Source organism: Lactuca sativa, chromosome 8 (genome assembly GCF_002870075.4).
Source record: "Lactuca sativa cultivar Salinas chromosome 8, Lsat_Salinas_v11, whole genome shotgun sequence".
Lineage (NCBI taxonomy): Eukaryota > Viridiplantae > Streptophyta > Magnoliopsida > Asterales > Asteraceae > Lactuca > Lactuca sativa.
In genome coordinates this window covers 122,044,745-122,116,833 of record NC_056630.2, presented here as the reverse complement: position 1 = coordinate 122,116,833, position 72,089 = coordinate 122,044,745, and the positions used below count along the sequence as shown (strand labels likewise).

The 72,089-nt window shown below is 38.1% G+C and overlaps 2 protein-coding genes and 1 long non-coding RNA gene across 3 annotated transcripts; 1 reads left to right on the top strand and 2 right to left on the bottom strand.

Annotated features, from left to right (window-relative positions):
- The first annotated feature begins 40,136 nt into the window (after positions 1–40,136).
- On the top strand, positions 40,137–43,045 carry LOC111913930 (carboxyl-terminal-processing peptidase 3, chloroplastic). The gene is made up of 10 exons (XM_023909648.3): positions 40,137–40,683; positions 40,776–40,857; positions 40,931–41,061; positions 41,243–41,329; positions 41,407–41,574; positions 41,675–41,830; positions 41,920–42,006; positions 42,099–42,248; positions 42,394–42,501; positions 42,598–43,045. The coding sequence occupies exons 1-10, from the start codon at positions 40,342–40,344 to the stop codon at positions 42,853–42,855; spliced, it is 1,569 nt and encodes a 522-aa protein (XP_023765416.1). The 5' UTR covers positions 40,137–40,341; the 3' UTR covers positions 42,856–43,045.
- Positions 43,046–44,537: 1,492 nt separating this feature from the next.
- LOC111913922 (uncharacterized) lies at positions 44,538–45,299 on the bottom strand. Its single transcript, XR_002857650.3, has 2 exons — positions 44,995–45,299; positions 44,538–44,861 (listed from the first exon to the last, which is right to left on the bottom strand). It is a non-coding gene; the product is annotated as an uncharacterized LOC111913922 (long non-coding RNA).
- A 2,723-nt stretch (positions 45,300–48,022) lies between these two features.
- On the bottom strand, positions 48,023–50,246 carry LOC111913929 (chaperone protein dnaJ 6). Its single transcript, XM_023909646.3, has 8 exons — positions 49,939–50,246; positions 49,391–49,489; positions 49,194–49,295; positions 49,046–49,105; positions 48,849–48,955; positions 48,687–48,769; positions 48,501–48,591; positions 48,023–48,401 (listed from the first exon to the last, which is right to left on the bottom strand). The coding sequence occupies exons 1-8, from the start codon at positions 50,050–50,052 to the stop codon at positions 48,191–48,193; spliced, it is 867 nt and encodes a 288-aa protein (XP_023765414.1). The 5' UTR covers positions 50,053–50,246; the 3' UTR covers positions 48,023–48,190.
- Positions 50,247–72,089: the final 21,843 nt, after the last annotated feature.

The following is a 72,089-nucleotide window of genomic DNA, read 5'->3' as shown; positions in this document are numbered from 1 at the left end:
GTTATTCCCTGATGTCGTTTGTTTTCCTCAATAATCAAATTCAGTATTTTGATAATGATAGCAATTTAGGGAAAACTACTTTTTACCACATAACACTGAACAGTCTTGGTAGAAGACTGCTTTTATTAATGAAAATATAGGATTTTCTGGAAAGAACTCTAATACACAGAAAACACTTAAACTACTACTTATTAAAGTTATTTGATTGAAACGTCACTAAATACTTATGAACTCACCAGCATTTGTAAAAAATGCTGATACTCGCTTTTCAAATAACTTGTATTCTCAGGTCAGCAATTAGACAGGTACATCCCCGGAGCTGTTGATGAAGATGGCTTAGTACCACACTGTATTCATTCTATTACTTGTATTACCTCGATGTATTGTAATGTAACCATGTAAAACTATTACTATTAATGCAATGTTTTGTTGTACTTTGATTACTATAATGCATGTGTTGTGATACTTGACATGACGTCATCCACCCCAGAACGTTTCCGCCGTTTCAGTTTTGGGGTGTGACAGATTGGTATCAGAGCATTGTTTATAGTGAGCTAAGTACATCAATTCATAAAAGATATACAACCTATAAACACAAAGGGATAAAACACTCTGACCAAGAATTATACTTTAAAATATAACCATATTTTACCAAAGTATAATAACATCCAGAATCTAAACACTTGAACAAAAGTATCACAAGAAGAACAATAATAAAAGTCTTCGGATGTTGAGCCCTACAGTCAAACCTGGGCAGTTATGTAATCGTAAGCTGGGATAAATGTAACCTGATCAACTACATTTATCCGAGATGCGATGAACGTGTGCTTGGGAGTGATAGTGGTGTACAACAGGTCTGAAACTTACCAACTAGGATTGTTAGAGCCAAACATAAAGTTAAAATACTATAGGAGTATTTTAGAACGCTAAAAGATTCACACTAAACCCAGAATCATAATCCAAAGATAAGAACCAAACAAGAATTAAAATACCATAGGGGTATTTTAGAATACATAAACAACCTTGCGTGAATAACTAAAAGATCCTTATTGACATACCTACAACTACAGAGGGTGTACTCCCAAGGTTATATATATATAATGAGGACCCCATAGGCTAAGAATGTGTGGTTTCGCTCTATTTCCTTTTCCTCGTTGGGATGTGGTTCTAGAGTAGTATCACATATTCGAAGGCCTATCGGACCTAAATTATATATGATTTGTATACCCTGTGTAATCGTAGCAGGACTCGATATGGATTATACAGTGAAATGTTAATAATCTCTTAGGATTCTTTAGACATTTCCATTCTCGCGCGAACCCTGTAGACAACCCTACCCACTTCAGTGCTTGACAGAAGAGTTGAAGTCGACCCCGAAGAAGTTCATTGAGAAGATTTCCTGTTCGGAAATAAATGAACTGGGTCGAGACTATTGAATGCACCAAGTGCCCATATTCTTTTAGGGACATCGGTGAGGAATTCGCCTAAACTTCGGAGATACCCAGTCATCCATCATGCAGTGATGACACCTAGAGTTGGAATCAGAAGGAAGGCGGAGTAGAAATTCAATATGTCCATACGAGAAGAGAACCCTAGGAAACTACCCGAAGGAAACCAACGCCGATTCCAGTCAAAGACACGAGGCAGACCGAGGGAGCTAGTACATGGAAACCGGGAATTGTCTTTTCCTCGTGTTCTTCACGCTAATACACCCATAAAATAATGCAATTTAGTGAGTTAGTGGTTACACTACTCACGCTATGTGTTAGGTAAATCGTCGTTTCCCGTTGCCAGATACACGATTAGGGCGGATCCCCGCATCTCTATTGAGAGAATTTTAGCCATCTGCCCTTGTGAGCCTCTCTTTCCGCAGTTCGTTCCGAACCATTCTCAAATCTTTCCAGGCCGGAGAGTGAAACCTTTCCCAGTATAAAGGTAACTTAGTAGGAACGACTCGCATCTTATGGCCTTTTCCGATACTCATACTCCTACCTCGATTACCAGGACTACATCATAGGGATGTAGGTCGACATTCAGACAACCAGTACCCGAGGCACGGGAAAATTTATGCCTAATACGTTCAGGATGGAAATGTCCAGGGTTAACCATCATCTCTCATTACCTTGTATTCATTTCCGTGTAGGAAAACCATGCCACCGAAGAAGCGTAACCAGTCCTCAAACAAGAAATCCACTCTCTTATTCGATGAAGGTACGTTCCAAGCTGCAGTCTCAGCAGCCGTAGCAGCTGTCATGGCTCACCTGAATGCTAACACCGCCAATGTTAGCAAGGGCCCGGTCGGGATTTCCAATCCTGGCAATGGACAGCAGCAACCAACACTTCCATACTCAGCCACCCAAGAACCTCACTCAAACCCACTAAAGAGAAAACTCAAGATAGAGGTGGGAAGTACCTCGGCTCAAGGACCTTCAGATGGGTAACGAGCTGACGCAGTCTATACCCCTGTCAATCCTTCCCTCCCGACATCAAGAAGGCCATACCTAGGAGACCTTCCCCACTGCAGCAAGTGCAGCTACCATCATCATGGTGTCTGCCGAGAGCTCTATTGTGCTAGGTACCAGGTGTTGGGGCATACTGCTCGCGTCTGCAGAATCCCGATTGAGTTCATTACATCAACCACCAATGTGGCGACCCGCACAGTTTGCCGTCTATGTGGTGCGATTGGACACTTCGAAAGGGATTGCCCAGCTAAAGGAAACAACAAGGACACAGAAGGAGCCTGACACTACTGCTTAGGGACAAGCGGCAAGGAACTCGTTAGATTTTGGTACGTCTCTCGATCTCGGATAACTAAACTAAGAACAATAAAAGACTAATTCAAATGTAAATTTTTCCCAGTAAGGCGAAAGTCGCAGCACTATTATAAAATTTAAAATTCATTAGGTAAAACTATAATGGCTAAACATATATGTTACGGCCATGTATATTTAAGATGGACAGACCTAGAGTGAGCGAATGCCGCCTCATTTCCTGTTCCTCGTTTGGTTGTGGATTTAGGGCGGGGTCGCTCAGTCAACAGTCCTCCCCACCTTAAATATACATGACTAGTAAATGTGAGGAGATTATAGAAATGCCTCGTGAGAATCTGTTCATGAAAAGATACTCTATTCAGAAACACTTAGAACTCTTTATAGTTCTGCGTCGACTCTATCGGTCCAAGTATCCGCGGTAGTGATACATAGGACGAAACCTGAGACGCCTAGAACTTGTGTGCCTGTTCGGCACATGACTCTATCGATCTTCATTATATATCATGTCGAAGTGTGCCAACTTCGACGACTCTATTGATCGTGGTTCGACTTCGTACAACCATGTGTACATTCTTGGTGTTGTGTAAAAATAACTTTCTCCATAGCCATGTCGGCAAATAAAGGTTCTTCCGAACCTAAACCTAACACAAATAGTCAAACATAATGTAATCCGTCAATCGTCCCTCTTATCTCAAACCTTCCAAAGTACCCAAGAGAGGGTACCCCGCACTGTTGACCGACCCCCCCGTAGTCAGATGGACACCGAAGTGAACGACACTACAGATACTCTAAGAAGACGACCACCAACCGAAGCATACTCCGTAGATTCTCCGGGAGACCCTTCGCACCTCGCACATCAGGTTCGTGAACCCAGAGAATAGAACTCATGAGGCTGACCACTATAACTAGGTATACGCTGGCATACATCAAGTATTGGCGGTTAAGCCAAGCATGAGTTCTACCATGGACCTCTTAGCAAAACACTTTCACCCTATTCCATAACATAGGAGCCGGACTCAAGAGAATCACTACGGGTTGAGCGAGTAAAGTTCCGAGTGATGAAACCATATACCAACTAGATTTGACCTAGACCGAGAAAACTCAGAACCTTCGGAAGAGTAGTTGCAGTAGATGCTCTAACTACCCAGGCACCTGCCCACCCTGTTATAGACAGGTAGTGCCTATTACCCTCCACCCTCTTGTATGGAGGAAATCGTCGTCGCCCTGTAGACGATAGACTTCATTCTCCGAAGTGAACACTAGAATACCAAGAACCACAGGATAACCTCTGCAGACAAGAATCCTTGATCAAAGTGCAAAAGTAGTTGCGTTAAACCTCGTGACCCAGACCCCGAAGAGATTATAGACTTGACACCAGCCTTGGTGTTAGTCGAAGGGTTATGCAGGAACATACGTTTTCCGCACTAGAATACACCAAAGTCTTAGGGATTCATTGGACTATTAGGTGTTCCACGAATACCATCTCACGCAGAGATAGTAGAACCACCTCCTGAGATAGTCCAACGCTCGTCTAGTGAAACCCTATCTCCCCGACCCTCAGGGTTTCCGTATCTCAAGCATCGTTAGTGCGGGTCCACTTTGCACAAGTTTGGGATAGAGACTCTATAGCAAACCGATGACCATAGTCACGCAACCCACTCGACGATCTAGAAAGTCTCTATCAGCCAGTTGACGGGAAACGCAAAACCAAAGATAACTCGAGCTTCCTAAGAACTAACCTGAAGGACTACACATCCAGTACAAGTGAGAACGTTAGGAACTTCGGAATGGCGATCACGCCAGTGTTGATCTTGCCATAGAAGTACACTATGTTCTAAGTACTGAAAAGCTCTACCCTTCCGAGAGCTTAGGACCATATGAGAATTCTCATGGAGACTTGGTCCAACCCTTTTCAGGCCGCTACTACTTTCGGACATACCACAGATTCACACCCGATCGATCCACTTCTTAGACATGATACGTGATTTCCCGACAACACTCTTCGTGCCTCACACATCTTGATAGAAACCATTGAGGACCCTGACTTCATAAATACACTAGTTGGAACCCACTAGCTACACTAGACGGAATCCACATCCCGTACGTGAAGGTCTGTCGGAATGACAAACGCAGACTAGAATTCACTTGGGAATGCGAGGACAACCGTATAGGAAGTACCCTCTTACTTCTACTTGGCCATTCATACCTACTTCCTTGCCTAAACCTGAATTTCGGGACGAAATTCCCTCTAACGGGGGGATGATGTGACAACCCAAGTTGTTTCGTTACATTTCCCCGTTACCGTTAACGGAATATCTGTTAGGGTGCAAAGTCATGCTTGGATGTAATGTTTTAGGCTTTCCTCTTTGTATGTGTAAATGGGTTGAGTCTTTTCCTATAAATAGGAAGTGAGTGACTCCCATTATGTAAGGAATCATTTGGAGTGTTAGACTAGAGAGAGAAATTGTATACAAACCCATTTGTATAATCTTTCTAGATCTAATAAGAGCTTACACAGATTTATTTACTCCTTGTGTTCTTGAATTTGTATGATGAATCACTAGATCTTTCTAATTCCGCACATGCCATCATAATCAACACCACTACAATTGGTATCAGAGCGGGTGTTCTTGAATCTCATCAAGAATTGATCCTTGATGGCTATTTTGATTTGGTGATTCTTTTTGTTCATTGATCTTCGTGTTTAGAGAGTGTTTTTGTATTCTAGAAGTCGAATTTTTCCTTGATTTGATCCATAATTCGACTTTCTCTCTCTAGAATACTTGTTTGTATCACTTTATCTCTCTAGAAAACCCATTCAAAATCACTTTCTCTCTCTAGAAAATTTCAAGTTCTTGTAATCATGGAGAAATGGATGATACGTAGGAATGATTTTCAAAGTGAATGCTCATTTGAATATCTTCTTTATAGCTTAACTGTTGGATTGATAAGTGAATGTGATATTGTTGTAAATGGAGAAAAGAATGAAGTTGGAGAATTAATTAGTTGTCTAATTTTTCAAACCAAACATTTGTTTGATCGTTTGATTACAACATATCAAAAGAGACGAAGAAATAAAAGAGATGGAGAAGTCATAAAAGGAATTTCTCGTGCCGAATGCAAATATGGAAGCAATAAACTTGAATATTATGCAAATTGTCGTGAAGCTCGGGATGGTGTTCTTGATGATGATGATGTTCAAGAAAAAGGAGTTTAATGTGATGTTCTTGATGTTCAAGAAAAAGGAGTTCAATTTGATTCTCATGATGAAAAAGTTTTTTGCTCAATTGGAGTTCAAACCGATGATATTTTGTGTTCTTGTGATTCGTTTGAAGGAATGATTCCTTATCGGAAGCCGGTGATCCAAGAAAATCACAAATATCAAACTCCAAAAGATTTGATTCAAACTCAAAATGTTCATGTTGTTGAAAGTGGGTTTGTTCATGAAGTCAAGTCTTCAAGTTGCAAAAATATGAGAAAGAAAAAGAAGAAGAAGATGAATCGAAAGAACAAGCGGGTTTACTCACAAAAATCGTCATATGTTGTAAAGCCAAAATCCGTGAAGCAAATTTGGGTTCCAAAGCAACAATCTCCAAAGGTTGCATTGAATTTGAAGTCAAAACCCAAAAGTGTTGGTGGTTCTTTTGAAGATGTTCTTGGATCGTTGAAGAACACGAAGAACGAGTTGTACATTTCGCATGGTGGGTGGTACAATGTTCGATTTGGAGATTTTCTCATTCCGATAAAAGAACCAAGATCTTCCAAATTTGATTCGTTCATTGAAAATGGATCTCGATTCGTGAAAAAGGTAACTCAAATTCTCAAATGGATTCCAAAACATCCATGATTTCGATTCGTAGTTTGCATTTTTCATTATGATTGATTTGTTTCGTTGGATCTAATCCGTTTCAACCCCATTGTTGATCCAACAATTTTTTTTAGATCAAGCCCAAACAAATTATGATTTGTTTGATCCAAAATTCTAGCGGAAAGTTTTTTTTTCTACTGTTCACAGATCCAAGTCTTTAGCCCAAATCATTTGAATATGGTTACTGTTCATCTTTAATTCAATCAGCCCAATCCATAATGCATTTGTAAATATCAGTGTTTGATGTATCAATTTCATTCCAAATCAAAGAAGTCGAATGTATGTTTCATGAATCAAACAATTTGACGAAATTGACTTGTAGTTGACTTTTTGGCGTCAACATTAGTTTGATTGATCTCGTTCTTTCATATCTGATATCAATTTAGACTTGATTTCAACGGGTTGAGGGTCCTTATGAGAAATCGATTTCGACAGTATGTTGATCGATGGTTTGGTATCGATATTGAGGGTTGTTTGTTTTTGGATCGATGTTGATGGTCACCTGTTGGATTTTGGGTTTAATGTCGATGACTATTTGTTGTGTTCGAAGATCTGGAATTAAGCTTAGGAGTCGATTTCAAATGGGAAAGATGTACGATCGAAGACTTTGTGAATTGAAGGATCTATAAGAGTTTCCATGTCGATCTCGACTGTAATTGGGTTTGATAGTCAAACGAAAATTTGAAAAATTCAAAATCAGTTTGAAGTTCCGATTGGTGTTCGAATTCATTGAGTCCGATGGTTCGTCATTTGCATCTAATATTGCATCTGATACCAAAGTCGATTGCTTGATAACGAGATGAACAATCGAAGATTTAAGGTTGTTGCTTGTAATCTGATTTCGAAGGCCACAGATTTAGACTCACATATTGGAATTTGAACTGGAAATATCGAGTTTGATGAAGAAATCGGTTCTAAGGTCTGTTAAAGTCACAAACGGAATCAATTTTGGGGTTAGATTTTGAAGGTATTTGATTTGGATTTCAAATCGATCGATGAAATGGTGAGTATTGAAACGTAATCAACTGGGAAAAGCGAAGACTGTGAACTCAAGTGTAGGATGTCGATTAGTGATCGATTTTGGAATCGTGAATGGATTTGGATTCCAAGTTTGATTTCGATCTGTGAAGGGTTGTACTCTGATTTCGAAAGTCAAAAATGTAGTTTGAATTTGATGTCGATCTTTGAGAATCGAAGGATCAAGTTTGAGTAGTTGATTGTTGAGTCAACTTCGTTTGGGTTACAATCATACTTCACTGCATTTGGAATGTGTTTCAAAGGCCAGTTAATTAAAAACGAATGTTTTGATATAGAAAGTGATGGTATTTGTGCTCTTGAATGAAAAGCGAAGTGTGATGTTCGAAGACTTTATAATTGTTGACTCACGAAAACTCAATGATTGGAAGTTCGTTTTTGGTCTTGTGGATTCGATTGGAAGGTATTGATAAACGAATGAACTGGGAAGCGAAAGGCTGTAGATGTTTGATAACGAAGGCTATGAATTTGAATAATTGTTGTCGATGCTGGTTTATTGTTTGGATATAGATATTTTGGGGATAAAGAACGATGATTTGGGATTTCGATTCGAAGGGCAGGGAGAAAGAGTCTTTGTACGAAGAGCAGAGAGAAAGAGTCTTTGTACGAAGAGGAGAGAGAAAGAGTCTTTGTACGAAGAGGAGAGAGAAAGAGTCTTCGTACGTTTGTCCTTAACAAGAATTGGGAAGAACCACACAACTTACGACATTGGTCCCTGATCTTATGAAAGAGTGACAGTTTTTTCAACTCTTCGAATCTTCGAATGTTTGGTCACACTCTTCGTACGTTTTGGAGCAAAAAGTCAGATTTTTCAAAAATAGTCCCTCAGGCTTCGTAAGTTTGGCAGTTTTCGCCCAATTTCGAAAAAGAACTAATTTTTGCTGGAAATTGAAGAATATTCATTTCTGGTCCCTGCAGTTTATGCGAATTTACGCTTTATGCCCGGTTTCGCAAATGGGCTAGAGTTTCGCATATTTGGCTGTTTTTGGCGCAACGGGTCCCTGCAAGTTTCAGAAAGTGACAATTTCTACCCGGATTTTGAAAAATCTTGCAACTTTCACCCAAAAAGTCAAAATTTTTATTAAATTGAAATTTTTTTGTGGCTTTTTTGTGATTGTTTTTCCATGCAAGATTTTTGGTGATTCATTTTTGGTACACATCAAGGGGGAGTATTGTGAAGATTATTCCTCGGGCGCTTCTCATCCTTAGTGGGTTTTATAATCATTTTTTGATTATAAAAAGGGGGTTAAGCCAAGCATGAGTTCTACCATGGACCTCTTAGCAAAACACTTTCACCCTATTCCATAACATAGGAGCCGGACTCAAGAGAATCACTACGGGTTGAGCGAGTAAAGTTCCGAGTGATGAAACCATATACCCACTAGATTTGACCTAGACCGAGAAAACTCAGAACCTTCGGAAGAGTAGTTGCAGTAGATGCTCTAACTACCCAGGCACCTGCCCACCCTGTTATAGACAGGTAGTGCCTATTACCCTCCACCCTCTTGTATGGAGGAAATCGTCGTCGCCCTGTAGACGATAGACTTCATTCTCCGAAGTGAACACTAGAATACCAAGAACCACAGGATAACCTCTGCAGACAAGAATCCTTGATCAAAGTGCAAAAGTAGTTGCGTTAAACCTCGTGACCCAGACCCCGAAGAGATTATAGACTTGACACCAGCCTTGGTGTTAGTCGAAGGGTTATGCAGGAACATACGTTTTCCGCACTAGAATACACCAAAGTCTTAGGGATTCATTGGACTATTAGGTGTTCCACGAATACCATCTCACGCAGAGATAGTAGAACCACCTCCTGAGATAGTCCAACGCTCGTCTAGTGAAACCCTATCTCCCCGACCCTCAGGGTTTCCGTATCTCAAGCATCGTTAGTGCGGGTCCACTTTGCACAAGTTTGGGATAGACACTCTATAGCAAACCGATGACCATAGTCACGCAACCCACTCGACGATCTAGAAAGTCTCTATCAGCCAGTTGACGGGAAACGCGAAACCAAAGATAACTCGAGCTTCCTAAGAACTAACCTGAAGGACTACACATCCAGTACAAGTGAGAACGTTAGGAACTTCGGAATGGCGATCACGCCAGTGTTGATCTTGCCATAGAAGTACACTATGTTCTAAGTACTGAAAAGCTCTACCCTTCCGAGAGCTTAGGACCATATGAGAATTCTCATGGAGACTTGGTCCAACCCTTTTCAGGCCGCTACTACTTTCGAACATACCACAGATTCACACCCGATCGATCCACTTCTTAGACATGATACGTGATTTCCCGACAACACTCTTCGTGCCTCACACATCTTGATAGAAACCATTGAGGACCCTGACTTCATAAATACACTAGTTGGAACCCACTAGCTACACTAGACGGAATCCACATCCCGTACGTGAAGGTCTGTCGGAATGACAAACGCAGACTAGAATTCACTTGGGAATGCGAGGACAACCGTATAGGAAGTACCCTCTTACTTCTACTTGGCCATTCATACCTACTTCCTTGCCTAAACCTGAATTTCGGGACGAAATTCCCTCTAACGGGGGGATGATGTGACAACCCAAGTTGTTTCGTTACATTTCCCCGTTACCGTTAACGGAATATCTGTTAGGGTGCAAAGTCATGCTTGGATGTAATGTTTTAGGCTTTCCTCTTTGTATGTGTAAATGGGTTGAGTCTTTTCCTATAAATAGGAAGTGAGTGACTCCCATTATGTAAGGAATCATTTGGAGTGTTAGACTAGAGAGAGAAATTGTATACAAACCCATTTGTATAATCTTTCTAGATCTAATAAGAGCTTACACAGATTTATTTACTCCTTGTGTTCTTGAATTTGTATGATGAATCACTAGATCTTTCTAATTCCGCACATGCCATCATAATCAACACCACTACAATTGGTATCAGAGCGGGTGTTCTTGAATCTCATCAAGAATTGATCCTTGATGGCTATTTTGATTTGGTGATTCTTTTTGTTCATTGATCTTCGTGTTTAGAGAGTGTTTTTGTATTCTAGAAGTCGAATTTTTCCTTGATTTGATCCATAATTCGACTTTCTCTCTCTAGAATACTTGTTTGTATCACTTTATCTCTCTAGAAAACCCATTCAAAATCACTTTCTCTCTCTAGAAAATTTCAAGTTCTTGTAATCATGGAGAAATGGATGATACGTAGGAATGATTTTCAAAGTGAATGCTCATTTGAATATCTTCTTTATAGCTTAACTGTTGGATTGATAAGTGAATGTGATATTGTTGTAAATGGAGAAAAGAATGAAGTTGGAGAATTAATTAGTTGTCTAATTTTTCAAACCAAACATTTGTTTGATCGTTTGATTACAACATATCAAAAGAGACGAAGAAATAAAAGAGATGGAGAAGTCATAAAAGGAATTTCTCGTGCCGAATGCAAATATGGAAGCAATAAACTTGAATATTATGCAAATTGTCGTGAAGCTCGGGATGGTGTTCTTGATGATGATGATGTTCAAGAAAAAGGAGTTTAATGTGATGTTCTTGATGTTCAAGAAAAAGGAGTTCAATTTGATTCTCATGATGAAAAAGTTTTTTGCTCAATTGGAGTTCAAACCGATGATATTTTGTGTTCTTGTGATTCGTTTGAAGGAATGATTCCTTATCGGAAGCCGGTGATCCAAGAAAATCACAAATATCAAACTCCAAAAGATTTGATTCAAACTCAAAATGTTCATGTTGTTGAAAGTGGGTTTGTTCATGAAGTCAAGTCTTCAAGTTGCAAAAATATGAGAAAGAAAAAGAAGAAGAAGATGAATCGAAAGAACAAGCGGGTTTACTCACAAAAATCGTCATATGTTGTAAAGCCAAAATCCGTGAAGCAAATTTGGGTTCCAAAGCAACAATCTCCAAAGGTTGCATTGAATTTGAAGTCAAAACCCAAAAGTGTTGGTGGTTCTTTTGAAGATGTTCTTGGATCGTTGAAGAACACGAAGAACGAGTTGTACATTTCGCATGGTGGGTGGTACAATGTTCGATTTGGAGATTTTCTCATTCCGATAAAAGAACCAAGATCTTCCAAATTTGATTCGTTCATTGAAAATGGATCTCGATTCGTGAAAAAGGTAACTCAAATTCTCAAATGGATTCCAAAACATCCATGATTTCGATTCGTAGTTTGCATTTTTCATTATGATTGATTTGTTTCGTTGGATCTAATCCGTTTCAACCCCATTGTTGATCCAACAATTTTTTTTAGATCAAGCCCAAACAAATTATGATTTGTTTGATCCAAAATTCTAGCGGAAAGTTTTTTTTTCTACTGTTCACAGATCCAAGTCTTTAGCCCAAATCATTTGAATATGGTTACTGTTCATCTTTAATTCAATCAGCCCAATCCATAATGCATTTGTAAATATCAGTGTTTGATGTATCAATTTCATTCCAAATCAAAGAAGTCGAATGTATGTTTCATGAATCAAACAATTTGACGAAATTGACTTGTAGTTGACTTTTTGGCGTCAACATTAGTTTGATTGATCTCGTTCTTTCATATCTGATATCAATTTAGACTTGATTTCAACGGGTTGAGGGTCCTTATGAGAAATCGATTTCGACAGTATGTTGATCGATGGTTTGGTATCGATATTGAGGGTTGTTTGTTTTTGGATCGATGTTGATGGTCACCTGTTGGATTTTGGGTTTAATGTCGATGACTATTTGTTGTGTTCGAAGATCTGGAATTAAGCTTAGGAGTCGATTTCAAATGGGAAAGATGTACGATCGAAGACTTTGTGAATTGAAGGATCTATAAGAGTTTCCATGTCGATCTCGACTGTAATTGGGTTTGATAGTCAAACGAAAATTTGAAAAATTCAAAATCAGTTTGAAGTTCCGATTGGTGTTCGAATTCATTGAGTCCGATGGTTCGTCATTTGCATCTAATATTGCATCTGATACCAAAGTCGATTGCTTGATAACGAGATGAACAATCGAAGATTTAAGGTTGTTGCTTGTAATCTGATTTCGAAGGCCACAGATTTAGACTCACATATCGGAATTTGAACTGGAAATATCGAGTTTGATGAAGAAATCGGTTCTAAGGTCTGTTAAAGTCACAAACGGAATCAATTTTGGGGTTAGATTTTGAAGGTATTTGATTTGGATTTCAAATCGATCGATGAAATGGTGAGTATTGAAACGTAATCAACTGGGAAAAGCGAAGACTGTGAACTCAAGTGTAGGATGTCGATTAGTGATCGATTTTGGAATCGTGAATGGATTTGGATTCCAAGTTTGATTTCGATCTGTGAAGGGTTGTACTCTGATTTCGAAAGTCAAAAATGTAGTTTGAATTTGATGTCGATCTTTGAGAATCGAAGGATCAAGTTTGAGTAGTTGATTGTTGAGTCAACTTCGTTTGGGTTACAATCATACTTCACTGCATTTGGAATGTGTTTCAAAGGCCAGTTAATTAAAAACGAATGTTTTGATATAGAAAGTGATGGTATTTGTGCTCTTGAATGAAAAGCGAAGTGTGATGTTCGAAGACTTTATAATTGTTGACTCACGAAAACTCAATGATTGGAAGTTCGTTTTTGGTCTTGTGGATTCGATTGGAAGGTATTGATAAACGAATGAACTGGGAAGCGAAAGGCTGTAGATGTTTGATAACGAAGGCTATGAATTTGAATAATTGTTGTCGATGCTGGTTTATTGTTTGGATATAGATATTTTGGGGATAAAGAACGATGATTTGGGATTTCGATTCGAAGGGCAGGGAGAAAGAGTCTTTGTACGAAGAGCAGAGAGAAAGAGTCTTTGTACGAAGAGGAGAGAGAAAGAGTCTTTGTACGAAGAGGAGAGAGAAAGAGTCTTCGTACGTTTGTCCTTAACAAGAATTGGGAAGAACCACACAACTTACGACATTGGTCCCTGATCTTATGAAAGAGTGACAGTTTTTTCAACTCTTCGAATCTTCGAATGTTTGGTCACACTCTTCGTACGTTTTGGAGCAAAAAGTCAGATTTTTCAAAAATAGTCCCTCAGGCTTCGTAAGTTTGGCAGTTTTCGCCCAATTTCGAAAAAGAACTAATTTTTGCTGGAAATTGAAGAATATTCATTTCTGGTCCCTGCAGTTTATGCGAATTTACGCTTTATGCCCGGTTTCGCAAATGGGCTAGAGTTTCGCATATTTGGCTGTTTTTGGCGCAACGGGTCCCTGCAAGTTTCAGAAAGTGACAATTTCTACCCGGATTTTGAAAAATCTTGCAACTTTCACCCAAAAAGTCAAAATTTTTATTAAATTGAAATTTTTTTGTGGCTTTTTTGTGATTGTTTTTCCATGCAAGATTTTTGGTGATTCATTTTTGGTACACATCAAGGGGGAGTATTGTGAAGATTATTCCTCGGGCGCTTCTCATCCTTAGTTGGTTTTATAATCATTTTTTGATTATAAAAAGGGGGTTAAGCCAAGCATGAGTTCTACCATGGACCTCTTAGCAAAACACTTTCACCCTATTCCATAACATAGGAGCCGGACTCAAGAGAATCACTACGGGTTGAGCGAGTAAAGTTCCGAGTGATGAAACCATATACCCACTAGATTTGACCTAGACCGAGAAAACTCAGAACCTTCGGAAGAGTAGTTGCAGTAGATGCTCTAACTACCCAGGCACCTGCCCACCCTGTTATAGACAGGTAGTGCCTATTACCCTCCACCCTCTTGTATGGAGGAAATCGTCGTCGCCCTGTAGACGATAGACTTCATTCTCCGAAGTGAACACTAGAATACCAAGAACCACAGGATAACCTCTGCAGACAAGAATCCTTGATCAAAGTGCAAAAGTAGTTGCGTTAAACCTCGTGACCCAGACCCCGAAGAGATTATAGACTTGACACCAGCCTTGGTGTTAGTCGAAGGGTTATGCAGGAACATACGTTTTCCGCACTAGAATACACCAAAGTCTTAGGGATTCATTGGACTATTAGGTGTTCCACGAATACCATCTCACGCAGAGATAGTAGAACCACCTCCTGAGATAGTCCAACGCTCGTCTAGTGAAACCCTATCTCCCCGACCCTCAGGGTTTCCGTATCTCAAGCATCGTTAGTGCGGGTCCACTTTGCACAAGTTTGGGATAGACACTCTATAGCAAACCGATGACCATAGTCACGCAACCCACTCGACGATCTAGAAAGTCTCTATCAGCCAGTTGACGGGAAACGCGAAACCAAAGATAACTCGAGCTTCCTAAGAACTAACCTGAAGGACTACACATCCAGTACAAGTGAGAACGTTAGGAACTTCGGAATGGCGATCACGCCAGTGTTGATCTTGCCATAGAAGTACACTATGTTCTAAGTACTGAAAAGCTCTACCCTTCCGAGAGCTTAGGACCATATGAGAATTCTCATGGAGACTTGGTCCAACCCTTTTCAGGCCGCTACTACTTTCGGACATACCACAGATTCACACCCGATCGATCCACTTCTTAGACATGATACGTGATTTCCCGACAACACTCTTCGTGCCTCACACATCTTGATAGAAACCATTGAGGACCCTGACTTCATAAATACACTAGTTGGAACCCACTAGCTACACTAGACGGAATCCACATCCCGTACGTGAAGGTCTGTCGGAATGACAAACGCAGACTAGAATTCACTTGGGAATGCGAGGACAACCGTATAGGAAGTACCCTCTTACTTCTACTTGGCCATTCATACCTACTTCCTTGCCTAAACCTGAATTTCGGGACGAAATTCCCTCTAACGGGGGGATGATGTGACAACCCAAGTTGTTTCGTTACATTTCCCCGTTACCGTTAACGGAATATCTGTTAGGGTGCAAAGTCATGCTTGGATGTAATGTTTTAGGCTTTCCTCTTTGTATGTGTAAATGGGTTGAGTCTTTTCCTATAAATAGGAAGTGAGTGACTCCCATTATGTAAGGAATCATTTGGAGTGTTAGACTAGAGAGAGAAATTGTATACAAACCCATTTGTATAATCTTTCTAGATCTAATAAGAGCTTACACAGATTTATTTACTCCTTGTGTTCTTGAATTTGTATGATGAATCACTAGATCTTTCTAATTCCGCACATGCCATCATAATCAACACCACTACAATTGGTATCAGAGCGGGTGTTCTTGAATCTCATCAAGAATTGATCCTTGATGGCTATTTTGATTTGGTGATTCTTTTTGTTCATTGATCTTCGTGTTTAGAGAGTGTTTTTGTATTCTAGAAGTCGAATTTTTCCTTGATTTGATCCATAATTCGACTTTCTCTCTCTAGAATACTTGTTTGTATCACTTTATCTCTCTAGAAAACCCATTCAAAATCACTTTCTCTCTCTAGAAAATTTCAAGTTCTTGTAATCATGGAGAAATGGATGATACGTAGGAATGATTTTCAAAGTGAATGCTCATTTGAATATCTTCTTTATAGCTTAACTGTTGGATTGATAAGTGAATGTGATATTGTTGTAAATGGAGAAAAGAATGAAGTTGGAGAATTAATTAGTTGTCTAATTTTTCAAACCAAACATTTGTTTGATCGTTTGATTACAACATATCAAAAGAGACGAAGAAATAAAAGAGATGGAGAAGTCATAAAAGGAATTTCTCGTGCCGAATGCAAATATGGAAGCAATAAACTTGAATATTATGCAAATTGTCGTGAAGCTCGGGATGGTGTTCTTGATGATGATGATGTTCAAGAAAAAGGAGTTTAATGTGATGTTCTTGATGTTCAAGAAAAAGGAGTTCAATTTGATTCTCATGATGAAAAAGTTTTTTGCTCAATTGGAGTTCAAACCGATGATATTTTGTGTTCTTGTGATTCGTTTGAAGGAATGATTCCTTATCGGAAGCCGGTGATCCAAGAAAATCACAAATATCAAACTCCAAAAGATTTGATTCAAACTCAAAATGTTCATGTTGTTGAAAGTGGGTTTGTTCATGAAGTCAAGTCTTCAAGTTGCAAAAATATGAGAAAGAAAAAGAAGAAGAAGATGAATCGAAAGAACAAGCGGGTTTACTCACAAAAATCGTCATATGTTGTAAAGCCAAAATCCGTGAAGCAAATTTGGGTTCCAAAGCAACAATCTCCAAAGGTTGCATTGAATTTGAAGTCAAAACCCAAAAGTGTTGGTGGTTCTTTTGAAGATGTTCTTGGATCGTTGAAGAACACGAAGAACGAGTTGTACATTTCGCATGGTGGGTGGTACAATGTTCGATTTGGAGATTTTCTCATTCCGATAAAAGAACCAAGATCTTCCAAATTTGATTCGTTCATTGAAAATGGATCTCGATTCGTGAAAAAGGTAACTCAAATTCTCAAATGGATTCCAAAACATCCATGATTTCGATTCGTAGTTTGCATTTTTCATTATGATTGATTTGTTTCGTTGGATCTAATCCGTTTCAACCCCATTGTTGATCCAACAATTTTTTTTAGATCAAGCCCAAACAAATTATGATTTGTTTGATCCAAAATTCTAGCGGAAAGTTTTTTTTTCTACTGTTCACAGATCCAAGTCTTTAGCCCAAATCATTTGAATATGGTTACTGTTCATCTTTAATTCAATCAGCCCAATCCATAATGCATTTGTAAATATCAGTGTTTGATGTATCAATTTCATTCCAAATCAAAGAAGTCGAATGTATGTTTCATGAATCAAACAATTTGACGAAATTGACTTGTAGTTGACTTTTTGGCGTCAACATTAGTTTGATTGATCTCGTTCTTTCATATCTGATATCAATTTAGACTTGATTTCAACGGGTTGAGGGTCCTTATGAGAAATCGATTTCGACAGTATGTTGATCGATGGTTTGGTATCGATATTGAGGGTTGTTTGTTTTTGGATCGATGTTGATGGTCACCTGTTGGATTTTGGGTTTAATGTCGATGACTATTTGTTGTGTTCGAAGATCTGGAATTAAGCTTAGGAGTCGATTTCAAATGGGAAAGATGTACGATCGAAGACTTTGTGAATTGAAGGATCTATAAGAGTTTCCATGTCGATCTCGACTGTAATTGGGTTTGATAGTCAAACGAAAATTTGAAAAATTCAAAATCAGTTTGAAGTTCCGATTGGTGTTCGAATTCATTGAGTCCGATGGTTCGTCATTTGCATCTAATATTGCATCTGATACCAAAGTCGATTGCTTGATAACGAGATGAACAATCGAAGATTTAAGGTTGTTGCTTGTAATCTGATTTCGAAGGCCACAGATTTAGACTCACATATCGGAATTTGAACTGGAAATATCGAGTTTGATGAAGAAATCGGTTCTAAGGTCTGTTAAAGTCACAAACGGAATCAATTTTGGGGTTAGATTTTGAAGGTATTTGATTTGGATTTCAAATCGATCGATGAAATGGTGAGTATTGAAACGTAATCAACTGGGAAAAGCGAAGACTGTGAACTCAAGTGTAGGATGTCGATTAGTGATCGATTTTGGAATCGTGAATGGATTTGGATTCCAAGTTTGATTTCGATCTGTGAAGGGTTGTACTCTGATTTCGAAAGTCAAAAATGTAGTTTGAATTTGATGTCGATCTTTGAGAATCGAAGGATCAAGTTTGAGTAGTTGATTGTTGAGTCAACTTCGTTTGGGTTACAATCATACTTCACTGCATTTGGAATGTGTTTCAAAGGCCAGTTAATTAAAAACGAATGTTTTGATATAGAAAGTGATGGTATTTGTGCTCTTGAATGAAAAGCGAAGTGTGATGTTCGAAGACTTTATAATTGTTGACTCACGAAAACTCAATGATTGGAAGTTCGTTTTTGGTCTTGTGGATTCGATTGGAAGGTATTGATAAACGAATGAACTGGGAAGCGAAAGGCTGTAGATGTTTGATAACGAAGGCTATGAATTTGAATAATTGTTGTCGATGCTGGTTTATTGTTTGGATATAGATATTTTGGGGATAAAGAACGATGATTTGGGATTTCGATTCGAAGGGCAGGGAGAAAGAGTCTTTGTACGAAGAGCAGAGAGAAAGAGTCTTTGTACGAAGAGGAGAGAGAAAGAGTCTTTGTACGAAGAGGAGAGAGAAAGAGTCTTCGTACGTTTGTCCTTAACAAGAATTGGGAAGAACCACACAACTTACGACATTGGTCCCTGATCTTATGAAAGAGTGACAGTTTTTTCAACTCTTCGAATCTTCGAATGTTTGGTCACACTCTTCGTACGTTTTGGAGCAAAAAGTCAGATTTTTCAAAAATAGTCCCTCAGGCTTCGTAAGTTTGGCAGTTTTCGCCCAATTTCGAAAAAGAACTAATTTTTGCTGGAAATTGAAGAATATTCATTTCTGGTCCCTGCAGTTTATGCGAATTTACGCTTTATGCCCGGTTTCGCAAATGGGCTAGAGTTTCGCATATTTGGCTGTTTTTGGCGCAACGGGTCCCTGCAAGTTTCAGAAAGTGACAATTTCTACCCGGATTTTGAAAAATCTTGCAACTTTCACCCAAAAAGTCAAAATTTTTATTAAATTGAAATTTTTTTGTGGCTTTTTTGTGATTGTTTTTCCATGCAAGATTTTTGGTGATTCATTTTTGGTACACATCAAGGGGGAGTATTGTGAAGATTATTCCTCGGGCGCTTCTCATCCTTAGTGGGTTTTATAATCATTTTTTGATTATAAAAAGGGGGTTAAGCCAAGCATGAGTTCTACCATGGACCTCTTAGCAAAACACTTTCACCCTATTCCATAACATAGGAGCCGGACTCAAGAGAATCACTACGGGTTGAGCGAGTAAAGTTCCGAGTGATGAAACCATATACCCACTAGATTTGACCTAGACCGAGAAAACTCAGAACCTTCGGAAGAGTAGTTGCAGTAGATGCTCTAACTACCCAGGCACCTGCCCACCCTGTTATAGACAGGTAGTGCCTATTACCCTCCACCCTCTTGTATGGAGGAAATCATCGTCGCCCTGTAGACGATAGACTTCATTCTCCGAAGTGAACACTAGAATACCAAGAACCACAGGATAACCTCTGCAGACAAGAATCCTTGATCAAAGTGCAAAAGTAGTTGCGTTAAACCTCGTGAACCAGACCCCGAAGAGATTATAGACTTGACACCAGCCTTGGTGTTAGTCGAAGGGTTATGCAGGAACATACGTTTTCCGCACTAGAATACACCAAAGTCTTAGGGATTCATTGGACTATTAGGTGTTCCACGAATACCATCTCACGCAGAGATAGTAGAACCACCTCCTGAGATAGTCCAACGCTCGTCTAGTGAAACCCTATCTCCCCGACCCTCAGGGTTTCCGTATCTCAAGCATCGTTAGTGCGGGTCCACTTTGCACAAGTTTGGGATAGACACTCTATAGCAAACCGATGACCATAGTCACGCAACCCACTCGACGATCTAGAAAGTCTCTATCAGCCAGTTGACGGGAAACGCGAAACCAAAGATAACTCGAGCTTCCTAAGAACTAACCTGAAGGACTACACATCCAGTACAAGTGAGAACGTTAGGAACTTCGGAATGGCGATCACGCCAGTGTTGATCTTGCCATAGAAGTACACTATGTTCTAAGTACTGAAAAGCTCTACCCTTCCGAGAGCTTAGGACCATATGAGAATTCTCATGGAGACTTGGTCCAACCCTTTTCAGGCCGCTACTACTTTCGGACATACCACAGATTCACACCCGATCGATCCACTTCTTAGACATGATACGTGATTTCCCGACAACACTCTTCGTGCCTCACACATCTTGATAGAAACCATTGAGGACCCTGACTTCATAAATACACTAGTTGGAACCCACTAGCTACACTAGACGGAATCCACATCCCGTACGTGAAGGTCTGTCGGAATGACAAACGCAGACTAGAATTCACTTGGGAATGCGAGGACAACCGTATAGGAAGTACCCTCTTACTTCTACTTGGCCATTCATACCTACTTCCTTGCCTAAACCTGAATTTCGGGACGAAATTCCCTCTAACGGGGGGATGATGTGACAACCCAAGTTGTTTCGTTACATTTCCCCGTTACCGTTAACGGAATATCTGTTAGGGTGCAAAGTCATGCTTGGATGTAATGTTTTAGGCTTTCCTCTTTGTATGTGTAAATGGGTTGAGTCTTTTCCTATAAATAGGAAGTGAGTGACTCCCATTATGTAAGGAATCATTTGGAGTGTTAGACTAGAGAGAGAAATTGTATACAAACCCATTTGTATAATCTTTCTAGATCTAATAAGAGCTTACACAGATTTATTTACTCCTTGTGTTCTTGAATTTGTATGATGAATCACTAGATCTTTCTAATTCCGCACATGCCATCATAATCAACACCACTACAATATCCCACTGTATAAAAGTACCGTTAATTAGAAGTCGTCAATTTAATAAACATCCCAAATGTTTACGTTTAAAATGCCGTTAAGTCGTGATAAAAGGAAATAAAACCTATAACACCCATTTCCATTTATTTGGAAAATGTTAAGTTTTATAATTACGACCACTAAATCGAGTGCGACCAAAAGCCCCGTATAACGGCAGTATTGGGTAGAATTCCACTGAGCTCCAACTCCCACCCATATATAAAGGGGAGTAAACTTCATTTGGAGCTTTTCCACCCTCTTTCTCTATACTCTCTCTCTAGACTCGTTTTCGCCCCAAATCCGCAACCAAACGCTTCCAAATTATAAGTCCGCTTACCCTAGCTCATTCTAAACATTAAGATTCGTGTTTATAGCATAGAATTGGACTTGGAACATGTGTTTACGGCCAAGGAGCATGCTTGGGCCGTAAACACTTAATAAGTGGGTTTTTAAGCCATTTAACCCCTCCAAACCAACATTGGGACTTAGATACGACCTTATGGCTTGCAAATCCGGACTTAGAACACCCTAGTCATGAATTTTGAGGAGCAAATAGGAGTTTACGGCCAAGAAATGTGCTTGGGCCGTAAACCCCTCAAATATGGGGTGTAAACTCATTTTTACATGCTTAAAAGCCATAGAACTCCACCAATAGCCTTGGAATAAATCCTAGAATCATCTAAAAATGGTTTGGGGACCTTAAACATGTCAAACACCCTCCATTTAGGAGTTTACGGCCAAAGCTTCCCAAGAAATAGTTCCAGGGCCGTAAACTCATAAAAACATGTTAAAGGGTGCCCTAAATTCATACCAAGGCTTAAGACATAAATTAGGGGCTTGTCCTTTGGGTTTGGATCAATTAAACACAACAAAATGAAGGGTCAAAAGGAGTTTATGGCCCAAGTAGTTACCAAGGCCGTAAACTCCCCAAAACACATCCAAATGATAGTTTTAATCCCCCAAAATAGCATCATACTTCATTAGAAATTGCTAGCAAGGTATTAGGGGCTTTAAACTTCACAAAACTCTAAGGATGAGAGTTTACGGCCGTAAACTCCTTTAGGAGTGGTTCCTAGACCGTAAACTCCAAGAAAATGCCCTTAGAAGCCTCAAACCCACTCATGCCTTTTATGAAAAGTACTTAGAATAATTCCATGAGCAAGCTAGAAGCATTAAACACCCTAGAACCCATCACCATGAGTTTACGGCCGTAAACTCATGGTGAGATGTCCCTGGGCCGTAAACTCAACTTTGGGGGTTTAATCGTGGAGAGTAAACTCCATTCCTTAGCCATACACACCCTTAAATGCTACCCGGGACACCCAAACATTTAGCCAAAGTGTTTCCCGCTCCTTTGAGTGCGTATACATGTTTAATTAGTATTAAATATACTAATTGTATGTGAACATATGTTATCATATGTTATATAGGTCATTGAGTGTGTTCGAGTCCTTGCATGACACCGAACGCCCAAACGGCACCTTCGTCGGACCTACTTACACCAGGTGAGTTCATACCCCTGAATGAATCTTTTAAATGCTTTTAAATGTTTTATAGGGGGAATACAAGTTAAACATGCCAGTTATCATATCAATCACATGTGATTGATAACCCGCATGTACAAGATTTTACCACTATACACTGTTTTACCGAGTAGGACTCTATAATGGTTTTCAATTGTTTCAAAACTCTTACTTATACTGTCTTATCTAAATTCAATCTAAACTGGTTAATGAAAGATTTTCTAAGGTTTTCAAACATATTTTACAAAAGAATACAAATTGTGATTTTCTCCGGATATAAAGGTTTTCATCAAAGTTTCCCTTTTTACGACGTATACTTTTACTTGTTAATTATTGTTGCTTCGCTTATACTTATTTTATACTCCTACTCTGTAACGCTTTCACTTATACTTGTAGTCGCTTATACCTGATGATGCTTATACTTATTCACGCTCTTACTTAGTGATACGATTCTAGTTCGCTTATACTTGATATCGACTCTACTTCACTTATACTTGATACGCTGTTGCTTCACTTATTGTCGCCTCTACTTCGTGATACGCTTATACTTGTTCGACACTTCTACTTCACTTGCGACCGCTTCTACTTCACTTGTTAGACACTTCTACTTCACAAAGATCACCTTCTACTTGATACACACTCAGTCGTAGTTAGATGTATGTCTGTGCTTATATAGGTACATATAAGTAATGATTGAAAGACTTAGGAAGGCTCGTCTGCCCTATTTCCTTTTCTTCGTTGCGATGTGGTCTGGTGGGATCGGATGGCCGTCCGAAGGTCGTTTGACTCATTAGTTATATATTATGTATATGAGTATGGACATATAGGAATTCTCTAGTCAGTTCAGTTAAGAGTCTCTACCTCTAGTCTATACTTACATTAGAAACCCACTATTGGGAAGTCTCTACCTCTAGTTCAACACTTACACACTACCCACTATTCGGAAGTCTCTACCCACTATTTGGGATGCATCTTCAGGACACGGCCTTCTCCGTCGTCTAGTCGGTAACCAGAGTCTCCTGTAGGGAGAGCGGACATTGTGTGTATAGATCTATACGGGATTGACAACCCCGCACCCAGACTGCTAGCTACAGTCCCGGCCTACCAAGCCAACGGGTGACAAATGTCACATCTTATAGACGCTTGTAGGGCGTCTGGAACTCTAGTCAGTATGGTTACGAGTATCCCGGGTTACCTTATAATTCATTGGCTTTAAGGTAACGGTATTTCACCGGCAATCTACACTGTATACTGGTAACTCATTTTCAGAGTCACACTGTTTTGACCTTACAAGACGTATCTTTCATTTGATACTGTCTGGGGTCTGTCTTTCACTGTTTTGAACTTACAAGACGTATCTTTCATTTGATACTGTCTGGGGTCTGTTATCTCTGTTTTTTACCTTACAAGACGTATCTTTCATTTGATACTATCTGGGGTCTGTCTTTCACTGTTTTAGACCTTACCAGCTGTACCTTTCATTTGGTACTTTCTGGGGTCTGAGTCTCTACTTGTTAGACTGAACCAGGCGAGTCGTTAGTTCGATATTCTCCTGTAGTCTATGATTCCTTGCCTTAGTCAGCAGTCCTCACTGCTGAGGCATATGTTATTCCCTGATGTCGTTTGTTTTCCTCAATAATCAAATTCAGTATTTTGATAATGATAGCAATTTAGGGAAAACTACTTTTTACCACATAACACTGAACAGTCTTGGTAGAAGACTGCTTTTATTAATGAAAATATAGGATTTTCTGGAAAGAACTCTAATACACAGAAAACACTTAAACTACTACTTATTAAAGTTATTTGATTGAAACGTCACTAAATACTTATGAACTCACCAGCATTTGTAAAAAATGTTGATACTCGCTTTTCAAATAACTTGTATTCTCAGGTCAGCAATTAGACAGGTACATCCCCGGAGCTGTTGATGAAGATGGCTTAGTACCACACTGTATTCATTCTATTACTTGTATTACCTCGATGTATTGTAATGTAACCATGTAAAACTATTACTATTAATGCAATGTTTTGTTGTACTTTGATTACTATAATGCATGTGTTGTGATACTTGACATGACGTCATCCACCCCAGAACGTTTCCGCCGTTTCAGTTTTGGGGTGTGACAGATTGGTATCAGAGCATTGTTTATAGTGAGCTAAGTACATCAATTCATAAAAGATATACAACCTATAAACACAAAGGGATAAAACACTCTGACCAAGAATTATACTTTAAAATATAACCATATTTTACCAAAGTATAATAACATCCAGAATCTAAACACTTGAACAAAAGTATCACAAGAAGAACAATAATAAAAGTCTTCGGATGTTGAGCCCTACAGTCAAACCTGGGCAGTTATGTAATCGTAAGCTGGGATAAATGTAACCTGATCAACTACATTTATCCGAGATGCGATGAACGTGTGCTTGGGAGTGATAGTGGTGTACAACAGGTCTGAAACTTACCAACTAGGATTGTTAGAGCCAAACATAAAGTTAAAATACTATAGGAGTATTTTAGAACGCTAAAAGATTCACACTAAACCCAGAATCATAATCCAAAGATAAGAACCAAACAAGAATTAAAATACCATAGGGGTATTTTAGAATACATAAACAACCTTGCGTGAATAACTAAAAGATCCTTATTGACATACCTACAACTACAGAGGGTGTACTCCCAAGGTTATATATATATATATATATATATATATATATATATATATATATATAATGAGGACCCCATAGGCTAAGAATGTGTGGTTTCGCTCTATTTCCTTTTCCTCGTTGGGATGTGGTTCTAGAGTAGTATCACATATTCGAAGGCCTATCGGACCTAAATTATATATGATTTGTATACCCTGTGTAATCGTAGCAGGACTCGATATAGATTATACAGTGAAATGTTAATAATCTCTTAGGATTCTTTAGACATTTCCATTCTCGCGCGAACCCTGTAGACAACCCTACCCACTTCAGTGCTTGACAGAAGAGTTGAAGTCGACCCCGAAGAAGTTCATTGAGAAGATTTAACTGTTGAAGCTCAACTTTATTTATGTGTTTTTCTACGTTCATCTGGTTGTATTGAAATAGAACATTTGTATATAATTTGAAATTGTTAATTTTCAGGTACTGAAAATTGACAAGAGATAGATGAAGTGGAATAGGATAAATAAGCGATAAAATACCACCATTGAAGAAAGAGAGAAGGACGTCCTGAAGCTTGGTATATGTTTTCCTTTAATGGGTATGTATGCCACATGTTTGATAAAATGTATAGGAGACTTATGGGATTTAGAGTTAAGGTTTTTGTTGTGTGTTTGATGTTTGTATAATAGTTTAGCGTATTAATTGCTTAATTTGTAGTCATGACTCAAAATTTCGATCCTAATAATGATAGAATATTAAGACTACTTTTCCATCTAACCTTATTTCTTGTTCGGTGATCAAAGTGTTTTACAGGGGCAATTGAAGTTATTGTTGCTTAAAGTATTATTTTTAATACCTTGATAACCGGATTTTAGAGCTTAATGTTTATTATTGACATTTATGATTCTTATGTTTTTTCTAAGATTTATCTACACTTCTTGCAAAAAAATCATTTTTTAGTTGTATTTGCTAGCTTTAATGTGATATCATTTATTGTTCAAAAAAATACTATTTTTTTAAGTTTTAAAGGACCTCATTCTTTGTATTTGCCTCGGGCCTCAAACCGGCTTGGACCGGCCCTGATGCCGATGAACGTTATCTTCAACTTGCAACCTTCTAGAAACCACATATGCCATTTTTAAATTTGTGTCTAGTCTTAAAGTTATTATTTCATATGTATGATTTAATTAAATAAATAAATGAATAAAATAAAAATAAAGTCTACATAGGGTGTTTATGTGTTCATGCGTTGTTCTTGTCAAACTGGACCTGTTTTGGTTGTTTAGATTTCTTGATGTTGATATTGGTTTGTGGTGTATTTTAGTTGGCCAATTTGAGCCTATAATGCAATTGATAAGATTTTTATTGCAACTTTTTCTTATTATAGGGGGATAAAAAACTGAAATAAGAAAAACTCGAAAGAAAGAAACCTAAGTGGTGTATAGAGTAAACAATAAAGTGTTGAAAGCCCATACCTCAAATCAAATGTCATGGCCCAACAACTATGACAACCTTATTCATCCAAACTATGAGACCCAAATTGTTGGTAGTCATGACCAACAAATGAAAGAGGTATGAGTTGTTCGGTAAAAATAGAAGCTTTGTTGAATAAACACCAACGGTGTCTTTCATTTGGCTCTTTGTTGTGTCTTCGTCTAGTAACTAGTATACATTGATGTTGTTTGCTTTAGTTTTGTTTTCTGTTGTTTCTAGTTGAGCATGCTCTTTCCTTGTTTTTGGCTTCCTGCTAGCCTTTTATTAATAGTGTGGCCGTTCTACAAAAAAAAGTAAAATAGTCGTTGATCCATTTCAATCTAAAGTTTACCAACAAGAATTTATCTTTTCTACAAGTTGAAGTACGGGTTGCTCTGGCAAAAAGAAGATGTCATTAGTGTTTTAAAAATCAGTTTGAACCGGTCGGTCGAACTGGTTGGATCAAAAACCGGAGAAGTGAGCAATTAAAGTAGCATAAGTTTTATGTCTATTTCTCAACTGGAATGAACCGATCGGTTTTTACAAAAATCTGGTTTAACCGATTAAATTAAACCGGTTGAACCTGTTAAATTAAATAAAAAATGGAAACATATCATTTTGCATAACTTTGGTGTTTTTTTTCACATCGATTTAGATTTTTTTAAATAAAAACACATGATAAATATTATGAAGTTTTTAATACATTTGTATTAATCTAAAACTATATTTTGTCTTCATATTATACTTTATTTTCTTTTTGATGTACGTAGACTGATGTAAACTTATAGTTATGTGTTTTTTAATGTATTTGAATTGATCTATAACTTGTATTTATATGTATTTGTAATGTTTAAATATATAGATATCTATGTGTGTGAAAAAAGATGAAAATTATAGAAATCGATTAAACAGGTGAACGAAACAGTTAAATCGGAAACTAATCACCATACCAACTCAACTAAAAAACAGGATTTAAAACATTGGATGTCATAAAGTAGATAAATTATGTAAACAGAAAATTTAAAAGATTTTAAGATATAATGTAATACTTTTTAGCAAGGTTGACGGGTTTTAAAACATTGGATGTCATAAAGTAGATAAATTATGTAAACAGAAAATTTAAAAGATTTTAAGATATAATTTAATACTTTTTAGCAAGGTTGTGAAAATTGTTCGACGGTAGCTTGACGATTGACTGGTGTTAAGCGATTAATCGGACTCGGTAGGGATCAATCGGGGACCCTAAATTATTAATAAAATTATTAAAAGAAATAATATATCTTAAAAATAATTACTGAAAATTTGAAATTTTGAAAATTTTAATATAATATTTTAAAATTTGTAAATTAAAAATTTTAGTGTAATATTTGAAAATTAAAAAATTTGAATATTTTAAATATTTTCCGCTGAGGAGCGAGGACCATAAAGAACCGTCAAGTACGGGTTTGATAGATTTTGACCAATTTCCTCCTAGCATCCTAATCATAATCGGTTCAAGGCCGTCAAACGATTAACCACTGATTAATCGACCGTCAATACCGATTTCTACAACACTGCTTTTTAGTTTCTAATAAGATTAATAATAAACCATTATATATATATATATATATATATATATATATATATATATATATATATATATATATATATATATATATATATTAAAAATCTCTCACCATAGCTACAGTGAACATGGTTTTTTTTGACAGAAATGGTCCTTTGGTTTTCCAACTATGTTTCTTTTCTTTTAGGGGTTATTTTATGTCATTTTATATATTCTTTTGTATACGTGTTGATTTTAATTGACTTCACCAATTTATTCTCCAATCAGATTCGGATTTGTGGCCCACTTCCCAGATCCTTCCCCCGCCGCCTTTCTTATTGCATATCTTCCCCACCATCTTCGTGTTCGAACAGTCCCGGTTTCCCGGTGATTTTGATCCCTCCACCGTCTTCCTTTTATCTCCCACCGCTTCTTCATCTCCATCCTTCCACAGGGTTTCTCTTGGCAGATCCTCTATTCACACACCGATGAGGAGCACAAACCCAATAGATCAGGGAGGTGGGGAGGATGATTCGATGGTGGTAAATCTGTTAATTAGGGGAGTCATCGCTCATCATCGACTTCTCCATTAATATGCGAACTTTCATACCCACTTTCTCATCCATTTCACAAATATACTGGTTGATCTAGATGCATCGGTGGCTTCAATCGTCTTGATTCCTTCAAAATTTTCATGTCCTAATTTAAGTCTCTTATTTTCTTCGACTCTTTTTCTCGGTCCCTCTACACTCACTGCCCCCACCATAACAATTGTCGCCGCCGGCGTCAAGCCTTTTGGGTATCGGCTATTTTAGGTACAAAACAAAGGGATTACGTCGGCTATACCCATGAGCAATTCTGTTTGTTGTTCAAGGACCCAGGTATTGAATAGTCCCACTTTCCAAAATTGAACCTTTAATTTAGGTTTTCTTCTGATTCTGGTTCTGATTAGGGTTCAATTTCTTTGCTGATTCTGGTTCTGATTAGGGTTCAATTTCTTTGTTGGTTCTGATTAGGGTTCAATTTCTTTGTTCAGCAAGTCTCATGAGGTGCTTAGGATTTTGCTACAAGATGAGCAACAATCGTGGTCGGTCATTTCTATCGTCATCAAAGAACTCACCTGGTACAATTTCCCTTTTCATCAAAGATCCTATTTTTCGGCATCGTTTTTATCGCCAAATTGGATTCTTCTGATTCCTAATCTTTTACTGATTTTCATGCGTCGAACTCGATATCGCATTGGTTTAAGAGTAAAACTGTAAAACCTAAATCCCATTTGCGCCAATTAACAATATTTGATTGTGTAAATTTAACCCATGCAAAAAAACTTTGTTTGATTTCAGTTTCTCGAAAGCGTTGGTAATTTATTAACTTTATTCAAATGGATACACGAAGATTACTTGAGAGCAAAGGAGAAGGATTATTCCCAAATTCTAGAATTGGATTTCTTTGGTGCCCTCGATGTAACACTCAAAATCAGAAAGGCCAAGAAAGGAAAGAAAACCTTAAGTCAAAGGTTCAACTCGTCGATTCCAAGGAGGAACTCGACGAGTCGGAGCGGGATCCAGGGGATCGATTAAGTAGCCGACTCGGCGAGTCCGGTCTGAAGAGGGAAACCCTAAATCCGGGACTTTGTGCACTATTTAAGCGTCTTATTCTCTCCATTAGGGTTCCTTGGAGCCTCTCTCATCCAGAAACTAAAATCCTCAGCCTCCATTGTTACATATTCAAGTCTCTTGCCATTCTTGGGCGATTTGAAGGAAGAAGGAAGGAAGGAATCATTGGGGCTTCAAGGATTGGCTCTAAATCCAAAGTTTAGGTCACCTTTCAGAGTTATTGAAGGTATTAAGTCGTTACTTTCACCCTTCTTCATCTAGATCTACCTTGGTTATGAGTTTTTGGGGCTTTTATGCCATGTTTAAGAACCAATTTGAGATAGAAGCCCGGATCTGAAGTTGCTACTGCAGATCTAAGCATATATTGGCCTAGAGAAACATAAAGTCACTGCCTTTGGGTTGATTGTAGAACCTCTTTGTCTTAAACCCTAGTTTATAGTGTTTTGAGCCTAGATCTCCTTAGCTACACGTAAAGTTTGCCACTTTACGTGTGGAATAGGCTTTAGATGAATGGATTTACAGTTTGGAGTCCATGCATGACTCAAAAGCCTCTAAATAGTTGAAGGACTGAATAGACTCGGTGAGTCCTTCGAGTGGACTCGGCAAGTAGTATGAAGATGGAGGTGAACTCGACAAGTTAGATGAACAACTCAGCGAGTCTGTTGAAGATTGCCTTGGACTCGGCGAGTCTATTCTTGGACTCGGCGAGTCAAGTCGCGAAACCCCAAACATTTCGAGTTAAGACTCAGATCAGTGAGTTGAGTGGGGACTCTATGAGTTGGATAGGATAGGACTCGAAAATTGGTAGACTCAGCGAGTCAAGGGCTGATTCGGCAAGTCGAGTCGCAAATAAAAGGATTCTAAATGTATGAGCTCGGCGAGTCAGTAGGCAGACTCGGCGAGTAGGGTTGACCTGGAAGGTTGACTTTGACCAAGACTTCGACTTTGACCAGAGTGGACTTAGTTGACTTTCGGAGGACAGTTAGACGAAGTGCTATTTTGATATTGGTAGCTCAGGGAGATAGTGGAGCAGCAGTTCAGAGAGAGTTGTCAGACAGCGGCCAGAGGGATTACCAGCAAGTTCAGCAGTACTAAGTGAGTTTCCCTTTGTGTGAATGGGTCTAAGGCCACAATGTCGGCCCATTTAGATATAAGTAGGAAGACTCAGGGGTTAGACCTAGGCACTGTATGACAGTATGATATTTAGGACCAAGGTCCATTGATAGAGGGCGGGTGCCCAAGGAATGGTTTGCATGATAGAGTATACTTGTTGTCTGTGTGATACTTGTATGTGCCTGGTAGGGTGGTGAGTTTGGGTGAGGTCCCGTATCTCACCAATAGCAGAGGGTGGACGGTGTTCCACATCTCATTAGCAGCAGAGCAGGGGCGAGGCCCAATTTAAGGAAAGGGTGAGTGTGGGTTGGGCCCGTATCTCACTATCAGTAGGAGCGTGGACGGGATTCCATGACTCATTAGTAGCAAGTCAGGGGAGAGGCCCAAGATAGGCGAGGCCTTAGGACAGGATCTATTAGTATATGTTTAGCTTATATGGTGTGATATGTTTATGTGCTATTATATGTTAGCGGGCGAGGCCCAGTGACAGGCAAGGCCTAAGTGAAACAGATCCGTATCCGAGCGGGGCTCGAAGCCAGGCGGGGCCTGGAGCGGCGGGGCCGTTATAGCGGGCGAGGCCCGAAGTAGCCGGCGAGGCCCAAAGTAGTGGGCGAGGCCTGGAATAGCGGGCGTAGCCTAGTATGTGCAGTATGTGTTTGTGCAGGGTATGTGGTAGGTTGGGGAACTCACTAAGCTTCGTGCTTACAATTTTCAGTTTTGGTTTCAGGTACTTCCGGTAGCAGAGGGAAGAGCTCGGGGTGATCGCATGGCACACACCATAGATTAGACAGCCTGGGAATGTTTTACTATGATAATGAAAATATGTTTTGGAATTAATACTCTGATTATGTTATGGATTGATAAATGTGTTTTAAGTAATGTTTATTAAAAGAAATTTTTAGTCTTGAAATTGGGACGTTACAAGTTGGTATCAGAGCCTTGGTTTGAGGGATTCGGGCATACTCTCGGGTGTGTCTGAACTCAAACTAAGGGATTGGTCTAAAAGTTTTCAAAATGAAAAGACAGTTTTGTAAAAATAGTTTTTAGAAATGAAATAGTTTTAGAAAAGCGGAAAGAATTCAGAAAGAAAAGAATTTTGATAAGAGAAAAGGGTGTGGTGCATGCAATCAGCCGAGCTCAAGTAAGTACCCCAAAATACCCATGCAAGTTTATGTTATGATTATCAGCTAGTAGAACAGCATGCTAGATTAGGACTAAGGATCTAGGGAGGATGCCTTACGTGCCTGTTATATGTGCTTTGAGTTGCATGATAGTGCTGATTAGACAGTAGTAGGATAGCTTGTTTAGGTTATGTCTGAGTTTATGAGCTTATGTTGCATGCTAGTACAGATTCTTGATATGAGATTATGATTGTTGAGTATGTTATGGTTAGATTTTTCCGTTGTCTGAATGTTTCTTGCTTTGTGCATTGTGGGATTCCGAGTGATGAGAGTTAGCCATTAGGTGAATACGTCACGCCACATGTGATCAGGGTTGAATAATCTCAGAGTGTTGGAATTGGCCCTATTGCACAACTCTTGTCTGAGTCCAACCGTTGTAGGGACGAGTCTTTTACTCGAAGGATTATCTGAGCCTCGTCACATGTGATGGTATTCAGGTGATGGCTAATTGGAATCACGAGGAGGCCTTCAGCAGCTGAGGACTGGTTTGAGTTGAGTCAGAGGTTTCCCTAGGGTAAGCCTAGGATGAGATAGTGTTGGAGCAGTAGTAGTAGAAAAAGGGACCTGAAGGAGACGAAGCAGTTCTTAAGGAAAGTAAGAATAGATGTGGAAGGTAGTACGGGTCCGTACTACTGAAAGCAGAGGATCCGTACTCGATTCGAGAAAGGCCGAGACGAGACCGGGAAACTTGTAGTGTGTGTGTATGATCCCTCAAACAACCTTACTTCACTTAGATTTGTTTAATTTTGGTCAGTAAATCTATATCATCATAGTGTTGTGGTTGATTGTTTTTGTAAAACATAATGAATTATGAAATTATTATCAATTTGGTTACAGAAAGATGAGGATGAACTAGAAGGTATTTTTCATGAACCTTTGGTAGAGAAATTAAATAAGGGGTCGTTTGATAGTTGCTGACTGGGTTAGAGCTGACTGGGTTAGAAATGCTGACTGAGTCCATATCTGACTGAGTTTATGTTATTTGATTATTTATCTGAATGGTTGTGCTGAATGAAAAATGACCATATTACCCTTGTGTCGTCTCTTGTGCTGGATAAAAAAATTATAAAACCACAAATTAACATATAAAATCCAAATTAAACATACAACAATTAAAATCCAAATACAAAGTGTAATACAAAATCCAAATACAAATTGTCATACATAATAAAAAAAAAGTACACCGTTTAACGTGAACCATTTGAAAATAACTGATTAGCAATCTGGTCATGCAAATTAGTCATATAGTTAACGGCTTCGGAACCCCATTCTATGCCTTCAATGTTTTGACCCTCATTTCCTCCACCACCCACATTATGAGTAACCATAGTGTTTTGTTCAAAGTTCGTAAATAATTCATCTTCAATATCGTATTTTCTTATAAAATTATGGACCGCAACACAAGAAATGACTATGTCTCTTTGCACTGGAAAAGGATAAGGAGCCATTTGTTTTAAAATTGGAAATCTCGCCTTCAATACACCATAAGCACGTTCAATGTAATTTCTAAGTTGTGCATGAGCATGATTGAACATTTCTTCCTTAGTCAAAGCTCTGTTTCTTCGAAAATCGGCTAACCAATACCTAGTATTGCGGTATGGAGCCATAAATCCACGGGTGTTGGTGTATGCGGCATCACAAAGGTAATATTTATCTGTAGATGTATGACAAATTTATCATATAAATAATATAGATAATAAAACGTATAGTAAAGTTACAAACCTGGTGGAGGGAATGGAAATCCGGAAGTTGGGTTAAATGCAACTTCTTTCAAAACTTTAGAATCATGTGCTATGCCCTCCCATCCAGCCCATACAAAGGTGAATATCATATCAAAATTACAAATTCCAATTACATTTTGATAACATTCACCTTTTCCTCTTCCCCTATAACGAGTTTGTTGATCAACAGGCACAACTGCATGTACAAGTGTTCCATCTAGTGCACCTATTGCTCCGGGAAATATCTGCATTAGCCGTCTATGTCGTTCTGAGGTATTTCTTGTTGAATTAGACAAGGTTGGTACTATAATTTCTCGTGCAAAACACATCATTGCACGTAAGACCTCATGAAAACATTGATGAATCGTTTGTGTGGAGTGATGAAATCTTTCTTTAACGGCTCGAAAACGTTCATTATGTCCTATAACATGTAAAAACGTAGCCATCTGCTCTTCAACGCTTATCGTCCTACTAGATTGCAACCAATTTCTTTGTGTAAAGTGATTGCATAATAGTACAAATGCATCTTGTGAAAGACGTATCATATCGTAACATTGTATAGGACATCCGTGTATCAAATCTTGCGTATACACATATCCCTTTGCTACCTGTTCGCTAGCTCTTATTCTTTTAATTATTATTTGCCTTTGTCGGACCAACATCAACCAATACCACGAGAATATAAGAAAATATAAAAAGTCACCTTCTTTATCCATGTGTCCTGTTAGATGTCAAATACATATTACATTTTAATCAATAACATAACAATCAATAACATAACAATCCATAACATAAATTCATATAACATAACATTTCATGACATTACCGCACCTAAGAAAAACATAACATTTCATAACATATAAATTCATATAACATAACCGCACCTAAGAAAAACAATCCATAACATAACTAAACCATGGAATACTAATGTCTAACAATGAACCATAACATACTAAAGTTAAACAATGAACCATAACATACTAAAGTCAAACGTAACATGTCAATACTAAAGTCAACCAACTAATCCAAACTTTTTTCCCGCATTTGTTACCCACGACTCACAAGTTGACAAGTTAAGGCGCAACCAAATTTTCCTATTACCAGCACTTTCAGCAAATAACATAAGAGCAGTGGTGTATTTCGGATCATATTCTCCCCACTCCAAGCTTGTCAATTTCGCCATACAAGCATCCATCTCCTTGTCAAGATTATTTGCTTCGGTGAATGCTTGTGCAGCCTTGATAATCTCTTTTCCAACTTCTTTCAACTCATCATCAAGTGTGGTTTCTTTAGGACCATTTCGTTTGCCCCCCTTGTTTTTTGTCCGCCCAAATGATTCCTCACTAGTAGGTTGAGGTATTGTTGAGCTTGGGGTATCTGCATGAGGTGCTGGCTCATCCATCTCTGTATCCTCAAAATCATGTGTACTAAAGGTTTCATTGGGATGAGGTAATGTCGAAGATGGCCCCCAACTGTGAACACCGGTCGAGGTCGCCCCGTCGAATAGTTGGGTACAAAGTTCAGGGCAAGGGAGGGGTGCATTTCTCAGCTTATCTACATACTTGTTCAACTGTTTGACAAATTTAATAAATATTATTAAAGTAGTAAAAAAAATAATCTACTTTAAAAAATATGTATATATGTACCTTCGCTTCCGCTTCCCATTCTTCATTAGTCATGTTAAAAGAATTCGTAACGGGATTATAAATATTTCCTGTTTTGTTTTTAAGTTTTAACCACACTGCATACTTTGCTTTTAAATAGTCGTATCGGTTTTTCATTTGTTTTTTGTCGACAATAAAATTATGATCTGTTTTCAATTTCTCCGCGACCACAGCCCATGAGCTTGCTTTTAGTCCGCTACCCTCCCGGCCATTGCTTGTTAATTCTTGTATACATGCTTCCAAAAAAGTTTTGTCCACCAATTCCGACTTCCAACTAACCCTAATTCTTTTATCTGTCATGTCTATTGTAAAAAGAAAAAAAAATCTAATCATCCAACATATATTTTTTTGTTTAAGATAAAACATATATTTTTTTGTTTAACCTAAAGATAATATAACTTGAAGACAATACTTTGGAGATATCATATACACACGGTACATAACTTGAAGACAAGATCTCATATATCAGTTTGGTAATACACATATACCTAAAGATAATACAACTTGAAGACATTACTTGGGAGATATCATATACACACAATACATAACTTGAAGACAAGATCTCAAATTCTAATCATTGTCTTGACCATTTTGATCTTACACACATATGCATATAAACATATCATATATACATACATTACACAATTCATTCAATTTAACAATTATATAAGGGCTTGAAGACAAGATCTCAAATTCTAATCATTGTCTTGACCATTTTGATCTTATACACATATGCACATAAACATATCATATATACATACATTACACAATTCATTCAATTTAACAATTATATAAGGGGCTGTGATTTCACACATTAGTTGCTGCAGATTTCATACACAAGCAATTAATTCCTTCATATAGATAAAATCAGATTTCATCAAAAACACATTCTAAATTGATTTCATGCTAACCCTTTGTTCTAATTGAATCCAAGAATAATGAAAGAAGTAATTTCAAATCCTAATTTCAGAATGAAATTATCAATTTGACAGCAAACATTGAAGGGTTTGTGATTTCAGAAAAAAAAAAACAAAAAAAAAAAGAAGACGAAGAAATGTACCTGCAGTCGGGCAGTTGTGGCTTCGTCGGGGCTATGGCTTCGTCGCCGGAGCTGAGTCCTAGCCGGCGTAGGAGGTGAAGTGGCCGGAAACTGCAGCTTTCAATTCTTGTAAACATTGAAGGGTTTTGGGATTTCAGAAAAAAAAACAAAAAAAAAAAAAGAAAAGAAAAGACGTACCTGCAGTCGAGCAGTGCCTTCGTCGGGGCTGTGGCTTCGTCGCCAGTGCTGAGTCCTAGTCGGCGCAGGAGGTGAAGTGGCCGGAAGCTGCAGCTTTCAATTCTTGTGTCGCGCTGAATATCGAAGGAAGAAGAATGAATGAGCGGCGATTTGTGTTAGGGTAATCGGTCAACATCTTTTTTTTTTGGGACCGAGTCAGCCCTTTGGTCAGGGAGTGCTTACCGAGTCAGCCACAATGGAGGCCCATCAAACAGTCTGACTACTGACCGGGTCAGCAGTCAGCTCTGACCAAACTAGGTAAGTGCAAATCAAACGACCCTTAAGTTGAATTTGAGGTTATTAATTATACTCGTAGTAGATGTTGCAATATTCATGTCTTCCCTGTTGACAGCCGTCAACAAATTTTCATAGTAGTATATACATAATTACTATTTTGCCCCAATCTAGAAATTAACTTTTTTTTTTAATTTTTGGCTTCATATTCCGCTTATGGTAACACCCTAAAATTCTATATTTTATTTTTATCAATTAAAAAAAATCATAAAATGCAATACAAAAAATCTGCATTTGTTCATTGTAGACATGGTCCCTGTTGTAGCAAACAATTACATAAATGGTCCCCCCCCCTCTAACAATCAAATACTAAAAAAAAGTCACTGTCACATTAAATTGTTATATAAATGGTCCCTCTGGTAGTTTACTATTACAAAAACCAAATTTGTAACTGTTAATTGTGACAGGGACGATTTCTATATCAATTTACGGCCACAAGGACCATTGTTGTAACCAAATTAGTTTTGATGTTTCTTTCACCTTTACAATAGCTGAAAAGTTTGCATTTCTGTGTTTTATTTTTTTTCAAATAATTTGTATGAGTGGTCGTCTATTATGTGTTGCAAATTATGTGTACATAACTGTGAGTGGCTATACTTTCAGGTGTAACCGGGGCTTATTATAATAGGGGAAGACCTTTAATTGAAGAAACTTATGAAAGTACCAAAGCTATGAAATTGGTGTCAGCTACAATTCCCGTTTCTCAAATATCAGTTCAGATATGAAACTATGAAAATGGCTTGAAATGTATTCCAATTAGTGATAGAGGTAATTAAACAATTTTTGGTAAGAAACCACCCATTCAAATTTTCATACTTAATATCGAACAACATTATGTGTTTTTTTTAGTACAAAAAAAAATACAGTTTTGACCTAACTGCCCACACATATTGTTCTTTTCTTAAAAAAATAGTTATTTTAAGAGTTTTTAATGAATATTCCCCTAAATACTTTTACTTTTTATTAAAAATAATGATTTTAACGGTTTTTGTCCAAAATGCCACTATATAATGTTTTTTGGGTAAAAAATTAATGATTTTTTAGTTTTTTACCAAACTGCCCCTCCATACAGTTTTTTTTTTTTTTGGTAAAAGTTAATGATTTAAGAGTTTATCCATTCGTGCAAATCTAATCTTCTATATCAATTGATAACGGATTGACACTTTTTGTTTACTTTAATATTATTACAAGGTTTCATGAAAGTCGTTAATCTCTTTTTGATGTTACAAGACCTTAATATTGAGATTCCCTTGTGGTTGGCACATGGATACCATATATGTGACTATTAAATTAATATTATACTAGATACCATAGATGTGACTATATAAAATAACAAAATAAATGAAAGTAAGTTGCTATTTTTTCCAATAAGTCAGTCTGAGGTGTATAAAAAACTGCTGAAAGTTTGGCTCTGTTGATGACAGCATCCGATCTTACTTTTGATGATCATGAGAGGCAAAGGAGATACAATATAACTCTGTTTAAGGAAATTCATATGTAAATTATCAAACTGAAGGTAATCCAGGTTTATTTTTATTTATTTTTGTTTTTTACTTGCTTGGTGGAGATTGGGCTGCTAGCCCACCGTGTTGGAATTGCAATGTACTTTTTCGTCCAACAAAATCTTTTAACTTAATATTTTAATATGCGACCAATGTATTTTTCAAAAGTTTTAGTTTTTTGATTTGCACTTCTTTTAGGAGGCTGGAATTGAAATTAATGCTTCTGCAAGCACATCCAAATGCTGAAATAAATGGAATGCAGAACTGAGATTTGTTTGTTCAAAGGTGAGGATGACACGAAAATATGTAAAACTGAATTTATAGACATTATTTATTAATGGTTTCTTTTATAACTTTTTTGAGCAACAAGCAGGAGATATGATGGGGTCATCGCCAATACAGACGAATGAGTGCCACTCTGGAATCAATGATTCTGATGTTGGTATGAAAGAATAAGCAACTGCTTCTCACAACAAAGCAGCAGATAGGGTTGGCCTTAAAAATGAAAAAAAAAAAAAAAAAAAAAAAAAAAAAAAAAAGGAAATTTAGGAATATGTTATGAGTACACTTCATTTCCTACCTTTGGCTTTGAATATGATTTAACAAAATTATATTCTTATGTTGGTACGAAAGAATAAGCAATTGTGTCAATCAACCATGTAGTGCATGTAATTCTTTATAATTAGTCATTTTGACACTTCTGGTACTTGCAGTCAAAACTTTTACATTTTTTCATAAAAACATGAAAAAAATGGTCTGGGGCAACTCCCGGGCTTTTCATCATTACACTTTCTACGTCTGTCATATTTATCGATTCGGAAACAACATTGAAAGTTTCTGGCCCCGCGTAGCAGGGTTAACCTTTTTAGTTTATTACTATTTTGAGTAAATTACACGAATGGCCCCTATGGTTTAGGGTAATTTGCGTGTTTGGTCCCTAACTTATTTTTTTACCTCGGAAGGTCCCTACTGTTTGTTTTTGTTACGCGTTTGGTCCCTGTCTTACCTAAAAAGACTATTTTCCCCTTGATTTTTTAATTTATTTAAATAAACACACTCCAACCCCACTCACACTAACCTTACCTTACCTACCCCACCATTTTTCCCTATTTAAATAATAATCTTTTTAGATAAAACAGGGACCAAGCGTGCAACAAAAACAAACAGGGACCAAGCGTGCAACAAAAACAAACAGGGACCAAGCGTGCAACAAAAACAAACAGTAGGGATCAAACGTGTAACAAAAACAAACACCAGAGACCTTCCAAGTTAAAAAAAATAAATTAGGGACAAAACACGCAAATTACTCCAAACCATAGGGACCATTCATGTAATTTACTCTACTATTTTCTAACAAAAACAATTCTTAAAAGTTAAATCTACAACCGTCAATTCAAAATATAAAATATAGAAAACAAACCAAAAGAGAGGCAAATTTTATTTTGTCTCCCTCTAAATTCCAAAACTTTCGTTATTGGACACTTCGTTTCAAAGCCACGAGTGGAGATGCACGTGGCGGAACACATGAGGTTCTTAAGATACTTCCACTCGAACTCTTACTTACGCCCACGCTACAAACTCTTACACCACAAACAACAAAGATTCATCTCGTTTCAGGGATCTTTCAAATTCAAACTTTTAGAATTAGATTCACAAATAATCCAACCATTTTACACTTGTTCATTCGTTCCCCATAAATCCCTTCGATTACAATCTACAAACCCCCTAAATCCCCCAGTTAGAGTATCTACCATGGATGCTCTACGCCGGCCTAATCTCGATCTTAGTAATTCTTCACCCATTTCATCAATTTACACCAAAACCCCTCAAACACCAACTTCTTCAACTTTGCCCTATAAGTACCGATTCTCTTCTTCAAATTTCAATGGTTACCATAGCAAGTGTAAAGTACCAACGCCACCTCAAGCTTTACCCAAGGCAAATTCGAACGAATCAGTTGAATCCAATAAGAAATTGGTTGATTCAATCGCTAAAGGTTTGATCGGGCTCGCTGCTGCAGTCTCTGTTTGTTTAGATTCGCCAGCTCTTGCCGAGTCCTTGACAATAGCATTCCCAGCTTCTCGTACTCATGAGGTAGGTGTTCAGTTCGATCATCTTTTTTAGTAGTTTGTTTGGGTTGTGCAGATAAGGTGTTCGATCTATTGCTTATATGGATTTTGTAACAGGTGAATGCTGTGCAGCGAACTCTTGTAGAGACTTGGGGTTTGATCAGAGAGACTTTTGTTGATCCAACCTTTAATCATCAAGGTACGATTCATTCCTGTTGTTTTATGTCGTTTGGTATCAATAGTTTTAACGTAAGTTTAATTGTTTTCTGTAGACTGGGACTCCAAGTTCCAACAAACAATGGTGGAAATGCTTCCACTTAGAACAGCTGATGCAGCATACAGCAAGATTAAAGGAATGCTTTCTACTCTTGGAGATCCCTTCACTCGCATTATCAGTCCAAAGGTGCAAATTTTTTCCATTATTTTTACAAAAATCGTCCCCGTGTTTTCTGAAAGAGTTTTCAGTTTTGGAGTAAACATGGTAAAAGTCAGAAACAACAGGGACCATTTTTGTAACTTATTCTTACTTCTAGTGCCAAAAGGGGAAACTTACACTATTTTCTTTTCGGCAATGATTTGTACAGGAATACCAAAGTTTTCGAATTGGAAGTGATGGAAACGTGCAAGGAGTTGGACTATTTGTGAATACTGAACCAGAAACTGGTCATCTGGTTGGTGATGCCGAGACTTGAACCTGAGACCTCACTTATGGATTCTTATTTATTTTTAATTTTTTTTTTTGTTTCAGGTTGTATTGTCCTGTGTTGAGGGTAGCCCAGCTGCTAGAGCTGGAATACATGTAGGAGATGAGTTGATTGAAATAAATGGGGAGAGGGTTAAAGGGATTAGTGGTGAAGCTGCTGCACAAAAGCTCAGAGGTCATGTTGGGACAAGCGTTACAGTCAAAGTGCACAATGTAAGTTTCTAAAATTTAGATTTCGTAGGAAGGAATGGAATGGAATGGTTGATTCCTTTCCAAAGGATTTTATAGAAATTTGTGCATGTTTGATCTACAGGGAAAAAAGTTGGCCATTGACTCTAGTTTTAGAGAGGTGAAACTACCCCGGGAATTCATCAGACTTTCTCCTATATCAAGTGCCATTATTCCTCATAGAACACCAAATGGTCATGTATCCAAAACCGGATATGTAAAGTTATTAGCCTTCTCCCAGGTGCTTATTAATTCTCCATATCTTAGTAGTCTTACTTTATAACTTCATATCTTAAAGTCATCTATCTAACAACAAGTTTTTGTAAACAGACTGCTGCTACAGATATGAAACACGCCATTCGTGAATTGGAAAATCAGGGTGTTGAATCTTACATTTTGGATCTCCGGAACAATCCAGTACGTAAAGTTGTCTTTTTTTTTTTTTAAATCTCTAGTAAACTTTTGTTTGACTATTTAGTATTTTTCTACATATATATGTTATGTTGTAGGGTGGTTTGGTGAAGGCTGGACTTGATGTTGCCCAAATATGGCTGGATGGAGATGAGACTCTAGTGAACACAATAGATCGAGATGGGAACATGCTTCCTATTAACATGATCAATGGCCATGCTCTTACTCGTGATCCTCTAGTTGTACTTGTAAGTTTTTTTTTTTTTTTTTTTTTACAATCTTTTGATATATATATATATATATATATATATATATATATATATATATATATATATATATATATATATATATATATATATATATTAAAAATTTCTACAATTCTATAATGTACAGGTTAATGAAGGGAGTGCAAGTGCAAGCGAAATCTTGGCAGGTGCACTCCATGACAATGGCAGGGCGAAGCTAATTGGCAACAGGACATTTGGGAAAGGAAAGATTCAGGTAACTTTTTTGAATCTTTAGAATATAAAACTCTATGATTAATTTCTTCAGCATGATGTATTAACTTGTTCTGAATGATATTATGCATAATTGAAGAGTGTGACTGAATTACATGATGGATCGGCTCTTTTTATCACGGTTGCAAAGTACTTATCACCAGCACTTCATGCCATTGATCAAGTTGGCATAGCACCCGATGTCCAGTGTACAACAGAGATGCTGAATTCATCAAAAGAATCAGCAACATTCATGAGGAAGAAGGGTGTAGCTTCATCATCTTTGGAAGGGGATTCTTGTATTTTGGTAGCAGAACATGAGTTGGATAATCAAGAATCTAAAGGCTCTGCTTCCTAGAATATTCTAGTTTTGACTCTATGTATGTATCTATCTCATGCTCAATTTAAGACCATAGAATCTTAGTGAATCATTGTACATATATATATTGGTGTGTATATATATAATAATATATAGTTGTTGCAATCAGAGTGTATTGATGAATCGATTAAAGAAAGGAAAATGAAATGAAAATCTTTAGTTTTCTGTATTGGTTCGTTCAAGAGAGGAGTAACACGTTGTCTATTAGGTGAGTGAGCATTTGCAATGTTGTTTTTGGATCTGAACCCCGATTGCAAAATGAAACTGGATATGAGCTGAATCTGAGGCAATCTTATGTTTCAAGCAACCAATTCCAAGATAAAACAAATCATTACCACATCAATTTGATCTAAAAAATGAGGGAATATCCAAGTTTATTTTTATTTGTCAGATTAATGAAAAAAACTATTTGTTACAAACATTACTTGTTAGATACTTGTGATCTTTATTCTTTGCGAAATGAGAAGTTTATATGAATGCACACCAGCATCCTATACTTTCCTTAATCCTTACTAAAATTGATTTCATTTGTATTAAGGTCCAAGTAATATTTACATACTTTGTTTCGGTTGTGTTCATTCTTTTCGTATTAAACTAAAAATAGTACAAAGCTTTAGGAATCTAGAATGATGAAGAAAGAACATGCACTCTACAATATGTTTGTTTTTAATTAACCGACTTCTATAACATTCTTGAAATTTAAAATAAATCGTTGTAATTTCATGATATAAAATGTTTACACATAGGAAAATCTGGTTGTTAAGTTACTTAAAGAAATTTAAATTACCATGAGAACCACTTTTAACAACCTTTATTGATTGCTTCTTTGGAATAGGAAGTGTAATAGAAAATCAAGGGATAAACAATAAAACAAATTTAGATATATTCTTTTTTTTTGTTTTAAATAACAGAGGGGGTCTAACTAATGTAGATATGCAGTCGTTCTTTTAGTAATCCAAATCATTGGATTTACAAATGCGATAAATGTATGTATTATACCCAAATGTGGATTTGCTTTTTTGGTGTATTCTATTGTTTGTCGTTTACCTTGCAATGGATTTGCCTATTGTTGTGTCAAATGTGGATACTATGTTGATGTTACCTGTGGGTTTATACCCAAAGAAATCACACATAAAGCTCACCCGGATCACATTCTTTCAATAGCTTCGACACGTTTTATTGATGTACCTTGTCATATGTGTCTCAAAAAATTTACTTGGGGTCCTTGTCATCGTTATCCTGATAATGAATCTTATTCTTTAACACATCAGCCTTCATTCAGTTGCAAAGTATGTAATATTTATATACATCCTGAATGTGCTTTGTTATCACCGGAGACAATCACACACAAACATGACAAGCACCCCATGCATCTAAGTTACCTCCCAATCCAGGACCATAAGAGTGAATATTTTTGTTAACTTGTCATAGTATTATTTATTAAATATGTTTCTTCGGGTTATAACATTAATTTGAAGAATAACTGGAGAGCAACTCCTGGTATAACTAGATGATAGAGCATCTCCAGTTTTATGTATTCTTTCAAGAACCAGTGTTTAGGTTTTGTTTTATTTGTGCTGTTTCAGTTTCTTCGTAAACGATGCATGATAATGAAATCAAACAAAAAAAAAAAAAAAAGTGCTTCTCTGAGGATGGAACGATTGAAGAATCAGATTTGCCTTTGATATATAGATGATGAACAAAGAATACAAAATAATCATAAATTCATAATTCATGCTCTGAAATCGCACATACATAAAAGAAACGAAGAGGATCAGATCTCAGTTCCTTAACTGTGTTAGGGCGGAGAGGATGAAAGCGAATCCAGCCAGGATGACGGGGATCGGTAGCGAGGAGGCGGCGCCTGCAGCGGGAGATGGAGCCGGCGACATTGCAACGTCCTGCGCTGAAACGGACGAGGACAGAGCTGCGATGAAGAAGGCGACTAGGAAGACCTTGACGGCAGTGGAAGTGGTAGGGCCAACCTGCGCCATTCGAATGATTAAATTACAACAAAAAGTTAATTTTCTGTAGCGATTACAAATTACAAATTTACAATTGAATTTAAGTGATGATGATGAGGAAAACTGAGTGGTTATTTATACATGAGAAGATTACAATAATAATTAGAGTGTGAATGAAGGTGACAGCACAACGGCAATGAGTTGGTGACAGCGGAGGTCGGAAGGGGCGGTGGAACTCATCTTTCAGGCTTCTTTGCAGTTTGCACGTTACGACAGTGGAGCTCAAGTATGCTCAATCATAACCCTGGTGAAGTATTCTATTGTCTAGTCAAAATGATTTCTGCCACATCATTTGAAATTGGTCCACATGTGTTGCAATGATTTTAACTCTCTCTCTCTCTCTCTCATTGATCACAATAACATCATCATAGCATAAACCCTTCAATAACTTATATCGTATTTTTGTTTTCTAGATTAAAAAATTAAATAGATTTTTTTAATGTTTTATGAACAATATGAATAAATGTTTGATTTCAACCCATCACCAACATCTTTAGTTTGAAACTCCATTTTTGGGGTTTAGATTCAAATCCATAAACCACCATCGTCCACCACCAACATCTTATGTTGTACACCACCCACATCTTCCGCTATCTGCCATTATCTTTTTTCCAAGATCAAAAGAAGCAAATCACACCTAGATTTGGAACAAAATCGGGGAAAAAAAATGAAACAAAATGTGCCTAGGAAAAGAACACCAGAGGGGACTTCCATGAATGCGAGCTCAGTCCCCACGCCAAAGATGAAAATGAATGGGAGGTCCGGTCAACTGACACAGATCTTTGAGTTTTGTTGTTTTCATTCTTGCATCTGTTTCTTAAGTTTCAAAAACAGCTACCAGCAATAAAAACTTAGAAAGTCTGATTTGGTTCAGATTTACTATGGTTCTTGTTTTTGACAAACAGATCTCAAAACCATCTCTTTGCAGCACAGATATTCGAGATTGCTGATTATAGTCGGAAGTCATGATATCGTTGTTCCCGCTATGTTTAGCGGTAGAAATATTGATGTACATAGATTAGATGGCATTCTTGGGTCGATTATGATGGACTTATGTTGTTAGAGGAAGAATGGTGGCTGGTTTTTTGAATGGGAGCAATATCAAAGCTTTGTGGAAGAATAAGACGATGGATAAAGATGTGAGGAGGATTTTAGTTTAATTTCGATTTTAAGTGAAAAGGCCATGTTAATAAGGAAACTGGTAATTACAGGTTAAGGTTCTTTTTTAACAAGTAAAAATGGACTTTATGCCCCTAAAAGACAACCAAAAAAAATGAAGGACCATTTAAAACAGAACCTGATAGTTGGTAGGGTTGGAGTGACATTTAGGGTTGTTCACTATTCGGATAAAACCGAATTATCCAATTGGACAATTTGGATTGGACTATTTGGTTCGGATATTCGGATTTTTGGATTGGTTTTCAACAAAACCGAATTATTATTTTGGATTTCAGATTGGTTTTGGTTTATAAAATAAGAACCGAATAGTCCAAAAAAACCGAATAAAGATTTATTATTTATCTATTTATAATATATATATATATATATATATATATATATATATATATATATATAGTTATTTATTAATTTCGTAATTTATTTTTTCAAATAGATTCAAAATGTTTCACCCGATAAAAAAATATTAATATGCAATTTCTCTCAAAACTTTTGTATCTATAAAAGATTTAACTATAATATCTTTTTATTAGTTGTTTATAAATTTCAAATCACAACTAAATTATTTGTTTTTGCTTCTTGTGTAAAGTTGGGTAATATTATAATTATATGTCGTTTTAAAATGTTTCGATTTTGAAAATCGAATTATAAAAACCGATCCATCCGAATTGTAATTGGATCGGATTTGAATTTAGTTTGGACAATTTGGATACATGTTTTGAAAACCGAAATCAATTTGGATTTACTTGATTGAATCGATCAAACCGATCCGTCCAAACGAACACTCCTATTGACATTAACCCAATTTATAATTACTATATTCTTTCCATTTAATATCTTAATGTAACTATTTTCCTTCTTTATAAATTTAGGAGATAGATAACAAAAAGAAAATCATTTAGAATCTTCCTATTTGTTATAATTTTTCTTTTGTTAGATTTCAATATTTCAGTCAAAATATATTTTCTCAAAATTTTGATTTTGTTCACCAGATTATAAACATATATTTGAAATTTAGGAATACCTTTTTTTTCCTTTTTCCTGTCCAAAATCCAAAATTTAAGTTTAGTATGTTTTTTTTTAGAAAAAGTTATGGAAAATCAAAGAAAACTTACAAAACAAAAAGAAAAAGATACCCTAAAATCAAAAAATATAATTATGATACTATATATTTTTATTTTATTTTTTATTTACATGAAATTTTAAAATTTCTAAAAATTAAAATTATTGAATAAATAAATAAAGGTAATTTATAGTTATTACATATATTCCATAAACAAAAATAAATAGCATTCCTCATGAAATGAAAATCTAGAAGAAAGGAATCACATTCTATGAAAGGATACTTAATTTTAATTTTCATGACAATTGCACATGATTTTTTCATTCTGTCATAATGTTTGGTTTTATTTATCATCGATTACTATATGCAGTAAGACTAGTATGGACATACGATATCATGGATGACACTTTGTAAAAGTTCAATTGTATTAGACATTTTAAATTTTAGAATTAGCGCATTTCTAAAAATAATTGGCGCAACCAAAGAAAAAAATACATATCGTATATTATTGAAATTCAAAATAGTTCATATCAGTATTATTATTATTATATACTTTATTCATGTAATTATTTTGTTACATGTGGGCCCACGGCTTTGGCCCAATCCTCATTGCAATATTCTTACTTATAGTTGATTAAAGAGAGGAGAATAATCATGGGAAAATATATTACAATAGAAATGATGGTTATTGATGCATATACCCAAAAACCGATTATGTTGTTATTTTTGTGAATATCCAAATACATGCATATTTTGATTATCTCTTTTTCTAAAGCATCTTAAATTTAGGAGAAACATATTGAAAACGAAAGTATGTTGTGCAAGGTGCTAAATTAAGTTTGTTTATATACTTTTAATCTAATGCATAGTCTTCTTACCAGCATTAAAGAACAAAATGAAAGTAGTTTGTTTTGTAATTTATAACACCTAATAAAGATTATCCATAGCAATATAAAAAAGGATGAACAAACAGAACCAAACAAGAGACACAGAAAGTTTGTTTGACAAGATAATATAAGAGTTGTGTACTAAACTCTAAATTAGATCACATCTACTTATTCGATTTCTTAGATTTCTTAGAACCCTTGCGTTTTTCCAGTTTTACCCTTGCAGCTTCAAACTCTTCTTCAGTAGGCTCTGAAGACTCTCCCCCTCCACCATACTTACCAACCAGAGACGAAAACATAGCATCCAAACGCCCTTTTCTCTCACTTTGTCTCTGTGAAATTATAGCATACAAATCATCCGATTCTTTCTTTGACCTGTCAATAGTCAAACATCATCATATCACTTTCATTTATCAAAAACATAATCCCAAAAAAAAAATATTATATTAAAAATTACAGAAACAAATGACTCACTTCCCCCTTCGCCTCAATGGATCTGTAGGTGGTTTTGTTTCAGAGACTTGCTTAGCCCATTTCTGGTAAGCTTTGGTCAACTTCAGGTCTCCTGCAAGTCAACATCAAGTCTTGTTATAACAAAAATGGGTTTTTTTTTTTTTCCATTAATGAACAAAAAGTAAATAAAAGAATTATAAATCTTACCAGAGGAAATTGCTTCGTCTAATATATCTTTGAATCGATGTGAATCAAGTTTAGGATCTGAGCATAGCATGGAGCAAAATAGCCTGTGACAGATTAAAGAGGTTTTCAGAAAATTAATCTCATAAAGAAATGTAGAGTATATGATTAAAAAAAAGTTTATACCTGTTCATATGACCTTTGTACTTCTTGTAAAGATCAATCAAATCATTTTTCTCAGAATCAGATCCTCTGTAATTCGATTCAAACTCTTCAATATCAGCTTCTGTAACCTACAAAGCATTTGTATTTTCCACTTTATTACCTAAAATACAGTAAGGATTTTAATTTGTGCATATATTCTAAAGTTTAATGAAGAAAACCTTTTTGTACATAGATCGGAAGAAGTCCTTCAAGTTTTGAACCACATCACCAGCAAGTTCCTGTTTAGTGAGAAAAAACAAAACCATGAGTGCAACTCAAAAAATGTGATATAACATTAGTTTCAGTTAAAATTTGTTAAGAACTTACGGCATCATCAACACATCCAGTTTGATCATAAAGTGCTCGTTTTTCTTCATCACCAAGTATTGATATAACTTTCTGCAGTTGTTGAAATTTCTCTTTGGCATCCTGCATAAGAATGGGAGGAGATTAAGAACATGTTATGAAAACACAAGAGTTTATTAGAGGATTAAATGGTAAAACAAAAAGATTGATTTTTTTACCTCGTCATTAGGATTCTTGTCAGGGTGTAGACGTAATGCCAGCTTATGATATGCCTTCTTTATTTCCTGTTGGGATGCTGTCCTTTCCACCCCAAGAATCTACACGGCACATAGTTTTATAAAGTTTGCTTAGCTAGATGGTTATGAGGATCTTCAACCCTAGGTGTAATCATCTACTATGAATTGGGATTCTCATAACAAGCAGCAATTCCCTTTTAGGGTTAGCCCATCGATTGAAATTGGTGTAGTACAGTACTTCATTCAAAAGGATTTAGCAACGAACGGAACAGTAAGAGTAAATAAAAAAGGATATGAATCTAAAGAAAACTAGGGTTTAGCCAAGAACAATAAAGTTCAAATAATCGACAAATCCTTTTTGGTAAATCTCATGCGCGGGGTGTATCTCATAAGAGCCCTAATCTGATAGGAAATGAAAATTTGGAAAAATGCCCTAAATCAAAGAGCAAAGTGTCACAGTTTGGCTTTCTCGAAATATAATCAGTTACGCAGTTTTTTCAAGCATTCGAGTCTAAGATCAGGTAAGATACCTCGTACAAGCTCTTATCATTCGAAGAGGATGAAGATTCACCGAGATTCTCTTGATTTGGTTCATCTTCTTCTATGTTTTCTTCGTGAACCGCGGATTTCTTTCGTTTGCCCATTTGAAGGGAGAGAACGTTATACTATAAGACTACGCAATCGAAGTCAATCAGATGATATACCGAGATATAGCGGAGCGTTCAGCGGAATGGATGACGAAATTGCGAAAGAGAAACTTTAAGATGGGTCGTGGAGGGTTTTCCCGCCATCGTAATCTAATTCCCGCCATGGTCGCTGTTCTCTTTCTCCATCGCTATTTGTCTATTTTACGGTCCTTTTGTAGGTCGAATGAAAGTCAAACCGCTACAAACGGTTTTTGTCAAGCAATAGCCAGCGTTGAACCGATGAAAATTTAAAACCAAACCAAACCGTTATACTAACGGTTTGTCTCCGATTTAGTTTCATGGTGTAGGCTTTTTAGGTCCACTTTAATCGAGTCCGTTAAACTAGTTCGGTAAAAAAAATTGCAATGTTAAAGTTATTAAAACAGTTAAAATTCTATCAAATAATGCAATATTAAAGCTGTCAGAACAGCAAAAATTCTCTTCCAAACACATAGCTTTTCTTACATTGAATACATGTGGTGCATGCTCCTTTAGGTGAAACTGGATCTGGTTTGTTGAAGTGTTTCCAAACAATATATTGTTTTCGTCCCCTTCCTTGGTTATTATCAGTAGCACCTCCATTTTGCTCCACATGAACAACAACATCTATATCAATCTCTTCCATATCATCATCATCATCAATGATGTTTACAGGTTCACTAATTGGAATGTTGATGTTATTTTTATCCATGTAAGGACCTGGAAAAAAAAGGACAATCAGAATTCAGAATTGTGGACTCACCGAAATCATATTAAGAGGTGATGATTCTTAGCAATAGGTTTAGAAATAAATAAAAAGTCAACAACTCTTTTCTACTTTTGTTTCGTCCGATGTTTGCTTCTATTAAAAAAAATCAAACTCACAATAATACGAGAGGTGATTGGAAATCGAAATCCAACTTGCACATAATATTATAAGATTATCGATTGAGTGTAGCAACAAGTTTAGAAAGAATTAGAATTAGAATAATGAATAAAAATCAGATGTAGATGGATGGTAAACAAATCAGTTCAGTTGATTCAGAACATATCAGCATACCTTATCAAAGAAGGAGCAACGATAGAGAAACGAGAGGTGTAGTCGGACACTCGGACCTACAAACGGAGCTGAAATTGGAGCTGCTACAGGGGAGGCGGCGAGCTATAGTCGGGGAATTAATACCTTTGGTCGTCGGACCTGATTTACATCTTAGCTCTCACTGTCTCAGAATCTTAGACTCAGTAACTTGGCGACATGGCGTGGTGTGGCAAGTGGAAACGATAGAGAAAACAAGAGAAAGAGAGCCTTTGCGTCTTTGCGGATTGTGATTACCCGATTAGGGCAAGCTGAAACGAATCATTGAATCACGAATTCACAATTGCTTGGAGGTCGACTATCGATTTGGGCTTTCATTTACCAATTACCAAATCACAAAAGAAACTACAATTGGATTGTAATAATTAAATATTGTGGGTTTTAAAGTTTATTATTTGTATATAAAAATTAATATATAATACAATAAAATACAATTACATATAAAAAAATTAATTAATATATATATACAAATTCAACGGCCGGTCCGGCTTTTATACGGTTTGAAATCTTGAAAATCGTAAACCAAACCTTTCAATACGGTTTGAAAAGTTCGAAACCACAAGTCAAACCGTAAAGAAAAATACAAACCGTAAATTCAAACCGATGACCGGTTTGATCGGTTTCATGGTTTCAAACCGAACCGCGAACACCCCTAATATAAGGTGTTGTTTGTCATTTTATTTTATTTTATTTTATTTATTTATTGTAAAAAACTTCTTCAGACTTTTTATTGGTGTGAGGTGCAACACATATGCAACACTTTTCATCTCGCTACTGTTGTTTTTTATAAGTCTTTAAAGTAAAAAACTTATGTGCGTGTTCTATTTTTTGGGTAGCACTTGTATTGCCTCTTCTAATATCTTCTTTTTTTCTTACTGGATTTTCGATGAATCTTGATTATATGTTACTGAAATCTTACTGGATTTTTGTTTCACCTTTTTCTTTTTGTTCATTCTTGCTGAATTATTTTTTTTCGTTTTTTTATATAGAATAATGATAATTTCTTGCTGAAATATCATAAAATCTTGTTGAAATGTTATACATTATTAAATTTTTGGTATTAAAAAACTATTTTCGATACTTAAAATCGGTTTATTTTAATTTTTTAATATTTACAGCAGCATGCATATGTTAAAAAACAAACATGTTTCTTATTACAATATTCAGTCATTTGGTCCACCTCTTCTGCTGCATAGAGTTGTAAAGATGGTTTGCACACTTCATAAGTTTTTGCTTCAAAAAAACAAACAACACCTAAAAATTTAATTAAAATGGTTTGGCAATAGTAGCAATGAGTGACTCTTTCAACTGAGGGGTCATGGGTTCAAGTATCGTTAGAGATATAGGTAATGGTAATTTAAAACTAGATTAGTTTGTTGTTCAGAAAAAAAAAGTTTAATTATTTTTATTAAATGTAACAATTATATACTTAATGATATAAAAGACAAAGAAAAACGACTAAAAGGGTGATATAATTTTTATTTGTATGTATTAAGTTATTATTATTATTATTATTTAATATGCCTTTGATTTTATTGTTTTTATATACATTAAGTTGTTATGACCGACTACTTCATATTAAAATATCAATTTGTTTACGTCTAGTTATTAATATTATTTTTTTTTTGCAAAATAAGTTCTTATTGTTTTTATACATATTCAGTCTTTATGATAGGTTTCTTCAAGTTTTGTTCATATACATCCTACGTGGGACAATCATTAATAAGGTATTTTCATATGTGGTTCGTCTAAGCAGTGGTATTATGTGTTACTTGTTTTGGTTTTGGTAATAACATTGTACTTTTGATATTAGTAATTATTATAATACAATATCAACTCTATTTAATACCAATACAAACTTAATTCAATAGCAATACTAACTATATTAAATCTTGTGAAGAAAATACATTAGCCATAATGATTTCAATTGTTGAAAATAGTGTCCACATTCATAACAGTTGGTAATATTACTATTGATAGCAGAGTCCTTTTGGGTGACACATAATGACAGATTTAAGTAATTATTGACATGATAGTTTATTGGGGATCCAGTTTGTCAATTTAATAGTGATTAATAAATTAATAGAAGTTTGTGACGTGTGGCCTTAGTCCTCGCGACAAAATCCTAATCATTATAGGGTTTTACTATTTTGCGATTCAACGTGGTTGAGACATGAAACCTCCTATTTAATGGCTACAAGATCGTATTCAAGCTTTAAGATCCATTTAAAAAGAACAAAAAACTCATATGCTAAAAATGGTCAAAATTAACATACCAAAGGTTTAGGGAAGAATCTAAACTTTTTTAGGGTGTTGATTTTTGGTACCGACCAAAACCAAGTAAATGAGACAAAGAAATTGTTATCATCTATGTTTTCCATGAAATATTTAGGAGATGTTGATGTAATTCTTGGAATAAGAATTAAAAGGATGAACAAATATTTGGTAATGACTCAAAGTCATTATATTGAGAAAATTCTAAAACGGTTTAATTTTACCGATTGTTCTCCTACTATGAATCCAAGTGTGAAGCTAATGCCAAATAATGGTGTTCCTATTTCACAATTGGAATACTCTAAGGCTATTGGTAGCTTGATGTATGTCATGGAAGGTACCAGACCTGATATTGCTTTTGTTATGTTAAGCAGGGACATTAGTAATTCTAGTTGTAACACCGTAAATTTCAGAACAATTTTTCACATTTTATAAAAACATAATTCATTTATTATTCATAAAAACATCAGTGTTTGAAACTTAATCCATGACCTATAAAAATCCCAAGATCTCATAACATAAAAATCCCGTGTGTGTACTGATCAAGCCGGCGCCTTCCCACGGTCGTCACTACTACCTGAAACAAATAACACCAAACATTGTAAGCACAAAGCTTAGTGAGTTCCCCAAAATACCACACATAGCACATATTAGCCACTCGAGGCTATAACTTTGTGGGCCCGTAGACCCTACTCTGTGAACCCTCTGGTTCTAACTCTGTGAACCTTCCGGTTCCAACTCTATAGGCATGCACAACATAAATCACATAGAAATAACGCAATACAACACATAACATACATATAGCATACAAATACTCTATCACATAACTCTGATTACCTACTCAAGGTAAAGTATAGTGAGAAGACTCACCTCGCGTATCTCGATAACTCCCAAATCCCTGAAACCACTAGCACTTGATCTCCCGAGCTATAGTCCTCCTATAACACAATATATCTCTAATTAACACTTTCACAACTAAGGTTGACTAACCCTATTAAGTCAACACTGGTCAACTCTGGTCAACGGTCAACGGTCAACTTTGACCGGACTCGGCGAGTGCACTAAAGCGACTCGGCGAGTCTATACGTGTTCACTGACTCCCTCGGATCCTCTCTTGACACGTCGAGTACTTCCCTAACTCGACGAGTTCCACCTGGCATGAATCGCGGGGCCACCACGACTCAACTCGCCAAGTCTCAAGAACAACTCGGCGAGTTCCGGCTTGACTCGACCCCTCTTTGACTCGCCAAGTCTCAAGAACAACCCGGCGAGTTCATGCCATGCACAAACTCTATTGACCTCCTGAGGTCAGATCTGCTTCCCCAAATCATATATCTGGCCTTCCTAAGCATGAATGTCATGTAAAGTTCGAAACCCGATGCTTGTATAACCACAACAAGGCATCAAAAGGAGATTTGGTCCCAAAAATGACAACCTAAGTCCAATAATTCCATACTAACCCTAAAAGCTCCAAGGGTTAAGTTCTTTGGACCTCTTTGAGTCCAGATCCAAGGCACAAACTCGAAGAGGGACCATTTGCTTCACATAATCACTCTCCAAAGGGGTTAGAAAACCCTAACTCTAAAGATCAACCCTAAAACTGAAGGAGGTTCGAACTATTACCTCAAAATGAAGCCTCTGGACTATGGATCTGCTTGAATCTCACCTCCTCCTTGCTCTTGTCACCCTCTTCTTGCTAAACAAAGGATACAAAGATCCAAAAGTGACTTCTTCTCTCTCAAATCGATTTAGCTCTCTTAGGGTTCTCTCAAGGGACTGGTAGCCGCAATGGGAGGCTATAAGTGCCCTTAAATAGGCTCCAAACCCGGGGAATTAGGGTTTCATTAAACAGCATGGACTCGCCGAGTCCAGACGCGAACCCGCACCCAAACCCGCGATCATACTCGGCGAGTTTGGGCTCTAACTCGCCGAGTCTCCTCACAAATCACCAAAAATACAATAATAAATAATACATGGGAATTCGGGATGTTACAATTCTCCCCCAATAGAACTAGACTTCGCCCTTGAAGTCTCGCTCCGCAAATAACTCCGGATGTTGCTCACGCATCTCACGCTCCGGCTCCCAAGTCATCTCGGACCCCTTCCGATGTTGCCACTGAACCAAAACCAAGGGTACCTCCTTGTTCCTCAAAACCTTGATTTTCCGATCTCTGATTTCCACCGGTCTCTCAGCATAATTCAGGCTCGCATCCACCTGAATATCCTCTAATGGAACCACTGCCGACTCATCGACTATACACTTCCGCGATTGCGGCACGTGGAAAGTGTCATGAATCTGACCCAACTCTGCTGGCAACTCCATGCGATAGGCTACCCTACCTACCCTCGCGACCACCCGAAATGGACCAATATATCGGGGCCCCAACTTGTCCCTCTTCCTGAATCGAATCACTCCTTTTCAAGGAGAGACCTTCAGGAGCACAAAGTCGCCGACCTGAAACTCAAGCTCGGACCGGCGTCTATCCGCATAACTCTTCTGACGACTCTGAGCGGTCAACAACCCATGTCTGACCTGCTGGATCTGCTCTGTCATCTGAAGCACGATCTCTGTACTGCCCATAACACGCTGTCCGACCTTTCCCCAACAAATGGGGGTCCGACACCTCCTCCCATACAACAGCTCAAAGGGTGGCATACCAATGCTCGAATGATGGTTGTTGTTGTAGGAAAACTCTGCCAAGGGCAAATACGCATCCCAACTTCCTCCGAAATCCAACACGCATGCCCGGAGCATGTCCTCGAGCGTTTGGATCGTCCGCTCACTTTGTCCGTCTGTCTGGGGGTGATATGCGGTACTAAAATGCAGCCTAGTACCCAACTCCTCGTGAAACTTCTTCTAGAACCTGGAAGTGAAACGTACATCCCGGTCTGAGACAATCGAGATCGGCACCCCATGCCGAGATACCACTTCCCTCACGTACATCTCTGCTAACTTCTCAGCGGAGGAGCTCTCACTGATAGCAAGGAAGTGGGCGCTCTTTGTCAACCTGTCCACAATCACCCAAATCGCATCGACTCCCCTAGCAGTCCTTGGCAATTTGGTGATAAGATCCATGGTAATTTGTTCCCACTTCCATTCGAGAACCTCCAACGGCTGCAACTTACAATGCGGTCTCTGGTGCTCGGCCTTAACCCTACGGTAGGTTAAGCACCTCTCAACAAACCACACAACATCCCTCTTCATACAGGGCCACCAATACTCTCTCCTCAGGTCCAAATACATCTTAGTGGCCCCAGGATGGATCGAAAATTTCGACCGATGAGCCTCTTCCATCAAAATGGTACGTGTCCCTCCCACAAATGGTACCCATATACGCCCTTGAAATGTCATAAGCCCCCGACCATCGGTAACGAACTCCGATACCAACCCAACAACTCGCTCTCTCTTCTGGTTCTCCGATCTCACGGCCTCAGCCTGTGCTCCACGAATGGTGTCCAACACCGGAGCCATCACGGTCAATCGCAAACATACATCTCGCAATGGGGCGCTCTCCGCCCTACGACTCAGGGCGTCGGCTACCATATTAGCCTTGCCCGGATGGTACAGGATCTCACAATCATAATCCTTGACCACATCCAACCACCTCCTCTGTTGCATATTTAGGTTGCGCTGATCCATCATATACTTTAGGCTCTTATGGTCTGTGTATATCATACACCGAACCCCATACAGATAGTGACGCCAAATTTTGAGGGCGAACACCACTGCCTCCAACTCTAGATCATGGGTGGGATACCTCGACTCATGAGGCTTCAGCTGCCTTGATGCGTATGCTATCACATGCCCTCTCTGCATCAGCACCGCTCCCAACCCCAAGATCGACGCATCACAGTATACCACAAAGTCCTCCATCCCCTCCGGGAGGGCTAACACCGGGGCTTCACATAACCTTTGGCGAAGCGTCTCAAAGGAGGCCTGCTACTCGGGGCCCCATGAAAAAGCGACACCCTTCCGGGTCAACCTGGTGAGTGGCACTGTGATCTTAGAGAAATCCTTGATAAATATCCGCTAATAACCTGCCAACCCTAAGAAACTCCTGATCTCGGAGGGTGACCTCGGCACCTCCCAACTCATCACTGCCTCAACTTTGGCCGGGTCGACCAATATCCCTTTCTGGTTAACGAGAGGCCCTAGGAACTGGACCTCTCGCAACCAGAAATCACACTTGGAGAATTTGGCATAAAGCCTCTCCGATCTTAGAACCCCGAGGATCTCCCTCAAATTCTCCTCATGCTGCTCTCTAGATCTCGAATATACCAAAATGTCGTCGATGAATACAATCACCGACCGATCCAACATCGGCCTGCACACTCGGTTCATGAGATCCATGAACACTGCCGGGGCATTAGTGAGCCCGAAAGGCATCACCACAAACTCATAATGCCCATAACGCATCATGAATGCTGTCTTCTAGATGTCCTCATCTCGCACCCTCACCTGATGATATCCAGACCTCAAATCGATCTTGGAGAACCAAGGTGCTCCCTGCAACTGATCGAACAAATCGTCGATCCTCGGCAACGGGTAACGGTTCTTGACCGTCAGCTTGTTCAACTCTCGGTAGTCAATGCACATCCGGTGTGAACCATCCTTCTTCTTGACAAAAAGGATAGGCGCTCCCCACGGCGAGCTGCTCGGCCGAATAAACCCTTTTCCCAGCAGCTCCTGAAGCTGAGAGGATAACTCTTGCATCTCTGGAGGTGCAAGGCGATAAGGCACCTTGGCGATAGGCGCGGCCCCTGGAACTAAATCGATACTGAACTCCACTTGCCTCACGGGAAGCACACCCGGCAACTCCTCTGGAAACACATCCGGGAACTCACGCACTATCGGAACCTCCTCAACTAACCTCGGCCTCTCTGAATCAACCTGCGTATCCATCACATACGCCACAAAGCCCTTACAGCCCTGCTGTAGACACTGCCTCACCCTAGCGGCCGAACAAAATGTTGACCCAGAACGTGTACCCTCGCCGTACACCGTAAGAACTCCCCCACTAGGGTCTCGTATGGTCACCATCTGCCGCTCGCAGTCGATAACCGCACCGAATCTGCTCAACCAGTCCATGCCCACAATGACACAGACATCACCCATCGCAATAGGAACCAAATCAATTGGGAACTCAACACCGAAAATCTCGAATACGCACCCACGGATAACCTTTGTGGCATAAATCACCCTCTCGTCAGCTATGGAAACTCTCAGAGGCCGACTCAACGCCTCACGACTAACACTGATATGTTGACTAAAAGCCAAAGATACAAAAGACCGACTCGCATCCGAGTCAAATAACACCAAGGCAGGTACAGAATTCACAAGAAAAGTACCTACGCATAACATAATATAAGCATAATATCTCAACATCAAAATAAATACACGAAAGAATACATACCAGCCATGACATCGGGCGTTGCGCGGACCTCCTCCACGGTCAACTGAAAGGCTCTCCCTCATGCCCTCGGCGCCTCGGCCTTCACTGGCCGACTCTCGTTAGCTCTGATGGCGGCAGGGGCAGATCCCTGAGGTGCTCCCTGAGCTGATCCCCGCAACTGCGGGCACTCTGCCTTCCGGTGTCCAGTCTGGTTGCAGTGGAAACACACCGCAAACTCCTTGGGGCAGTCCTTGGCCATATGCCCCTCCTTGCCACACTTGTAGCAGGATCCAGCTCTACAAACTCCATCATGACCCTTGCCGCACTTCCCGTAAGTGCGACCCTTCTGGCTCCCAGATTTGGGATCAGCGGGCTTGGCCCGCTTGGCTGCCGGCTGGGACTGTGTCGGTCGTCAATCCCTCCCCTAAGACTCCACCTCCTCCTTAGCCTGAGTCTCTAGCTCAATCTCCCTCTTCCGGGCATTTGCCTGAAGCTCGGCAAATATCCGGTACGAGGAGTTCGCCACGAACTCCCGAATGTCTCGCCTCAAGATACTCAAATATCGGCTCATACGCGCCTGCTCAGTGGACACGTGCTCAGGGCAGAACATCGCCCTCTCGTGGAACATCCTGGTAATCACCGTAACAGACTCAGTACCCTGCTTGAGGGTCGGAAACTCCTGGGCCAAACGCTCCCTCTCCACCTGGGGAATGTACTCATCTCGGAACATGGCAGTGAACCTATCCCAGGTCACTGCGCAAGCTCAGCAGGCATAAGGTGCGCCGTCACAAACTTCCACCAGTCCTTCGCTCCCAAGCGAAGCTGGTTCAGCGCGAACTGAACTCTCAAATGCTCAGGAGATGAGCAAGTGAAGAAAAACCCCTCTATATATGAAATCCATCTCATAGCCGCCACCGGGTCCTGGGTCCCATCAAACTCCGGCGGTTTCGTGTTGCTGAACTCTCGGAACAGCAACGCATCACCACCCTACGGCCTCGCGGCAACAATAGTTGCAGTGGCCGCTGCAACAACAGCCTCAGAAAGAGCAGCATAACGCTCGTCGAAAGTATTAATCAACGAGGTCTTAATAGACCCGAACATCTTTGGTATCTCCGCCCTGATGGCCACAGCCACCTCCTCATGGATGATCCGGCGGATCTCCTCATCACTGGCCCCACTGCTCTCAGGCATAAGACGTGTCCTCACCATGATCTACCTCTGAAATACAACATACGATAAATTAGAATCCATTCGAGCATACTCACACTCGACAACTCATCCCTCCTTGATCCTTGGCATTCCAAAGATTCTTACTTGGGTTGTACACCGCCCCGGTGCTTTCAGTAGTACGGGCCCAATACTATTGTCTGCACCGTATCAGAATACACCCCAAGTCCTCCTCTTCGGATCCCAAGTTCTAAGTACTTTATCATGCATAATACACTCTTTAACAGATCTCTCATAAGCTCTTCGTTGCTACTTACTCACTCTTAAGCATCTCATAGCAGCTCACCTCTCCCTAGGCTAAGGCATCACAAATCAGGCCACTCTAGTCCTAATATGAGTACCTAGCCTACTCTGGCATGAGAATACATCATATCAATATCATAACACATAATATGAGGGTATTTTGGGAAATCACCGTTCGGGCGCGGACTGATCGTACACACAACTGTGCTCTGCATTTTTCCAAAAACCTTTTACTCTTTTTGAAAGTATTTCTCAAATCCTCAGTTTGAGTTCAGATACGCCCGAAGGTGTACTCGAATCCCTCAAACCAAGGCTCTGATACCAACTTGTAACACCGTAAATTTCAGAACAATTTTTCACATTTTATAAAAACATAATTCATTTATTATTCATAAAAACATCATTGTTTGAAACTCAATCCATGACCTATAAAAATCCCAAGATCTCATAACATAAAAATCTCGTGTGTGTACTGATCAAGCCGGCGCCTTCCCACGGTCGTCACTAGTACCTGAAACAAATAACACCAAACACTATAAGCACAAAGCTTAGTGAGTTCCCCAAAATACCACACATAGCACATATTAGCCACTCGAGGCTATAACTTTGTGGGCTCGTAGACCCTACTCTGTGAACCTTCCGGTTCCAACTCTATAGGCATGCACAACATAAATCACATAGAAATAATGCAATACAACACATAACATACATATAGCATACAAATACTCTATCACATAACTCTAATTACCTACTCAAGGTAAAGTATAGTGAGAAGACTCACCTCGCGTATCTCGATAGCTCGCAAATCCCTGAAACCACTAGCGCTCGATCTCCCGAGCTATAGTCCTCCTATAACACAATATATCTCTAATTAACACTTTCACAACTAAGGTTGACTAACCCTAATAAGTCAACACTGGTCAACTCTGGTCAATGGTCAACGGTCAACTTTGACCGGACTCGGCGAGTGCACTAAAACGACTCGGCGAGTCTATACGTGTTCACTGACTCCCTCGGATCCTCTCTTGACACGTCGAGTACTTCCCTAACTCGACGAGTTCCACCTGACATGAATCGCGGGGCTACCACGACTCAACTCGCCAAGTCTCAAGAACAACTCGGCGAGTTCCGGCTTGACTCAGCCCATCTTTGACTCTCCCTTACTCACTGGGTCACCCCCCAACCCGGCGAGTCTACTCGCTGAACAACTTACGTGAAACCCAAACCCTACTCAGCGAGTTCATGCCATGCACAAACTCTATTGACCTCCTGAGGTCAGATCTGCTTCCCCAAATCATATATCTGGCCTTCCTAAGCATGAATGTCATGTAAAGTTCGAAACTTGATGCTTGTATAACCACAACAAGGCATCAAAAGGAGATTTGGTCCCAAAAATGACAACCTAAGTCCAATAATTCCATACTAACCCTAAAAGCTCCAAGGGTTAAGGTCTTTGGACCTCTTTGAGTCCAGATCCAAGGCACAAACTCGAAGAGGGACCATTTGCTTCACATAATCACTCTCCAAAGGGGTTAGAAAACCCTAACTCTAAAGATCAACCCTAAAACTGAAGGAGGTTCGAACTATTACCTCAAAATGAAGCCTCTGGACTATGGATCTGCTTGAATCTCACCTCCTCCTTGCTCTTGTCACCCTCTTCTTGCTAAACAAAGGATACAAAGATCCAAAAGTGACTTTTTCTCTCTCAAATCGATTTAGCTCTCTTAGGGTTCTCTCAAGGGACTGGTAGCCGCAATGGGAGGCTATAAGTGCCCTTAAATAGGCTCCAAACCCGGGGAATTAGGGTTTCATTAAACAGCATGGACTCGCCGAGTCCAGACGCGAACCCGCACCCAAACCCGCGATCATACTCGGCGAGTTTGGGCTCCAACTCGCCGAGTCTCCTCACAAATCACCAAAAATACAATAATAAATAATACATGGGAATTCGAGGTGTTACACTAGTGCTCAACATTGGCAAGCAGTAAATAGAGTGTTTAAGTATCTCAAGAGAACCATGGATTATGGTTTGAGTTACTTGGGGAGTCCTTCGATTTTATAAGGTCATTCGGATGTAAGGTGGATAACCAACATGAAGGACCATTCCTCAACATATGGTTGGGTATTCTTGCTTGGGGGAGGTGTCATTTATTGGGCTTGCAAGAAGCAATCTTGCATTACAAACTCAACAATGGAATTTGAGTTTGTTGTGTTAGCAACTACTGGTAAAGAAGCAGAGTGGCTAAAGAATTTAGTCTATGGGATTCCTTTGTGGTCTAAACCAATAACACCTATTTCTATCCTTTGTGATAGTGCAACCACTTTGGCTAAGGCATATAGTCAGGTTTATAATGGCAAACCTAGACACCTAGGTGTTAGACATAGTATGATTAGAGAACTAATCATGAAAGATGTGATTTCGGTTGAGTTTGTGAAATCGCAACAAAATTTGGCAGATCACTTGACTAAAGGTTTGACAAGAGACTTAGTGCACAAGTTTGTAATAGGGATGAAATTAAAATCCATTTAATTCTATAATGATGAGATACCCAATTCCATCCTAATATAATGCTAGGAGTTGAATTCGATGTGGAAAGCTCATACTTATAAATTGGAACACATGAAGTATTCATCACTGGTATGTGTTTGGTTCTACAAGTTAGCCAGGTTGAAGTTTGTGACAAGCATCAATTTTGGTCAAACAAAGTCAACCAGGTCAACTCAACTCGTGTTAGAATTTTTGGAGAAATGTGATATTCCCTAATGTTTCTAATGTACTATTGGCAAGTTATAATACAAAGTACCTCTATGGTAGCTAATTATCGAATATAAACCCTACTTAGGGTTAATAACGTAACAATTCGACAATTCAATTATATATTATTTTGGTATAAATAATATTCATAACAAAATGTAGTGGAGTTCATAAACCTTATACTACATGACACATTTATAACAAAGGTTGCATATACAAATTTTTGGTGAATTCGTCACCAAATGTGATAGATTCTATACCCAGCTTTAAAACTCAAAGGTTAATGATGGTGTGCCTAGGGCAGCACAACAGAGCCGCGTTCAAGCCCTAAGGTCGGGCACATCGGCCAGGTCCAACCCAACAGGCTCAGCGCCCGCCGGCGCCCCCGGGAGTAGAACGCCCGGGCGGAAGGCTCGCGCCCGCCAAGTGATGCTCCGTGCTCCAAGACAAAAAGTACAGTCAGGAGACAAACAGTGGGATCAGAGCATTGCCGTCAGAACCAATGAGGGCGCTCTAGCGGTTGAGGGCGCATGACCCTCCAATCAGCGCCTCTGATCCTGTCTCCCCAAAAAAGCGATCCTGTCTGGTACGGACCAGGTAGGGGCGCTAGGTATAAAATGATGCATTCTCAGACTAGAGAGGTAAGTTCTCTGGCCCTTCTAGAGAACGCACACACAAACCCTAAATCATCCTCTAACTTGACCGTCCGAGCGTTCTTCCGGGAGCTCCTCTCGGAAAACGGCTGACGGCCTCTGTTCTCTGTGATTTTGCAATAGTAACCAGGTAACCAAGAAGAACCCAACTGAAGTACGAGCAAAGTCTTACGGGGAACGAGGTTCCATCATTTGGCTTCATCCGTTTTTGAGACGAAGAACGCAAACGAAAAGCATGAAAACGAGCATCAATGGCGTCCGGCGGTAGTGAGGGACAACCAGCTAGTCCCATACGTCCCATGACGGCGTTGGACAAAACGCCACCACCTGCAACAGCCAGTAGGGTCGTTTTGGGTGAAGGAAATTCTACAACAGCCGCCGGACACGTTTCACAACTGCCGTTTCCTCAGCAAGAAGCAACTCCGGTAGAGCTACTCCCGTCTACACAGCTTCAGATGCCGCCGTTCTTCACACCATCGTTACAACAGACACAAGCAATCTACTCGACAACACCCCCATCGAGTTACATTTCCAACCTTCTGCTACCATTTGCAACACCTTCACCACTTCAGGCGACGAGTGGGCAGAGTTCCACAACCCTATTGCCACCATTGGCGCAAACCATGATGAGCCAACCACCACCCATTTACCCAACAACCTGTACATGGTCCGGACCGACTATATCTGCCAACAACAACCTGCAACAACCGGTAATAATCAACCCCGCTACACCCATTCCCCCTTTTTCCACTAGTTACACTTTACGGTTACCATTCCAACCATACCCTATTTACGGATCGAGTCCGAGCTACTTTACACCACCATTGCATGGTATGAACTCCCAGTACCAGCAGGGGATGTCGACCATCCCAGGCCAGGATGGTTTTTCTCGAAGCGTAATGTCTCCGTTCGTTAAAGAGCTGCTGGATTATGAGATACCAAATACCGCAAAACTCCCGACACTCAAAACGTACAATGGAACCACCGACCCGGACAGTCACATCGACACATACGAATGGACGATGACGTCGCTAAAACTTAACGAGAAGTTCTGGTGCACATACTTCCCAATAATGCTCGAGGGCAATGCCGGCATGTGGTTTAACACACTACAGCCAGGCAGTATTTCAAACTTCGCCCAGCTCAAGTATCTTTTCCTCACCAACTTCATGTAGTTACACAAATACAAGGGAGACTCTCATTCCATTATTGGCTATAAGCAAAGAGAGGGGGGATCTGTGCGAGAATATTTTACAAGATTCACAAACGCCACGCTGGATGTACCAGGGCATGACGAAGGCCTTATAGCCGGGGCCTTCACGTGGGGACTCCTGCCAGGCCCTCTGTCGCAAAAACTCATGGGAAAGAAGGCCTTAACATGCGCCGAGTTGAAGGAAAGAGTAAAGCGATATCTACGACCGGAGGATGGTGAAGCAGCTAAGCAAGCTTACTTGAATGCCATGGCGACCAAGCTAATGGGTTTTAGCTATAAGAACATCCTATGTGCTCATACGAACCCTAATGCTTGGATCTAAGTTTCTCTATTGTACATGCAATTCATCCAAGACTATAAACCCCATATCTAGTGTATGATAATCAATATAACATATAATTAGGGTTTAGATCATACCTTGATTGTTATGTAGCAATAACAATCTCAAATCCTTCTTGTATTGACTTTAGAAAGCTTAGAGTCACAAATGTCACTCCTCTAATGGTTCACAAACACCAAGAGCAAGAGGATGAAGAGGATAAGAGAAGGAGGTTGCCCAAAACGTGTGGAAACCCTATAAGGAAGCTTGTCCACGTTTTTGGGGCATAAGGGCTCTATATATAGTGAGGCTATTAGGGTTATCTAACAAGGAAACCCTAATTTGGATGCTTAAGCCCTAAGCAACCCATGGACTCCTTTCCTTAAAGGCCTTGTACGGTTTCTAATGGGTTTCCCCATAGAATTCGTCCACTCCTTAATATAAGGCAATCCATAGCCCAAATTGCAATTATCTTATAATTACAATTCCAGTCCCTTAAGTTTAATTAATCTCTTTTAGTCACAAAACTAATTACCAATTAATTCTTGACTAATATTAATTAAACAATATGATTTCTCCTTTAATATATTATTCTCATAATATATTAATAAATCATATTTAATCCTTTCTCTCTCCATAATCCATCCTATCAAGTTGCTTTGGTGAAGGCAACCCAAAAGGACCATGCACCATCGGGTCAAGTACATACCAAAATAGTTATGGACTTAGACACTAATCCAACAGTCTCCCACTTGGATAAGTCTAATAACTATTCTACGTATGACTTCAGATCCTGATTTGCAATCGTAGCTTTCCAAAGCCGCTGTCAACTCTGATCCTATCAGATACGCGTGTCCTTTAGATAAGGGATCATATATTCCTCCATTCTAGATATCGTAAGACATGATTTCTAATCATTCTCTCTATACTATTTCTCTACTTCCGATTTATGACGACTGACTAATTGAACAAATCAAATTAGCCCTAGCCCGGCCGAGCATTTACGTTTGTCATCACTAAATCATCGAGGGGCCCAAAGATATCGCTTTATCCTACTTTGAATAAAAGGAACGGATAAACTTTGATTCAATGCTCGCTTGCACTTACTCACCGAATCACACATAACAATATGTTTTATAACACCAAGTTACCGGTGCGTTTACATATTATCAATGTGCAACCGATTTGCAAGATACAACTCACACATCTCGGTTTCAAGAATATATGATGTTATCGTCTCACCAATCACTCGTGATACAATTCATGGAATGATCCAAGTGAGCGTGGGTTTAATCCAATGCTCAAATCATATTCATAAGCACTCATAAACGTTGCAGCAAACATTTGCTTATGTCTGATACTCTTTAGACAATCCATACACCAATTCACGACAGTATTTATTCATACCTACTTCCAACATATGAACGACTGTGGCCCGTTCGAGTAATTTGACTGTTCTTAACCAATTAAATTATTCAGGAAGTCAAAACATGCAAAGTGAAACACAAGAATAATACTAATCCCATATGGCCTCAAACCTTTGAGCATAAATAAACACCTTTTATTTAACACCATATCGATTACTCATTATTTGTTGTTTCGGGTAATCAACTTCTTACTTGAATTATTATTACACTTGTCCCATGCTCCTAGCATGCACACAATGTTTACCTATGGTTCTTACTTTGTGAAATAGATCAAATTGAACACATTTCCAATCATACTCATTTCACAACTCCTAATCCTTTTTCATAAGTGAAAGTATATCAAATTCTTGCCACTTATGGAATATGTTAGATTCTAACATTTTATGCAATGATCCTTTCGTAATGTCATAGCACAAAAGTCACAATGACTATTGCCAATGATATTACAAAGTCCTCTATCGGAGATTGTTTCAATACAAATCCTTAGATATGATGTCTCTCACTCAAGGTACATTCCTTTGAACATCCTTTTGCATAAAAGTTTCTAATCTAGACATAGATTTTCAATATTCAATTCCCAATATGAAAAACTTTCCATACTTACCATATGACAACTCATTCTCAATAGAATCTTATCTATTCTTAATAATGTCGATATGGTCCATCCAATATCATGCTTCCAACTACTCACAAGCGACCAATCCTCGGTGAATTTTGGATTGTCCTTTGATAGTTGTCTAATTATCTTTGTCAAAACCGATTCTTGTCCTTTTTCCCTCTAAATGCACTAGACATTTGGAAAATTTTAGAATGGTCAAATATTATAGCATTTGCAATCGATCCTATACCTGAAGCGTATAGGACACAATGCATAATGTCTTACATGAAGATTCGATACTTTATCAATCTTTTGCCATAATATTTTATGTGCTACGTTCTCAAAATTCGAACTATGAAGAGGAATGCTGTAATCATAATCGAAATTTGAGAACACACTATGTTTCCTTTACAAAATTTATTAACATTTCACAACCTAAACCTTTAAATTTGAAATGAAGCATAATATTCTCTCCCTTAATTATAGCCAAACAACTATTCAACCTTTACAACTTTGCAAAGTATGACTTTTGTTTTTCTATAATTAATATTGCTAACTTGCAATACTTTCCATAATAATCATACAATCATAACACTTATGCTCCCACTATCATGATAATTATTATAAACATAACACTTATGCTCCCACTAGCTTTGGCATGTATTCAGAAACAACTTAACTTTCAGAAAAACAATACCTATTGAATTTCTTAAGTTCATGTTTCTAATACCTAATGCTTTGATAATCCTTTATCTAAGCTTATACACCTTTCTTTTAGATAGCTCATATGTGTGTCTAAATAATTTAGACTAATTGCCAAATATCACAATTCGAATCATGGAAAGGGATACCGTAACCATAATCGAATTCGAGAATACAATTCTCACAATCACTATCTTTTTAAAATATCTCTTAGTGAAAGTATTTCCTCACAATCATTTTCATGAAGGAGGGAATATTATGACATTTATATTTTAATGGTGTATGTGTTCCTATCCATGTGAATTTGTCAAAACCAAAGTTTACGACAAATTCAAACTCATATGGACCGAACTTTCTTAATCTTGACTTCTTGCCTTATGGTAACACAACTGCCCACCATGTCTTCCAAGTAGTTAAGCAGATCACCATTTCCTATCAATGTACTTTCCATTGATCAAGGTGCCTGCCTTTTATGCGTTCAAATGAGAACTCATAGAACTCACATGCATAATTAACTCAATTGGAATGACACAGAAACAAAATAGTGTCAACACGATAGGTTGTAAACCTCAACTCGTGTGCTAGTGATGATCGATAAGGTCTATTTTGATTTGTTTCTTGAAACCTTTCAAGACCATTAAGACTCCCACTGACTCCTTGACATATGAGATTCTTTTGCCAATAAACATTTCTTGACAAACAAATATTCTAGAGTTAGTGTAGTTTTTATAAAAACACTTCATAAATTGGTCCTAGTTGGTCTTTGTCTTATCCAAGACATCACAACTTTCCACATTTGATGAATGTTATAAACCTTCTTAATAATTTTTACTCATTGTCACAATCTTAACTCTAAGACTTGTTTTGGAACGAAGTATGATTGACTTCTTGATTTTAACCATTTCTTCAATTATTGATTCCTCTTCTTAGACATACAATTGTACTAAGACTCACTTAGAGGATCAACTGAGATATGCTTCTTAATCATTAAGACCTATCATAAAGCATAAAAGGTACTCTCCCTTCTTCTTAGAATAGAGAAACTTTTATCTTTCTGCCTACTTGATTCTTCTTATTCGTTCTGCTATTGATTTAAACGTTTTAAATCAATTCAGAATTACACTTAATCTTATAAGTATAATCATATTTACTAAACCTTTAGTAAATCATGACGAATATCTTTGTTACTCTTATGGTGGACTTGATCAACACACAACGTTGTGTACTCGATCTCCTAGTCCTTCACTTGACACTTTGTCAATGAATTAGTCTAATTTCCAAATATGAAATTTCTCATTCATCGTGCAATCAAGTTGCATGATTCCAAGTTTCTGTCCAATTGAAACTTGGGCAATGAGAAACTCTCCCTATTTGGTAAATTCTCGACATTTCCACAAACAACATAATTAAGAATCAAATCCATTACTGCTAATATTAGAAACATCCTAACATCAATTTTTCATACACGCCATTGCAAGGATAAATATAAAATCAAAATTTATTTTATTGCGGAAAAATTTTGTCCTTACAATGCAATTCATTGAAAAACTATGTTAATACATCTTTCTTACCAATCTAATTCTAACTCTAGGTAGTAGCTCAAGAATCTAATCTTCAAGTAACGCGATCGAAATCCATTTCTTCATGGTTAGATTTTGCTCACTTCTTCCCTTAGGCGTCCTCTCTTTTTCTTCGATCCTACAAAACATAAATTGTAATCTTATCACATTATGTATTAAGAATCTAGAATAGGAGCTTAAAAGAGTTAGCCAATGGATTTTACCTAAAGCAGAGCCATACGTTTTAACTCTCCCATCTCTTAGATCTCTTAGGTAAATAGGGCAGCTTCGTCTCCAATGCCCCTTCTCTTTGTAATAAAAGCAAATTGACTATTTTGGAACAGGACATGGAACTACTTCAGACATTGCCTTTCTCTTATGATCAAACTTTTCGATCATAGCATGTCTTTCATTGTCATTGTCTATATCCATAGAGGTCTTGAAGGCAGATTCACCAATCAACTTTGCTTTTCTATTTCGCCAAACCATTGCTGATTCAGCAACAATAAGCATATAGGTGAGATCTATAAGGGTCACGTCGCAATTCATCATATAGTACTCTCTTACGAACTCACTATGCGAGTTAGGAAGTGACTGAAGAACCCAATCAATAGCCATCTCCTCACAAACAACGGATCCCAACATTCTTAACCTATCAATGTGTGACTTCATCCCTAGGACGTGTGCACACACCGACTTTCCTTCTTTATGTTTACTTGCCAAAAGGGCTTGAGTGAGCTTGAACTTTTCAAGCCTTCGAACTTGTGGGTTAGGGAGAATAATTGGAGGAGGTGGAGGAAGTGAAGCATGATCTCTTGTTCCTCAATCGAATCGTGGAATATCATCTTCATGTGGAAAGCTTGTTCCACGGGATTTGGGAAGACCATAGTTGTCGAACTCTGACATCTACAAAACGGGAGAAAACAAATTCAAGTTAGTTGATTTATTGAGTCCTTAATAAATCTACCAAATGAGATATTAAGGCTAGGACCCAACACAATACGCTACAGCCTAGAAAAGGGATGCCGTAATCTAGTTGCAGAATATATGAAGGTAAGTGAATGACGATTCACTAATTTCCACCACGAAAAACGAAAAAGAAATTTAAGTTTTAAATCTATGAAAACTCCTAGATCCTTTGAGATTCATTGAACATTTCAATGGCATGTTTAAATCTCGATATGCCCCTTTAGTTTGTGACTGGGATGCCGAGGATCACAAAGCGGGTGTGAATAACCATGCAAACTTACATGGTGCCCTCTCATGTTACGGTCACCAATTCGATGTGCCGGTAAACCACACACGCTCCACCGAACTATGACAAACATTGAGTCACCCTTTGCTACCTTTGCTTAGAACCATTTAGTGTGCCGGTAAACCACACATGCTCCACTAACGTCTTCGCAAGGGCACAAAGTGTAATTTCATGGAATTGCATCAATTCACTTTTGCCTAAGTAACTAAGATTGGGAATTTGTAAAACATTTAGTTACTTTTGTACTTTATTATACTTATAATGGAAGGTTTTGTCTTATCCTACCCGTTCGGCTAACGACTCTCCACTAGTCAAGAGTGCGGTGGGTAAGAGTGGATACCCGTTCATCGTCATTTTATAGGCAATTTCCTTAAACACCCCTTATAGACTAGCTTCGTGAATGAGACCTACTAACGGTAAGATTGACTTTTACTCATACATATATATAATGTTAGACTTGTTATATATAGTATAGGGTGTATTTTACACCTTTTAAAATACTAGGTGGTCAAATTTAACAATTATACTTTTAATTCAATTAAATTGTAAACCAAAACTTTATGGATTTATTAAACCTCTTTTAATTATACACCTTAATTAATTAATAAAACCATAAGGGTGTGATTTGAACTTTTCAAAACAATAGTAGGGTTTTAGAATTTAACATTCCTAAATTAAACCTTTAATCAACTTTTAAATTCCAAAACTTGAGGACAAGTTTTGAAACATTTCAAAACATTAGGGTTTAGAATTTAAATATACATCAAAATTAAACTTTTAATCAAAATTTAAATTCCAAAACTTGAGGGCAAGTTTTGAAACCTTTTTAAAACATTAGGGTGTCAACTATTTAAATTTCAAAACTAAACTTTTGAGTTAAAATTTAAACTATAAAACCTAAAGGGGAAAATTGAAACTTTTTCATAACACAATGATCAAATAACAAATAATATAAATTAAACAATTAATTTTATAATTATCTATATTTGACCTAATTTCAATTTCTTGCAAATAAGTTACCTAATTAATACAAATAACTAACTTTAATCATACAAGGAAGTTATTATCTAATTAATTGGTAATTATCTTTTGTTTAATCAAGGAGATACTCAAAAATATGAATAAAATCGGATTTTAATGATCTAAAACAGATAAGGCAAGTATCCATGAGAAAAATAGCAAGAAATCCCAAAATCCCCTCTTTATGACGCTCAAACTCGCCGAGTACCCATATGGACTCGCCGAGTAGGGGCCTACTCGCCGAGTCCACAATGGGACTCACCGAGTTCATCAGATAGTTTC

Excerpts from the sequence above, each read along its gene's own strand:
- LOC111913930 (XM_023909648.3), top strand. The coding sequence starts at position 40,342 with ATGGATGCTCTACGCCGGCCTAATCTCGATCTTAGTAATTCTTCACCC. Across the intron at positions 41,575-41,674 it reads TTACAGTCAAAGTGCACAAT|GGAAAAAAGTTGGCCATTGA; the intron begins GTAAGTTTCTAA and ends TTTGATCTACAG. Across the intron at positions 41,831-41,919 it reads AGTTATTAGCCTTCTCCCAG|ACTGCTGCTACAGATATGAA; the intron begins GTGCTTATTAAT and ends TTTTGTAAACAG.
- LOC111913929 (XM_023909646.3), bottom strand. The coding sequence starts at position 50,052 with ATGGGCAAACGAAAGAAATCCGCGGTTCACGAAGAAAACATAGAAGAA. Across the intron at positions 48,770-48,848 it reads TACAAAGGTCATATGAACAG|GCTATTTTGCTCCATGCTAT; the intron begins GTATAAACTTTT and ends AATCTGTCACAG. Across the intron at positions 48,592-48,686 it reads AGACGAAGCAATTTCCTCTG|GAGACCTGAAGTTGACCAAA; the intron begins GTAAGATTTATA and ends GTTGACTTGCAG.